The sequence below is a fragment of the Hyla sarda genome, chromosome 2, assembly GCF_029499605.1.
Source record: "Hyla sarda isolate aHylSar1 chromosome 2, aHylSar1.hap1, whole genome shotgun sequence".
Taxonomy (NCBI): Eukaryota; Metazoa; Chordata; class Amphibia; order Anura; family Hylidae; genus Hyla; species Hyla sarda.
Genome location: NC_079190.1, coordinates 878,664 through 950,752, shown reverse-complemented (window position 1 = coordinate 950,752; position 72,089 = coordinate 878,664). Strand labels below are relative to the sequence as shown.

Genomic DNA, 72,089 nt, shown 5'->3' with positions numbered 1-72,089 from the left:
CCCTCTCTCGATTGTACCTTCACATTACGGGTTTCACTTTTATTAAACATCTTGTGAAGTTGTTGTTACGGCGAGCGTTCCGGGTCCCTGCTCCTCCCCGAAGCGCTCGCAGCGTTCTCCTCTCTGCAGCGCCCCGGTCAGACCCGCTGACCGGGAGCGCTGCACTGACACTGCCGGCGGGGATGCGATTCACATAGCGGGACGCGTCCGCTCGCAGATTGCATCCCAATCTGCTCACCTGTCCTGGTCTCCGGCTGTCACGTCCTGGCGCGCGCGGCTCCGCTCACTAGGGCGCCAGCTCTCTAAGATTTAAAGGGCCAGTGCACCACTAATTGGTGCCTGGCCCAATCAGTGTAATTAGCTCACCTGCTCCACGCCTTACTAACCTCACTTCCCCTTCCCTGCATTGCCGGATCTTGTTGCCTTGTGCCAGTGAAAGCGTTTTGTGTATGTCCCAAGCCTGTGTTCCAGACCTTCTGCTGTTGCCCCTGACTACGACGCTTGCTGCCTGCCCTGACCTTCTGCTACGTCCGACCTTGCTCTTGCCTTGTCCTTCTGTACCGCGCCTGTCTCAGCAGTCAGAGAGGTTGAGCCGTTACCGGTGGATACGACCTGGTTGCTATCGCTGCAGCAAGACCATCCCGCTTTGCGGCGGGCTCTGGTGAATACCAGTAGCAACTTAGAACCGGTCCACCGGTACGGTCCACGCCAATCCCTCTCTGACACAGAGGATCCACCTCCAGCCTGCCGAATTCTAACAGTAGATCCGGCCATGGATCCTGCTGAGGTGCCGCTGCCATGTCTCGCTGACCTATCCACGGTGGTCGCCCAGCAATCCCAACAGATCGCCCAACAAGGACAGCAGCTGTCGCAGTTGACCGCCATGCTACAGCAACTTCTGCCACAGCTACAGCAACCATCTCCTCCGCCAGCTCCTGCACCTCCTCCGCAGCGAGTGCCCGCTCCTAGCCTCCGCTTGTCCCTGCCGGACAAATTTGATGGGGACTCTAAACTCTGCCGTGGTTTCCTGTCTCAATGTTCCCCACATTTGGAGATGTTGTCGGACCAATTTCCTACAGAACGGTCTAAGGTGGCTTTCGTAGTTAGTCTTCTGTCTGGAAAGGCCTTGTCTTAGGCCACACCACTCTGGGACCGCAATGATCCTGCCACAGCCACTGTCCAGTCCTTCTTCGCTGAAGTCCGTAGTGTCTTCGAGGAGCCAGCCTGGGCCTCCTCTGCTGAGACTGCTTTGCTGAACCTAGTCCAAGGAACTTCTTCGGTAGGCAAATACGCCATCCAGTTTCGTACCCTCACCTCAGAGCTAGCCTGGAACAATGAGGCCCTCTGCGCGACCTTCAAGAAAGGCTTATCCAGCAACATCAAAGATGTACTCGCCGCACGAGAAATTCCAGCTAACCTGTCTGAACTTATCCATTTGGCCACCCGCATTGACATGCGTTTTTCTGAAAGACACCAGGAGCTCTGCCAGGAAAAGGACCTTGATCTCTGGGTACCTCTCTCCCAGTATCCTTTGCAATCTACCCCTGTGCCTCCCGCCGAGGAGGCTATGCAAGTGGATCGGTCTCGCCTGACCCATGAAGAGAGGTCTCGTCACAGAGATAAAAACTTATGCCTGTACTGCGCTAGTACCGAACATTTCCTAGTGGACTGCCCTATTCGTCCTCCGCGTCTGGGAAACGCACGCACCCTGTTCACATGGGGGTGGCGTCCCTTGGTGTGAATTCTGCTTCTCCACGTCTCACTATGCCTGTGCGGATTTCTTCTTCTGCCAACTCCTCCTTCTCAGCTGTGGCCTTCTTGGACTCTGGTTCTGCAGGAAATTTTATTTTGGCCTCTTTTGTTAATAGGTTCAGCATCCCAGTAACCCGTCTCGTCAAGACGCTCTACATTTCTTCTGTCAACGGAGTAAAATTGGACTGCACTGTGCATTACCGCACAGAACCCCTGCTTATGAGCATTGGACTGCATCACGAAAAAATTTAATTTTTTGTTCTGCCCAACTGCACCTCTGAAGTCCTCCTCGGTCTGCCATGGATCCAACGTCATTCTCCCACCCTTGACTGGACCACCGGGGAGATCAAAAATTGGGGTTCCTCTTGTCACAAACGATGCCTCACATCTGCTCCCACTTGTCTAACTCCTGAGGTTCCACCCATACCGGCCCCTCCCAAGGCTTACCAGGATATTTTCGGCAAAAAGCAAGCTGAGATTTTGCCTCCTCATAGCCCCCTTCCTGGTAACACTCTGCTCCGTGGCAAGCTTCACCCTCTGCCCCCCCTCCCCATTCCCACTTCTTCTGGATTGCCTGGCGTTGATGAAGTTACCCAGGACTTCTCTTTCTTCCGGAAGGAAACTCAAGAGTCGCTCCCAATGGTCTTGTCTCATATGAAGGGACAAGCAGACAAAAAGAGGGGGAGACCTAAGGGGGGGTACTGTTACGCCAAGCGCTCTGGGTCCCTGCTCCTCCCCGGAGCGCTTGCGGCGTTCTCCTCTCTGCAGCGCCCCGGTCAGACCCGCTGACCGGGAGCGCTGCACTGACACTGCCGGCGGGGATGCAATTCGCATAGCGGGATGCGCCCACTCGCGGATCGCATCCCAATCTGCTCACCTGTCCCGGTCTCCGGCTGTCACGTCCTGGCGCGCGCGGCTCCGCTCTCTAGGGCGCGCGCGCGCCAGCTCTCTAAGATTTAAAGGGCCAGTGCACCACTAATTGGTGCCTGGCCCAATCAGTGTATTAACTCCCACCTGCTCCACGCCTTTATAACCTCACTTCCCCTTCCCTGCATTGCCGGATCTTGTTACCTTGTGCCAGGGAAAGCGTTTTGTGTATGTCCCAAGCCTGTGTTCCAGACCTTCTGCTGTTGCCCCTGACTACGACCCTTGCTGCCTGCCCTGACCTTCTGCTACGTCCGACCTTGCTCTTGCCTTATCCCTTGTACCATGCCTGTCTCAGCAGTCAGAGAGGTTGAGCCGTTACCGGTGGATACGACCTGGTTGCTACCGCTGCAGCAAGACCATCCGGCTTTGCGGTGGGCTCTTTTGAATACCAGTAGCAACTTAGAACCGGTCCACCGGTACGGTCCACGCCAATCCCTCTCTGACACAGAGGATCCACCTCCAGCCTGCCGAATCCTAACAGTTGTATTTGGTGGCTTTATACAAATCCACTTCAAATCTGGGCAAAAAATGATTGATTAAGACCAAAGTTCAGACCAAAGGAATGAAATGCACTCAGAGGACAAGGGTACGTCGGTTAGGATTATGTCGTTATTGCAGACGATTTCAGAGTTCAGTCCCTCCATGAGAATCCATTTCTTCTCATTGTCGCGCCCGTTTCTCTTTCTAGTTCTGTCCCTCCTGGTTGGAACGGTGACTGGAACGGAGCAGGACGTGGGGCGGTTCTTGGACTCATCGGATTGGTTGGTATCGGAATCCATGGTCCAGAAATCAGAGGGTATTCGTGGTTTACCTCCTTGGCGTCTATTCTGCGGACCTCTGCATGTACGTCTTGTTTGGGATTTTTTAACATTCCAGGTGAACATTTGAAAGTTATAGTAGTCCATTTTATCTCCAATAAATTTCTCTCTTTTCCCTTCTTTTATTTCTGCTTGCATGATTGCCATCTTTTTCTTAATTTTTTTGAAGAAAAGGTTAGCTGTAGTCTCACTGACCTGGGTGCGATACTCCACTTTCGTTTTACATAGTTCAGCGGTTATGTTGTTGTAAGTCTCGGAATCGGCGTCTCAGAGTTATTAATACATAAAGTAGTGGTCAGATTTGAAAAAAATTTCCTTAATGTGGTACTCTGGTGCAAAACATCTTATTCCCTATCCAAAGGACCCCCGCGATCACCTGGCTGACAGCAGCAGTGTACGGAACATGGGAGAGTGGAGCTCCATTCATGTCCATGGGAGGGGGCATGACGGCTAGTGTGTAGCCGTCATGCCTCCTCCCATAGACCTGAATGAAGGGGCACGGCGGCTGTAGTCACCAGTCATCCAACACGGAGCTGAGTTCACTCCATGCACGGATGACCGGGATGCCGCGCCAGCGGTCCCGGGGGTCCCCAGTGGTGGGATCCCCGCAATCTAACATTGTATCCCCTATTCTTTTGATAGGGGATAAGATGTTTGGCACGGGAGTACCCCTTTAAGGTCAAAATGGGCTGAGTCCTTTAGGGGACAATAGACATAAATGTACATCCTGATGACTCAACGCACCAGGACGTATATTTACGTTGTGTACATAAAGCGAGCACAGGGGCTGCACTCGCTTCGATTGCACTGATACCCACCATTAACCATTAACCCTTCAGATGCGGTGGTCAATACTGATCGCAGCATTATCAGGGATCAGGGGAGACTAATTGGACCACCCCTGCCAAAAAAAAAAAAAAATATTTGGTATGGCCGCGTGCATAAATGTCCAAAGTATTAAAATATGATGTTACTAATCCTGTACAAGATAAGCATACCCCCCCCCCCACTGCATTGCAGCCACCATTTTGGAGAAAACCTTCAGAAAAAATAGAATTTCAAAGTAAGCCGAACAAAGTATTAATCTGTGGGCTGACCTCAGGCAGCGGCCTCCTATCACCAAAATCCTGCATACAGTTGGTGCACTACATATCTCAACCAGCTGGCTACAGGTATCACTAGTCTACCACTGCTTGCTGAGACTAACAGGCGTATTGTGCTCATGAATGATGAGGACTGGATAATCACACTCTAAGACCCTCGGTATAAAGCCAAAATGGGGAAATTTTTTCCCCCTTTCAAGGCGGAGAATAAATTGGAGACCTATAAAGTGAAGCTACGTAGCCAGTTTGCCAAGACTTTCCTGCACCAAACACCTGCCCAATGGGGTCCAGTCTCTGCTCTCTACTGAGTCAACGCTCAACTACCTCTACCAGCACTACTGCTGCAAGTTGCTCTGTTGCAACTCACCAAAAGTAATAATAAAAGCCTTTGCGTCCTCCAACACCTCTGTGTGCATTATAACACCAACAACACAAAATACTTTATCCAACCTCCAGTGTAGCATCAGAGAGAGTGTTCAGTGCAGCAGGTGGCATCACCCTTAAAGGGTTACTCTGCTGTAAACATCCCCTATCCAAAGGATAGGGGATAAGATGTTAGATTGCGGGAGTCCCGCCGCTGGGGACTCCCGCGATCTCAGGGCCAGCGGAGGCGGTGTCACGCCATTCCCGTCCATTCATGTCTATGGGAGGGGGCATGACGGCTAGTACATAGCCGTCACTCCTCCAGAGATGTGAATGGAGGGGGCATGGTGTTCGGCATCACCAGTCATAGGGCACAGAGCAGAATTCGCTCCATGCACCAAATGACAGGGGTGCCGCAGCGGAGATGGCAGAGGTCACCAGCGGCTGGACCCCTGTGATCCTTTGGATAGAGGAAAAGATGTTTTCAGTGGAGTACCCCGTTAAGGGAATGAGATTGTTAGCCAGTAACGTGGAAAAACTCCTGTTCACTAAAATGAATCAGGCATGGCTCAGTAAGAAATGTAAATCTTTTGTGCCAGATCCCACTTATTAAACAGTACTACCACCACCTCTGCTGCATGCTGGCTACTACAACTCCCACAAGTCCACCACTCCTGCTGGACATTGGATACTACAACTCCTACAGTCCACCACTCCTGCTGTATGTTGACTACTACCCCCACCAAACCACCATCTCCTGCTCTCCGCTGCCTACTACAACACCACAAGTCCACCACTCCTGCTGTATGCTGACTACCATCCAAACTCCCGGTCCACCACTGCCTGCTTTTCTGTCTGCTGACTACCACGACTCCAACCAGCCCACATATACAGCCTGTGATGCCGACAGCTTTTCATACAAAATGCATCATTCGATACCTCTGTGTGAATTAAAACACTGGCAGGCATCTGCTAACAACCAGGGGGACTTCATGCAGCTTTATTTTAGTGTGAATAAAGGGGGAGCTTTGGTGGATGGGTTTTTGGTTCTTCTGCCCCAGTCTTAGCGGGGGAGGGGGGCAGGGGACCTAGACTGGATTACGACGCTAGAAACATCTCCATAAACTTGGGACCAACCTGTCTGCAGCGTCCTCTGTGTGATCGTCTCCATTATCTCATCACATCCTGTCAATGAAAAGATGGCTGAGAGAGGAGAAGCTTTAATATCAGGTTTGCAGTACCAGCCTCCTGTCCCTGGGGGCTCCACTAATTGCACTAATTACAACAGTTATCACTATTTTCCTCGTTATAAGATCTCGCTGGGGAGAGATTTGTCACAGGGGAAACAAGATGAATATTCTAATGTATTTATTAATAAAAAGGGAGAAGACGAAAACTAAATGACAAGTTATTGCACTAATTGGATGATCTAGTTTACAGCGCAGTACCTGCCACCGCCTCTAGGATGTGCATCGATAATCTGATGACATATGTGTCATTAAATAAATAACTGGTATATATATATATATATATATTGTGAGAAGGTGAAAGGCATGGTGGTGGATGGGCGATATGTGTCCACGAGGTCCTGGCCTTGGTGAAGTAAGAGCCGGTATTCATTCAGTGTCTGTGCTGCGATGCAGACTGACACTGTGGTCGTAGTATTCCTGGAAGGCCAATCCGGGACGGCTCTTACAGGGAATGACCAAGTTCAGGGTGGGGGCCATTCCCCACAATCCAGGCCGCCTTTTGTTGGCCTTAACCCCTTAAGGACCAAGACCATTTTCACCTTAAGGACCAGAGTATTTTTTGATCATCTGACCACTGTCACTTTAAGCATTAATAACTTTAGGAAGTTTTTATTTTTCATTCTGATTCCGAGATTGTTTTTTCGTGACATATTCTTCTTTATGTTAGTGGTAAATTTTCGTCGATACTTGCATAATTTCTTGGTGAAAAATTTCAAAATTTGATGAAAAAATAGAAAATTGTCAGGATTCGGCAGGCTGGAGGTGGATCCTCTGTGTCAGAAAGGGATTGGCGTGGACCGTGTCGGTGGACCGGTTCTAAGTTGCTACTGGTTTTCACCAGAGCCCGCCGCAAAGTGGGATGGTCTTGCAGCGGCGGTAGCAACCAGGTCGTATCCACCGGCAACGGCTCAACCTCTCTGATTGCTGAGATAGGCGCGGTACAAGGGAGTAGACAAGAGCAAGGTCGGACGTAGCAGAAGGTCAGGGCAGGCAGCAAGGATCGTAGTCAGGGGCAACGGCAAGAGGTCTGGAACACTGGCTTGGGATTCACAAGGAACGCTTTCACTGGCACAATGGCAACAAGATCCGGCAAGGAAGTGAAGGGGAAGTGAGGTAATATAGGGAAGTGCACAGGTGAACACACTAATTAAAACCATGCGCCAATCAGTGGCGCACTGGCCCTTTAAATCGCAAAGAGCCGGCGCGTGCGTGCCCTAGGGAGGGGGGCCGCCCACGCCGGGACAGCACAGACGGGGAACGAGTCTGGTAAGCGGGTCGGGATGCGCACCGCGAGCGGGCGCGTCCCGCATCACGAATCGCATCCCGGCTGGGGACATTATCGCAGCGCACCCGGTCAGCGGGTCTGACCGGGGCGATGCGAACAGGAGAACGCTGTGAGCGCATTTTTCTAACTTTAAAGCTCTCTGCTTGTAAGGAAAATAGACATTCCAAATAAATGATATATTGATTCACATATACAATATGTCTACTTTATGTTTGCATCATAAAGTTGAGATGTTTTTACTTTTGGACGACATCAGAGGCTTCAAAGTTCAGCATCAATTTTCAAAATTGGAATTTTGGACCAGTTCAGTTTTGAAGTGGATTTGAAGGGTCTTCATATTAGAAATACCCCACAAATGACCCCATTATAAAAACTGCACCCCTCAAAGTATTCAAAATGACATTCAGAAAGTGTGTTAACCCTTTAGGTGTTTCACAGGAATAGCAGCAAAGTGAAGGAGAAAATTCAAAATCTTCATTTTTTACACTTGCATGTTCTTGTAGACCCTGTTTTTGAATTTTTACAAGGAGTAAAAGGAGAGAAATCTTCCTAAAATTTGTAACCCAATTTCTCTCGAGTAAGGAAATACCTCATATGTGGATGTTAAGTGTTCGGCGGGTGCACTAGAGGGCTCAGAAGGGAAGGAGCGACAATGGGATTTTTGAGAGTGAGTTTTTCTGAAATGGATTTTGGGGGGTATGTCACATTTAGGAAGCCCCTATGGTGCCAGAACAGCAAAAAAAAAAAAAAAAACCTCATGGCATACTAATTTGGAAACTACACCCTTCAAGGAACGTAACAAGGAGTCCAGTGAGCCTTAACACCCCACAGGTGTTTCACGACTTTTCGTTAAATTTGGATGTGTAAATTACATTTTATTTTCACAAAAATGCTGGTTTTCCCCCAAATTTAAAAGTTTTACAAGGGGTAATAGGAGAAAATGCCCCCCAAAATGTGTAACGCCATCTTTTCTGAGTATATAAATACCCCATGTGTGGACGTCAAGTGCTCTGCAGGCGAACTACAATGCTCAGAAGAGAAGGAGTCACATCTGGCTTTTGGAAAGCAAATTTTGCTGAAATGTTTTTTGGGGGGCATGTCCCATTTAGGAAGCCCCTGTGGTGCAAGAACAGCAAAAAAAAAAAACCACATGGCATACTATTTTGAAAACTACACCCCTCAAGGAACATAACAAGGGATACAGTGAGCCTTAACAGGTGTTTCACGACTTTTTGTTAAAGTTGGATGTGTAAATGAATGTCTTTTTCACTAAAATGCTGGTTTTCCCCCAAATATTACATTTTTATCAGGGGTAATAGGAGAAAATGCCCCCCAAAATTTGTAACACCATCTTTTCTGAGTATGGAAATACCCCATGTGTAGATGTCAAGTGCACTGCTGGCGTACTACAATGCTCAGAAGAGAAGGAGTCACATTTGCAAATGTTGTTGAAATGGGGGGGGGGGGGGGCATGTGGCATTTAGGAAACCCCTATGGTGCCAGAACAGCAAAAAAAAAAACAAAAGAAAAACACATGACATACTATTTTGGAAATTACACCCTTCAAGGAATTGAACAAGGGGTACAGTGAGCCTTAACACCACTTAGGTGTTTGATAAATGTTCATTAAAGTGTGATGTGAAAAGGAATTTTTTTAAATTTTTTTACACTAAAATACTGTGGTTACCCCAAATTTTTCATTTTTACAAGTGGTAACAGGAGAAAATGTCACCGTAAATTTGAAAATACATTTCTTTGGAGTAAGGACATACCTCATATATGGGCGTATACAGCTCTGCAGATGCACACCGGTCTTGGAAGTGCAGGAGTGCATTCAGGGGCCTTGAGCGTCTGTATAGCTGCGTATGGAGCCAGAACAGTGGGACCCCCCTCAAGGGGCATTACATGGGGTAAATAATTGTGGTACAGTGGGACATAAATAAAAATTATTAAACAGGTTATGTTCCCAGAATGGTGACCCAGAGCATAGTCAAAACTAAAGAATATGCCCACCCCAAACCCTATGCTCTGAATCATCATTCTGGGAATGTGATGTGTGTGGCCGTCCCTAACCTGTTGCCTCAAATGCCGCTCAGGTGGAAAAAGAGCGCTGCGCATTTGAGGCAACATAAAAAGTCCCCGATGATAGTGACTCAGTGACCCATGACCCATTTTTGGAAAAAATACCCCCAGAGGTCTTATCAGGTTTTATTTTTTTATATTGTACAATTTAGTGGTTTTATGGGGTAAAACTTGGAATGTATTCTGGACTTGGTACATTGGGGTCAAATTATGGAAAATTTAAATGAAAAGAGAAAATTTAGTACTTCATGGAAGTGTGATACTCCCTGAAGCAATTCTTAATGCAGAGGCCTGGAGGATCGGGACAAGTGTCACATTGAGTGGTGCTGTCCTTCCGTATCCCCCTCTTGTCCTTCCGTATCCCTCTCTTGTCCTTCCATATCCCCCTCTTGTCCTTCCGTATCCCCCTCTTGTCCTTCCGTATCCCCCTCTTGTCCTTCCGTATCCCCCTCTTGTCCTTCCGTATCCCCCACTTGTCCTTCCGTATCCCCCTCTTGTCCTTCCGTATCATCCTGTTACACACTCTGCATCTTTTCTGGGGGACCTCATCTGGAAAGTGTTGGCCTGGGATGATCCTGGCACCTATAACTCCAGTTTCTTGGGAAGTCCAGCCTGCTCTTTCCCGGTCGCCAAAGATCAGGACCTTTAGGACTTCTTCTTGGAACTGCAGGAATGTCCCTGTGTTGCCAGCGTACTGGGACAGTACAAAAGAGTTGTACATGGCAACCTGTACCAAGTAGACCGCAACTTTCTTGTACCATACCCGTGTTTTGCCCATGGCCATGTATGGCTTGAGGACTTGATCAGAAAGATCAACTCCCCCATGTACTGATTGTAGTCCCGAGTACAATCGGGCTTGAGGACTGTTGTTGTGGTACCTCGCACAGGGACAGGTGAGCTGCCGTTACCATGAATTGTGGTCAGCATAAGGACATCCCTCTTATCCTTATACTTGACCAGCAACAAGTTTTCATGGGCAAGGGCACGGGACTCACCCTTGGGAATAGGTGTCTGAACAAAATTTAGAGGGAGGCCTCTCTGATTCTTCCGCACGGCCCCACAAGCCGACGTGGATCTGGCAGCAACGGATGTGAAGAGAGGGATGCTGCTATAAAAGTTGTCCACGTACACGTGGTAACCCTTATCCAGCAATGGGTGCCCAAGCTCCCAAACGATTTTCCCGCTAACACCCAGAGTGGGGGGACATTCTGGGGGTTCTATACGGGAATCCCGTCCCACATATACTCTAAACTTGTAAGTGTACCCGGAGGTATTCTCACAGAGTTTGTAAAGCTTCACGCCATACCGCGCCCGCTTCGAGGGAATATAGTGGCACTGAAAAAATAACTGAAATTGTCAATTTCAGTGAACTCAGCCGTGTCAATCCGGATTCCGGAGTCGCCAACAAACTCCGGAATCTGTGGCTGATAACCCTCTGGGGGTCTCCAGACAGGTTCACTGGTAGGGAGCTCCGGTAAAATTTCCTGGGGGGTCGGACTCCTATTACGAGCGGCACAGACGACCGTACTAGTGCCGGCCACTGGGCCACTTTCATGGGGGGTGCGTGGCCTCACCTGATGGCGTCTCCGCCACTGTACAGGGGACTCATCATCAGTACTAGATGATGAGGAAGACGAGGAAGAACACAGGAATGTAGTATCTTCATCATCCTCACTGGCAGATTCGGAGGCAAGTAAAGCGTATGCTACCACCGCCGAAAATGCCTGGCGACCCATCGCCTTTTTTCTACGGTGGTAGTGGGGGGAGCGGTGGTGGGGGGAGGGGATGTGTGTGTGGGAGGGGGGGAGTGTGTGGTGTGTGTGTTTAGTGTTAACTTTTTATATAACGGTGTGTGATTAAAAATCACACACCGTTATATGGGGGGGGGGGAAGCGCTGCGGCCCCCCAAAAAGGGGGGAAATGGCAGCACCATGAACCCCTAATAGGGCCCGGGTCACACTGAAAAATGCGGACCCTTTAGGACCTATTAGGGGGTCGGGGGGGGGGAAGTTTTTTTTTAACTTTTTTTCCCCTACCTTTCCCTTTACTAGAAATCTCACCCTGCACTATACTGGCTCTCTTCATCCCTGAGGGGGCTCCGATCACGGCTGAGGGGGTCCATGGCTCCGTCTCGCAGCTCTGCCCACTGACTGAACTCAGTGAGCTGGCTGAGCTGCGAGAAGGGGACATTAACCCCTCCCCTGCCAGCTGCTATTGGCTGCTATTGTCCGTCCAATAGCAGCACTCCTGGGGGGGGGGGGGGTGACAAAATCGCCACCTCCCCATAGATACAGTAGGTGATTGGGGGTGTATCCTACACCCCCGATCACCAAGTATCTCCGGTTCAACTGGTCGCTGATGACCCCCCTGGGCATTTGCACGGAGTGCCTGCTGATCGATATTAGCAGTCACCCTGGTCCGGTCCCCGCCCGGCGCGTGTCGGGGACCGAAATTCCCACGGGCGTACAGGTACGCCCTTGGTCCTTAAGTACCAGCGACCAAGGGCGTATCCATAAGCCTGTGGTCCTTAAGGGGTTAAAGTCAACCTGCTTCACCAGCTGAGGAGGATTTGCTAGTCGCAGCTCACACAGCCATAGAGAGCTGAGAGTGGAGTTCTTCCCTACGTTTGCTCCAAGGTTGGAAGCTGGTGAACAGTCTGCCTGGAGGCCTGGAAAAGACTTGCTTGATGCCGCATGGCATGTACTCAGGTGTGAACAAACACCTAAGGAATACAGGTGGACTATTGTTATGTTTTCTTTTGTTCTGCATTTAAAGACTGTTTGCTGTGTGCCAAGTATGAATAAAACACTGAACTTTGATTTGGAAAATACTGTTTCCTTGCCTCTATACTGCAACCGCACCTGTCTGCAAGAGCGATTCACAATATATATATATATATATATATATATATATATATCTATGGGGGATGGTGAGGGCCATGTGTACAGAGGTATATAATAACATCAGGTTATAGCGGTGATCACATGTGATTATATTACTATTATATTATATCAGTGATGTCATATAGGGGGCGGGGCTGTGATCACATGTCATTATATTACTATATCAGTGATGTCATACAGAGGGCGGGGCTGTGATCATATGTCATTATATTACTATTATATTATATCAGTGATGTCATACAGTGGGCGGAGCTGTGATCACTATTACTATTATATTATATCAGTGATGTCATACGGGGGCAGGGCTGTGATCACATGTCATTATATTACTCTTATATTATATCAGTGATGTCATACAGGGGGTGGGGCTGTGATCACATGTCATTATTTTACTATTATATTATATCAGTGATGTCATATAGGGGGTGGGGCTGTGATCACATGTCATTATATTACTATTATATTAAATCAGTGATGTCATACAGGGACAGGGTTGTGATCACATGTCATTATATTACTATTATATTATATCAGTGATGTCATACAGGGGGTGGGGCTGTGATCACACGTCAATATATTACTATTATATCAGTGATGTCATACAGGGGTGGGGCTGTGATCACATGTAATTATATTATTATTATATTATATCAGTGATGTCATACAGGGGCAGGGCTGTGATCACATGTTATTATTTTACTATTATATTATATCAGTGATGTCATACAGGGGGCGGGGCTGTGATCACATGACATTATTTTACTATAATATTATATCAGTGAGGTCATGCAGGGGGCGGGGCTGTGATCACATGTCATTATATTACTATTATATTTTATCAATCATGTCATACAGGGGGCGGGGCTGTGGTCACATGTCATTATATTACTATTATATTATATCAGTGATGTCATACAGGGGGCGGGGATGTGATCGCATGTCATTATATTACTATTATATTATATCAGTAATTTCATACAGGAGGCGGGGCTGTGATCACATGTCATCATATTACTATTATATTATATCAGTGATGTCATACAGGGGGTGGGGCTGTGATCACATGTCATTATATTATATCAGTGATGTCATACAGGGGGCGGGGCTGTGATCACATGTCATTATATTATTATAATATTATATCAGTGATGTCATACAGGGGGCGGGGCTGTGATCACATGTCATTATATTACTATTATATTATATCAGTGATGTAATACAGGGGGCGGGGCTGTGATCACATGTCATTATATTACTATTATATTATATCAGTGATGTCATACAGGGGGCGGAGCTGTGATCACATGTCATTATATTACTATTATATTATATCAGTGATGTCATACAGGAGGCGAGGCTGTGATCACATGTCATTATATTAATATTATATTATATCAGTGATGTAATACAGGGGGCGGGGTGTGATCACATGTCATTATATTACTCTCATATTATATCAGTGATGTCATACAGGAGGCGGGGCTGTGATCACATGTCATTATATTCCTGTTATATTATATCAGTGATGTCATACAGGGGGAGGGGCTATGATCACATGCCATTATATTACTATTATAATATATCAGTGATGTCATACAGAAGGTGGGGCTGTGATCATGTCATTATATTACTATAATATTTAGGGATGAGCAGATCTGCCGAATCCGAATTTCAGGAAAAATTCGATTTGTAAGGAATGCGAATATCATCGGGATTCTATTGAGAAAATCTCTTAATTAAACTCCATTTATTGTGGTCCATAAAATGGCGGATCCACATGTGAGGACACGGGGCAAGGAATCCTGGGAAGGCGGGAACAAGGGTAGGCGGGATGACCCTGAATCACATGCAGGATGCAGCCTATCAGCAGCCAGTCATCCCTTTGATGCCACAGCCCTATATAATCAGCAGCCATATTGCGGCCAGTCACTTCATTCATTACACTGCAGAGAGATAGGACGGACATCGCTGTGTGTTGCACAGAAAAGCTCATTCCAGCAGCGTTTCACCTCCTAGTCACATCAGCGTTCTGGTGGACAGAGAGAAGGACAGAGAGCAGTGTGTATTTCACAGAAAAGCGTTCTTACTGCAGCGATTTACCTCCCAGTCACTGTCCACAGTGTTCTGTTACAGAGAGCAGTGTGTATTTCACAGAAAAGCGTTCTTACGGCAGCGATTTACCTCCCAGTCACTGTCCACAGTGTTCTATTACAGAGAGGGACAGAGAGCAGTGTGTGTTGCACAGAATAACAGCAACGATTCAGCTCAAGCACAAATCCTGCCTAGAACCACTGATAGGGAAGGGATGGAGATTGAGAGAGAGAGAGAGAGTACAATTTTGGGTGTAGTACACAGAGACTGTGTGCTGCAGCACTGGTGTGTACTGCTGGTGTGAACAAATGCTTTTTTTAAGCGTATTGTAGCGCATTTTTCTGCCCTCATAAGTGCATATTACATATGTACATCGTACATACGTACAACAAGTGGTGTACTATTTTGTTCTTGTTAAAGTCTCAAGGGCCTAGATACTGTGAAAGGCCAGGCAAAAGTACACACCTACTGCCGTTCTAGACAAATACTGTTAAGCGTAGTGGAGTGCATTCTACTGCCCTCATAAGTGCATACCACATGTGTACATCTAAGTGTTGTATCATTTTGTTCCTGTTAAAGTCTTAAGGGCCGAGTGACTGTAAAAGGACAGCCAAAAGTACACACCTGCTGCTCTTCTAGACAAATACTGTTTTAAGCGTAGTGAAGCGTATTGTCCTCCCCTCTTATACGCACATGTCAGGCAGAGAAGTGCCAGCAAAAACAAAATAAAACAAAAATGTAGCCAGCACCTAAACCCAATACACGGGTGCACGCTGCTGTGGCAAGTACAAGACATGTAAAAAAAAGAAAATGACAGCAGCACACTTGGTCAACAAAATGGAGGCTCTTAGGGCACTTTTTGATCAAAACGTGACCAAGTGTGCTGCTGCCATTTTCTTTTTTTTACATGTCTTGTACTTGTCACAGCAGCATGCACCTGTGTATTGGGTTTAGGTGCTGGCTACATTTTTGTTTCATTTTGTTTTTGCTGTGCAATGTGGGGGGAGTGGCTCCTTCTGTAGCCGTGCATCCCCTCCCCTATTTCACAGGAGGTGGTTTTAGGTTGTTAGTGGATCCAGCATGTCGCCCAGTCTGAGGTGAGTGAATTTTAGGATCCCATCCTATATGAGGCCACCTCCACGTTGTGGATGGGGGGACACGTTTTGATCAAAAAGTGCGCTAAGAGCCTCCATTTTGCTGACCAAGTGTGCTGCTGCCATTCTTTTTTTACAAGAGAAGTGCCAGGATGTGCTCAGAGGAGTGGCAGAGGCCTAAATTCATCAGGAAGAGGTCGCAGCAGACTAGTGGAGAGCGGCAGCAGGAGTCGCAGCGAGAGGCCTGAGCTCCCGTTATCAGCTAGCGGTCGTGTCTCGACCAACAACCCATCTGCCGTCGTCGATTGGTTAACACGCTCATCCACTTCATTACAAGTGACATCTGACCCCCAGTCAACAGTCGGTGGGTTCCCCAGACACAACCCTCAGTTGGCATGGCCCGGGAGCAGTCCCTGTCCTCCCATTGCCTTTGTCCTATGCTGTTCCCTCTCCTAAAGAAGTATCTTATGCTGTGGGTTCAGCTCCAATATTTACTGAGGACGATCTAATAGAGGACAGTCAGCAGCTACTGGACAGCCAAGAAGGGGAGGAGACATGCGCCGCTTTCTCCGCTAGGCGGCCAAGTAGTGATGCGGAGAGGGACGTGGAGGGCGGTGTTGCAAGTGTTCAGGGTCCTGAAGCAGACACTGTTGGGGAACCTGAGGAGGAGGAGGATGATGATGAAGCCGATTGCAATTGGGAGCCGGGTGCAGAAGGGACTTCATCATCATCAGGAGAAGAGAGTTGCAGGTTGCCCTTGAGGCAGCAAGGTGGTAGCACGGTTGGCAGTCAGCGTGGTGGCAGTAGTGGAAATTCAGGAGCCAAACGTGCCCGGGGGAGACCACCTGCTTCGTGGCCCCATACCTTTCTGGGAGGTAGTGGAACAGGGGTTCCTGGAGACGGCGCCAGTAGCAGTCAATTAGTGCAGACTGCAGGTGGGAAAATCAGCTACTCGGCGGTGTGGGGGTTTTTCATCAAGCATCCGGAGGAGATTAACACAGTCACATGCAAGATATGTCAGCAGAAGGTAAAGCGTGGCCAGGGTCCTAATGTTGGCACCACGGCCCATCTATTCTCTGCAGGAAATCAGTAGTGTCACGAACATATGATGGTAGTGTGGTGACAAATTTCCTTAACCCCTTAACGACGCAGGACGTATATTTACGTCCTGCGCCGGCTCCCGCGATATGAAGCGGGATCGCGCCGCGATCCCGCATCATATCACGTGGGTCCCGGCGCTAATCAACGGCCGGGACCCGCGGCTAATACCACACATCGCCAATCGCGGCGATGTGCGGTATTAACCCTTTAGAAGCGGCGGTCAAAGCTGACCGCCGCTTCTGAAGTGAAAGTGAAAGTGACCCGGCTGCTCAATCGGGCTGTTCGGGACCGCCGCGGTGAAATCGCGGCGTCCCGAACAGCTGATCCGACACCGGGAGGGCCCTTACCTGCCTCCTCGGTGTCCGATCGACGAATGACTGCTCCGTGCCTGAGATCCAGGCAGGAGCAGTCAAGCGCCGATAATGCTGATCACAGGCGTGTTAATGCACGCCAGTGATCAGCATAGGAGATCAGTGTGTGCAGTGTTATAGGTCCCTATGGGACCTATAACACTGCAAAAAAAAAGTAAAAAAAAAGTGTTAATAAAGGTCATTTAACCCCTTCCCTAATAAAAGTTTGAATCACCCCCCTTTTCCCATAAAAAAAATAAAACAGTGTAAAAAAAACATAAAAATAAACATATGTGGTATCGCCGCGTGCGTAAATGTCCGAACTATAAAAATATATCATTAATTAAGCCGTACGGTCAATGGCGTACGCGCAAAAAATTCCAAAGTCCAAAAAAGCGTATTTTGGTTACTTTTTATAACATTAAAAAATGAATAAAAAGTGATCAAAAAGTCCGATCAAAACAAAAACCATACCGATAAAAACTTCAGATCACGGCGCAAAAAATGAGTCCGCCCCGTACGTGGAAAAATAAAAAAGTTATAAGGGTCAGAAGGTGACATTTTTAAACGTAAAAATTTTCCTGCATGTAGTTATGATTTTTTCCAGAAGTGCGACAAAATCAAACCTATATAAGTAGGGGATCATTTTAACCGTATGGACCTACAGAATAATGATAAGGTGTAATTTTTACCGAAATATGCACTGCGTAGAAACGGAAGCCCCCAAAACTTACAAAATGGCGTTTTTTTTTCGATTTTGTCGCACAATGATTTTTTTTTCCGTTTCGCCGTGCATTTTTGGGTAAAATGACTAATGTCACTGCAAAGTAGAATTGGCGACGCAAAAAATAAGCCATAATATGGATTTTTAGGTGGAAAATTGAAAGGGTTATGATTTTTAAAAGGTGAGGAGGAAAAAACGAAAGTGCAAAAGGGGTTAATAAGGGGTTAATACCTGATCCATAGACACCAACAGCCTCTGTTACCGAGCCATTTCCCGAAATAATGGCCTTTCTGTAGGCGAGTGCCCTTGTGGACCTTAGGTAAGCAGTAGAAGGTCGCAACTAACGCTTTGGCAGGAAATAAGAAATTCCTTTTCATCAATCAAATGACAACTCTTAGCTTCAGGAAGGAAATATCCCAGCTCCTCCACAAATTGTGAGGTGGGATCAGAAGAAAGTATAGTGTCATTTTCTCTGCAGGAAAGTAGATCTAGACACATACGTCCATAGTTCTGATGATTCAGAACAACCAGGTTATCGCCTTGATCAGCCGGTTTTATAATGAATTCATTGTCCTTTTCTAGTGTTATAAGGGCATGCGTTTCTTCTCTGGTCATGTGTTGGAAATGCTGTCTATCCTGGATAGATTCTATCTCCCTGGTAACCACCGGTAAAATATGTCTATGCTGGAAAGATCTGACATAGGTGGCATCAGGGGGCTCTTAGGACGTAAATCTGTGAATGGACCAGTGCCTGGGTCACGCATATTGGGCTCCTGAAGTTCCTCCAGGATGCGTATTCCTGGTAGAACATCTTCTAAGACTCCCAACTCCTGGCACTGTCTTTTATCATGAAGGTGAAAAAGCCGATGCCACTAATTTACTGCAGAATTAATGTAAATCTTTATTCCATGAAAATTTATCAAATTTGTTCACAGGTACAAATGATAAACCCCTCTTGAGTACATTAATTTGGTCACTGGTAAGTTATTATCTCCAGAGTGTCACCCTCAGTTACGTTGGTTGCTGGTGGCGAGAGATTTCCTCCTCTAAAAAAGAAGAGGAGGATGCTATTGAGGAGGAGGAAGAGGAGGTACTTGGTCCTGCTTGGGAATAGTATCTTGATGAATTCACTTCCCGTCTGCGATTGCGGGGGTTGGATCTCTGGTCATATTGCCACCACCTCCTTCCTCGGCCACCCCTTCTGTTTGAATCTCCTCGGCCACGATTGCGCCACCGGTCGGTACGGGCTGTGTCCACTTGTTCGCGTTCAGATGATGAGAGGTCAGATGTCTTATTATTTCTCCCTCCTGAGGTAGGGAAGTTATACACTTTTTTAAAATCTGAAATCCGTTACATCTTTAACAAGTTGCTTATTCTTTCGATCCCTTAGTTGAACCTGATAATTCTGAACAGTAAATTTTAAAATGGTTTCCTGACGTATATAGTCTAGGTCAGTTTTGAACTGCAGCACAGGTTGTGCTACTCATATAGAAGGTAGGACGTTTGGAAAGGACGCGCTGATATGGCGTCTGACACATGTTCCAGCTCGTCAGCGTTCTGATCATCATCTACTCTGCTCCACAATCGGCCCAAAGATCATCCCTTGATGAACAGGGGGGGGGGGGTGTAAAACGCGTTGGGAAACCTTTTTGTTTTCATCTCTTGACCAGCCAATTTGCTGATAAGTATAAGCCTTTTTATATTTGCTTGCTATCTACACACAAGGATTAGTTTAATACATATCATGCTGCTGCCACCTCCGCGCTGTGTCATTCAGCCACCATAGAGTCTCCTCATGCTGCTGCCACCTCCACGTTGTGTCATTCAGCCACTATAGGGTCTCCTCATGCTGCCACCACCTCCACACTGTATAATTCAGCCACTATATGGTTTCTTCATAGTCATAAAGAAAAAGTTGTAGCCAGCTCACTGCTTATATGGTCTTGTTAATCCAAGCACTCTGTATCTGTATTCAGATGACGCCGAGCCGTTTCCTTGGTATAAGTACAATGCAAGAGAATCCTACAGGGAAGTGTCCAGCTCCCAGATGAAATTTTATTAAAAGTCCAACATTTTTATTAGTCCATTTGAAAAATAGATAAGATGAAAAGCAAAAAACCCAATGAGTTAAAAACACAACGCTGATGCGTTTCGGACCATTAGGTCCTTAGTCATGGCTGACTAAGCCATGACTAAGGACCTAATGGTCCGAAACGCGTCGGCGTTGTGTTTTTAACTCACAGGGTGTTTTGTTTTTCATCTTATCTATTTTTCAAATGGACTAATTAAAATTCTGGACTTTTAATATAATTTCGTCTGGGAGCCAGACACTTCCCTATGGGATTCTCTTGCATGGTATCCTCATGCTGCCACCAACTCCAAGCTGTGTCATTCAGCCACTATATGGCCTCCTCATCCTTCAGCCACCTCCATGCTGTGTCATTCAGCCACTATATGGTGTCCTCATGCTTTCGCCACCTCCAGGCTTTGTCACTCAGCTACTATGGGGTCTCCTCATGCTGCCACCAACTCCAGTCTGTGTCATGTAGCCACTATATGGTCTCCTCATGCTGCCGCCAACTCCACGCTGTGTCATTTAGCCGCTATGTGGTCTTCTCATGCTGCCGCCACCTCCAGGCTGTGTCATTCAGCCGCTATATGGTCTACTCATGCTTCCGCCACCTCCAGGCTGTGTCATTCAGCCACTATATGGTCTCCTCATGCTGCCACCAACTCCAGGCTGTGTCATTCAGCCACTATGTGGTCTCCTCATGCTTCAGCCAACTCCAGGCTGTGCCATTCAGCCACTATATGGTCCCCTCATGATTCTGTCAACTCCATGTTGTGCCATTCAGCCACTATATGGTCTCCTCATGCTGCCACCAACTCCAGGCTGTGTCATTCAGCCACTACGTGGTCTTCTCATGCTGCCGCCAACTCCCGGTTGTGTCATTCAGCCACTATATGGTCTTCTCATGCTGCTGCCACCTCCACACTGTGTCATTCAGCCACTATATGGTTTCCTCATGCTGCCGCCAACTCCACGCTATGTCATTCAGCCATTATATGCTCTACTCATGCTGCCGCCACCTCCATGCTATGTCATTCAGCCACTATATGGTCTACTCATGCTTCTGCCACCTCCAGGCTGTGTCATTCAGCCCACTATGTGGTCTCCTCATGCTGCCGCCAACTCCAGGCTATGTCATTCAGCCACTTTATGGTCTCCTCTTGCTGCCGCCAACTCTAGGCTGTGCCATTCAGCCACTATATGGTCTCCTCTTGCTTCCTCCACCTCCAGGCTGTGTCATTCAGCCACAATATGGTCTACTCATACTGCCACCACCTCCACGCTGTGTCATTCAGCCACTATAGGGTCTATTCATGCTTCTGCCACCTCCAGGCTGTGTCATTCAGCCACTATGTGGTCTCCTCATGCTGCCGTCAACTCCAGGCTATGTCATTCAGCTTCTTTGTGGTCTCCTCTTGCTGCCGCCAACTCTAGGCTGTGCCATTCAGCCACTATATGGTCTCCTCTTGCTGCCGCCAACTCCAGGCACTGTCATTCAGCCACTATATGGTCCCCTCATGATGCTGTCAACTCCATGCTGTGCCATTCAGCCACTATATGGTCCCCTCATGATGCTGTCAACTCCATGCTGTGCCATTCAGCCACTACATGGTCTCCTCATGCTTCCGCCACCTCCAGGCTGTGTCATTCAGCCACTATGTGGTCTACTCATTCTGCCGCCAACTCCCGGCTGTGTCATTCAGCCACTATATGCTCTCCTCATGCTGCCGCCACCTCCACGCTGTGTCATACAGCCACAATATGGTCTCCTCATGCTTCCATCAACTCCAGGCTATGTCATTCAGCCACTATGTGATCTCCACTTGCTGCTGCCAACTCCAGACTGTGTCATTCAGCAACTATATAGTCTCCTATTGCTGCCGCCAACTCCACGCTGTGCCATTCAGCCACTATATGGTCCCCTCTTGCTGCTGCCAACTCCAGGCTGTGCCATTCAGGTACTATATGGTCTCCTCATGCTGTTTGTACATTACTTAAAAGATTTTAAGGTAGCACTATTGAAAATTCATCTTTTAATCTTAGGGATTGTGAGGCCCTATGGGCTCCTCATGCTGCCACCAACTCCAGGCTGTGTCATTCAGCCACTATATGGTCTCCTCATGCTGCTGCCAACTCTAGGCTGTGCCATTCAGCTACTATATGGTCTCCTCTTTCAGCAGCCAATTCCAGGCTGTGTCATTCTGCCAGATTATGGTCTCCTCATGCTGCCTTCACCTCTAGGCTCTGTCATTCAGTCACTACATGGTCTCCCTCATGCTTCCGCCATCTCCAGGCTGTGTTATTAAACCACTATATGGTCTCCTCGTGATGCTGCCACCTCTGGGCTCTGTCATTGTGCCACCATGTGACATGTGACTATTTGTTGGATTTGGTCTTTTGTAACCACACATTTTATTATAAAATCTAAATTTCAATTTCAAAAAATTGATAGAGCTATAAAAATGAACCATAACTGATTAAATAATACATTCGCACTTTCACTGTCAGGGGCTGGAACATCTCGTCTGGCGGAGCCACTGCAGCCACTTCTAGCTTTATGCACCCACTTATCCAATGGCACAGAAGCTGAATGTGCTCCTGTCCAAGTTACTGGTGCTGCAGTCCTTCCCTTTTCAAGTGGACACTCAGAGTATGGGGGTGCGCTGAGAGGCAGGGGCTGGAACAGGTGGTAGCTCCCCAGCACGATGGTCACCAGAATGGGTAATCAAATTTTTTTAATAAATTCAAATAAAATAAAATTAAAATTACATACAAAATCTGCCACATCCAGACGCTCTGCGGCAGTGATTCTGATAGCGTGTCTGTAATCTGCATGTCCTACTGAATAACAGTATTATTTCACTAACACAGCACACTCCCACAGCACACAGTGTTAGAACAAGGCAAAGTGTTCTACACCCCTATTGAGCCTCTATGTAGGCCAGAAATAGCCATTTTTAATAGCGATTCGCCACAAATAAATTTGTATCGAACCAAATTTTTTCTGAAAATTCGCTCATCTCTAATAATATTATATCAGTGATGTCATACAGAGGGCGGGCTGTGATCACATGTAATTCTATTACTATTATATTATATCAGTGATGTCATATAGGGGGCGGGGCTGTGATCACATATCATTATATTACTATTATATTATATCAGTGATGTCATACAGGAGGCGGGGCTGTGATCACATATCATTATATTATTATATTATATCAGTTATGTCATACAGGAGGCGGGGCTGTGATCTCATGTCATTATATGATTATTATATTATATCAGTGATGTCATACAATGGGTGGAGCTGTGATCACTATTACTATTATATTATATCAGTGATGTCATACAGGGGGTGGGGCTGTGATCACATGTAATTATATTACTATTATATCAGTGATGTCATACAGGGGGCGGGGCTGTGATCATGTCATTATATTACTATTATATCAGTGATGTCATACAGGGGGCGGGGCTGTGATCACATGTCATACTATTATATTATATCAGTGATGTCATACAGGGGGTGGGGCTGTGATCACATGGCATTATATTATTATTATATTATATCAGTGATGTCATACAGGGGGTGGGGCTGTGATCACATGTCATTATATTACTATTATATTATATCAGTGATGTCATACAGGGGCGGGGCTGTGATCACATGTCATAATATTATTATTATATTATATCAGTGATGTCATACAGGGGGCGGGGCTGTGATCACATGTCATTATATTACTATTATATTATATCAGTGATGTCATAAAGACAATGATAAAGTATGATACCGCTCACCTCCACCAATTTCTGTGCTCGGGTCCGCACTCGGCAAAGGGCAATCGTCCAGTGGCAAAGAACAAGCGATGATCCGGCACCAGTTAAAAGTTGTAGCTTTATTTTCTCCGTATCAAAAGGCACATATATCACACAGTATAACCGACTCCCTCCACGGCCATACGCGTTTCAAGCGCATGCGCGCTCTTCCTCAGTGACGTCATGGATCCGGCAGGTAAGAGCTTTTATCTCTGCTAGCCCAGGTGAGAGGTGATTAATACTTTTCACTTCACTGAGGCTGCTTGCGCCTCCCCGCGGGATCACATGACTGGGTAGAGACTTTCCTAATACAAACTCAAAATAAAAAGGAGGTTATTATAATAAAAAGTAACAACACTGTATTCATAACCATTAATATCGCAACATAATCCCTATCATATTTGAATGACTGTAATTCTTCTTACATATACACGTGGATAAATGTTAGCAATATTTGTTTCAATAATGGAATAGTAGTTCACGTCTTCTATTCATTCCACTTGGGGAACGAGTACCAAGAGTGAACTCCCAGGAGGCCTCTCTATGCTCCAATTTACTTCTAATGAACCTTGTCCAATACCCAATTTACTTCCATACCATAAATTCTGTATCCGCCAGTATTCCCACCATGCACCGTTTGAAAATGATAGGATGCAGCAGATTTATTTCTATTCAGAGCTCCCACATCATTAAGATCTTCTAGAGCTCTTGTTTTTAAATTTCGGGTAGTGTATCCTAAATATTTTAATTTGCAATGTAAGCATTCAATTCCGTAAACTACATTTCTGCTGCTGCAATTCAGGTAACTTTTAATTTCCTACTTTCTGCTGCCTTCTGCATTTTCGAATTCCTTCGTCACCTTGACATAATTACACGTGCGCCAAACTTTGTGTCCGCACCTATAAAAACCCTTTTGTGACAACCATCCACTTGCGTTTGATCGGGGTTCCTCCACAAGGCTGGGTGACAAATTATTTTTTAATGTGGGAGCTTTTTTTTTGAAACAATATTACAACCTTTGTGCAAAATTTTAGATATGATATCGTCTTGTTTTAATATGTGCAGATGGCGTGTTACCACATTTTTGATTTTGCGGGAATATGTTAATGACAAGGTGGGTTTGTTCTCAAATTCCTTTTTGTTTTTGTTTCCATGAATTAAGTCTGTTCTGTTTTTGTTGGACACTATTTTTTTTTAAGCTCTATTCAGTATCTTATTTTCGTATCCTCGCTCCTTCAGTCTACCTATTACATTTTCCAATTGTGTATTGTAAATTTCATTGCTGGAGCAATTTCATTTAAGACGGGTTCATTCCCCTACAGGTATTCCTTTTATTGTATGGGTTGGATGATTACTATTGGCCCCCAAAACTGTATTACCTGAGATTGGTTTGCCATGTGTGGCCACTGTAATAATTTGTTTTAAAAAAAAAAAAGCTCCCACATTAAAAAATCATTTGTCACCCAGTCTTGTGGAGGAACCCCGATCAAACGCAAGTGGATGGTTGTCACAAAAGGGTTTTTATGGGTGCGGACACATAGTTTGCCGCACGTGTAATTATCGTGGGTAAAGCGGGCTTCTAATCCAGGAATTGAACGGCGCTGACCGGGATAAGGACACCAGACAGGTAGTATACCTTCCAAGAGGGATTTATTTTGTTAATGCAACGCGTTTCACCACGCATGCGTGGTGAAACGCGTTGCATTAACAAAATAAATCCCTCTTGGAAGGTATACTACCTGTCTGGTGTCCTTATCCCGGTCAGCGCCGTTCAATTCCTGGATTAGAAGCCCGTTTTACCCACGACTGTTTATACCAGGAAGGCTGCAGACCTCGGCTCCTTCCACGCGATCTCCATTGTTGTGTATGGGCTACACAACTATGTCGGGTGATTTCTCCTTCTATCCCTTCTACCATTGAAGTGAATTTACTCCACAAGGAGCGCCTCCGCCTCTTTTCTTTTTCTGCACGTGTAATTATGTCAAGGTGACGAAGGAATTCGAAAATGCAGAAGGCAGCAGAAAGTAGGACATTAAAAGTTACCTGAATTGCAGCAGCAGAAATGTAGTTTACGTAATTGAATGTTTACATTGCAAATTAAAATATGTAGGATACACTGCCCGAAATTTAAAAACAAGAGCTCTAGAAGATCTTAATGATGTGGGAGCTCTGAATAGAAATAAATCTGCTGCATCCTGTCATTTTCAAACGGTGCATGGTGGGAATACTGCCGGATACAGAATTTATGGTATGGAAGTAAATTGGGTATCAGACAAGGTTGTATCAGAAGTAAATTGGAGCATAGAGAGGCCTTCTGGGAGTTCACCCTTGGTACTCGTTCCCCAAGTGGAATGAATAGAAGACGTGAACTACTATTCCATTATTGAAACAAATATTGCTAACATTTATCCACATGTATATGTAAGAAGAATTACAGCCATTCAAATATGATAGGGATTATGTTGCGATATTAATGGTTATGAATACAGTGTTGTTACTTTTTATTATAATAACCTCCTTTTTATTTTGAGTTTGTATTAGGAAAGTTTCTACCCAGTCATGTGATCCCGCGGGGAGGCGCAAGCAGCCTCAGTGAAGTGAAAAGTATTAATCACCTCTCACCTGGGCTAGCAGAGATAAAAGCTCTTACCTGCCGGATCCATGACGTCACTGAGGAAGAGCGCGCATGCGCTTGAAACGCGTATGGCCGTGGAGGGAGTCGGTTTTACTGTGTGATATATGTGCCTTTTGATACAGAGAAAATAAAGCTACAACTTTTAACTGGTGCCGGATCATCGCTTGTTCTTTATCAGTGATGTCATACAGGGGGCGGGGCTGTGATCATATGTCATGATATTACTATTATATCAGTGATGTCATACAGGAGGCGGGGCTGTGATCACATGTCATTATATTACTATTATATCAGTGATGTCATCCAGGGGGCGGGGCTGTGATCACATGTCATAATATTATTATTATATTATATCAGTGATGTCATACAGGGGGCGGGGCTATGATCACATGTCATTATATTATATCAGAGATGTCATACAGGGGCGGGGCTGTGATTACATGTCATTATATTACTATTATATTATATCAGTGATGTCATACAGGGGGCGGGGCTGTGATCAGCTCATTATATTACTATAATATTATATCAGTGATGTCATACAGGGGGCGGGGCTGTGATCACATGTCATTATATAACTATTATATTATAGCAGGGATATCATACAGGAGGCAGGGCTGTGATCACATGTCATTATATTACTATTATATCAGTGATGTCATACAGGGGGTGGGGCTTTAATCACAGTTACTTTTATATATTTATTAGAAGGACATTATATACATATTATAAACACACGTGTAAGTTCAATGAGTGGGAAATAGGGAATTACTGATACAGAGGGGAGAGGGCCCTGCCCGGAAGGGCCTACACTGCTAATAATTCCATCATTTATACATTGTTCTCTTTCTATTCTTTCTTATGTTCTTGTTAAGTGATTTTTCTTCCTCCAGGATTTAGTCAGACATTTTCTTATTTCTTTTATTTTGAAGCCGTAGATCACGGGGTTGACGGTGGCCGGCAGCATGAGGTACATGGCACTGACCAGATTGAGGATGTCGATGGATATGGACCTATGCATCCTGTATATGATAGATGATATGATTGTACACATGTAGATGAACATGGCCACCAGCAGGTGCGTCCCACATGTGTTCAGGGCCTTGTTCCGTGTTTTCCCAGTGGCGATCTTCATGGCCGTGTTGAGAATGGTGGAGTAAGACAGAACCAGAAGACTGAAGTCACCCAACGTGATGAAGCTACGGACAACCAGACCCACCAATTTCTGCCTGGAGATGTCCCCACAGGCCAAACTCAGGAGACCCATGTTCTCACAGACAAAATTCAGGATGATGTTGGATCTACAATACTGAGCAGAAAACGTCATTATAACAACTGGAGACACAAGACAAACACTTCTGGCCCAACAGGCACAGGTCAACACCACCAGGGTCCGTGTGGTCATGATGTCATTATAACGTAAAGGTCTACAGATGGCCACATACCTGTCCAGAGCCATGGCGAGCATTACCCCAGACTCAAATATAGTCATGGAATATATGGAGAACATCTGGGCTAGACAACCAGCGCGACTGATCCGGTCCAAACCAAGAGACAAACCAAGGAGAAACTTAGGAGTGATGGAAGTGGTGCAAGAAATGTTGGCAAGAAAGAGGATGGAGATGAAGAAGTACATGGGGGCCTGCAGACTCTTCTCCATGAAGATCCTGTAGACGATGGTGAAGTTCCCTGTCAGGATTAGAATGTACACAAAGACAAAGGGAAGGGTTAACAGCTTCCTGTGTGTTATAATCCCAGGAAACCCAAAGAGGACGAACTCTGTGTGAGTGAAGCGGATGAGGCTTTGGTTTGACCAGTCGGCCATCTTGGAGTCATCTACAACTCGATCCTGAAGGAAAGAGAACAATGGTGATAACATTGGACACAACGCTTGTCCGATGCCAAAACAACAAGTCCACTTTATGGTAAACCCTAAGGACAAGGGTCCAGCTATAGTGGTTTGGGCCAAAATATGGGCTCAAGACAGACTATTAGGTGAAACAAGTGAAAAAATAGGAAACTGTATAGTCGTTCATAGCAAAAGACGGAGGCCAGCTGTGCAGTTCCCTCCTACAGTAATGAGTAAAGGCCATCATTCAGACAACAATTATCTCCCAGATCCCCTACCCACGGCAGTATGGCCCAGTTTGGTGACCTCTTGGGTTGTTTATGTCAATTTTATGGTAAAATAGGAAAATTATTAAAAAGGAAGGAAACTCCCAGAATTCAGCTAGAGACAAAGGGAGAAGAGGACGTAGACAATCGAGAACCTCGGCTACAATTTTAGTGGTGGACGAATCTTCTGAAATTAGTTTCTGGTCCAATTCTATCTAATCAGCCAATCATTATAATTATGACTTGAAGGCCGATTCTGAAAAGTTGTCTGTAATGATCTGAAATCCCCATCCACTGTTGTGTGTAATTGTTTTAGATCCCAGAGGACTGTTGTATTTAAAGGGGTACTCCACTGGAAAACATTTTTTTTAAATCAACTGGTGCCAGAAAGTTAAACAGATTTGTAAATTACTTCTATTAAAAAATCTTAATTCTTCCAGTACTTATCAGCTGCTGTTATTATCCACAGGAAGTTATTTTCTTTTTGAATTTCCTTTCTGCCTGACCACAGTTCTCTCTGCTAACACCTCTTCATTTTAGGAACTGACCAGAGTAGGAGCAAATCCCTATAGAAAACCTATCATGCTCCCCACAGTTCTTAAATTGGACAGAGGTGTCAGCAGAGAGCACTCTGGTCAGGCAGAAAGGAAATTCGAAAAGAGAAGAATTTCCTGTGTATCATAACAGCAGCTGATAAGTACTGGAAGGATTAAGATTTTTTAATAGAAGTAATTAACAAGTTTTCCAGTGGAGTACTCCTTCAATGCTCTGAGATCCTCGAAGACGGTTGTGTGTAATTGTCTGAGATCCCTGACGACTGTTGTGTGTAATGCTCTTAGATCCCCTATGACTGTTGTGTGTAATGCTGTGAGATCCCCTATGACTGCTGTGTGTAATGCCCTTAGATCCCCTATGACTGTTGTGTGTAATGCTCTGAGATCCCCTACTACTGTTGTGTGTAATGCTCTGAGATCCCCTATGACTGTTGTGTGTAATGCTCTGAGATCCCCTATGACTGTTGTGTGTAATGCTCTGAGATCCCCTATGACTGTTTTGTGTAATGCTCTGAGATCCCCATCGACTGTTGTATGTAATGCTCTGATATCCCTGATTACTCTTGTGTGTAATTCCCTGAGATTCCCTACGACTGTTGTGTGTAATGCTTTGAGATCCCCGATGACTGCTGTGTGTAATGCTGTGAGATCCCTTATGACTGTTGTGTATAATGCTCTGAGATCCCCGATGACTGCTGTGTGTAATGCTCTGAGATCCCCTATGACTGTTGTGTGTAATGCTTTGAAATCCCGATGACTTTTGTGTGTAATGCTGTGAGATCCCCTACGACTGTTGTGTGTAATGCTCTGAGATCCCCATCGACTGTTGTGTGTAATTGTCTGAGATCCCTGACAACTGTTGTGTGTAATGCTCTGAGATCCCCAATGACTGCAGTGTGTAATGCTCTGAGATCCCCTATGACTGTTGTGTGTAATGCTCTTAGATCCCCTATGACTGTTGTGTGTAATGCTGTGAGATCCCCTATGACTGTTGTGTGTAATGCTGTGAGATCCCCTATGACTGCTGTGTGTAATTGTCTGAGATCCCCTATGACTGTTGTGTGTAATGCCCTTTGATCCCCTATGACTGTTGTGTGTAATGCTCTGAGATCCCCTATGACTGTTTTGTGTAATGCTCTGAGACACCCCTATGAATGTTGAGTGTAATGCTCTGAGATCCCCGATGACTCTTGTGTGTAATTCCCTGAGATCCACTTTGACTGTTGTGTGTAATGCTCTGAGATCCCCTACGACTGTTGTGTGTAATGCTTTGAGATCCCTGATGACTTTTGTGTGTAATGCTGTGAGATCACTTACGACTGTTGTGTGTAATGCTCTGAGGTCCCCGATGACTGTTGTGTGTAATGCTCTGAGATCCCCTATGACTGTTGTGGTTAATGCTTTGAGAGCCCGATGACTTTTGTGTGTAATACTCTGAGATCCCCATCGATTGTTGTATGTAATGCTCTGAGATCCCCAATGACTTTTGTGTGCAATACTCTGAGATCCCCATCAACTGTTGTGTGTAATGCTCCGAGAGCCCCTATGACTGTTGTGTGTAATGCTCTGAGATCCCGCATGATTATTGTGTGTAATGCTCTTAGATCCCCTACGATTATTGAGTGTAATGCTCTGAGATCCCCTGTGACTGCTGTGTGTAATGCTCTGATATCCCCTATGACTGTTGTGTGTAATGCTGTGAGATCCCCTATGACTGCTGTGTGTAATGCTGTGAGATCCCCTACGACTGTTGTGTGTAATGCTCTGAGATCCCCTACGACTTTTGTGTGTAATCCTGTGAGATCCCCTATGACTGTTGTGTGTAATGCTCTGAGATCCCCTACGACTTTTGTGTGTAATGCTGATAGATCCCCTATGACTGCTGTGTGTAATGCTGTGAAATCCCCTACGACTGTTGTGTGTAATGCTGTGAGATCCCCTACGACTGTTGTGTGTAATGCTCTGAGATCCCCAATGACTGCTGTGTGTAATGCTGTGAGATCCCCTACGACTGTTGTGTGTAATGCTCTGAGATCCCCAATGACTTTTGTGTGTAATACTCTGAGATCCCCTACGACTGTTGTGTATAATGCTCTGAGATCCCCTATGACTGTTGTGTGTAATGCTCTGAGATCCCCAACAACTGTTGTGTGTAATGCTGTGAGATCCCTGATGACTTTTGTGTGCAATGCTTTGAGATCCCCTACGACTGTTGTGTGTAATGCTTTGAGAGCCCGATGACTTTTGTGTGTAATACTCTGAGATCCCCATCGATTGTTGTATGTAATGCTCTGAGATCCCCAATGACTTTTGTGTGCAATACTCTGAGATCCCCATCAACTGTTGTGTGTAATGCTCCGAGAGCCCCTATGACTGTTGTGTGTAATGCTCTGAGATCCCGCATGATTATTGTGTGTAATGCTCTTAGATCCCCTACGATTATTGAGTGTAATGCTCTGAGATCCCCTGTGACTGCTGTGTGTAATGCTCTGATATCCCCTATGACTGTTGTGTGTAATGCTGTGAGATCCCCTATGACTGCTGTGTGTAATGCTGTGAGATCCCCTACGACTGTTGTGTGTAATGCTCTGAGATCCCCTACGACTTTTGTGTGTAATCCTGTGAGATCCCCTATGACTGTTGTGTGTAATGCTCTGAGATCCCCTACGACTTTTGTGTGTAATGCTGATAGATCCCCTATGACTGCTGTGTGTAATGCTGTGAAATCCCCTACGACTGTTGTGTGTAATGCTGTGAGATCCCCTACGACTGTTGTGTGTAATGCTCTGAGATCCCCAATGACTGCTGTGTGTAATGCTGTGAGATCCCCTACGACTGTTGTGTGTAATGCTCTGAGATCCCCAATGACTTTTGTGTGTAATACTCTGAGATCCCCTACGACTGTTGTGTATAATGCTCTGAGATCCCCTATGACTGTTGTGTGTAATGCTCTGAGATCCCCAACAACTGTTGTGTGTAATGCTGTGAGATCCCTGATGACTTTTGTGTGCAATGCTTTGAGATCCCCTACGACTGTTGTGTGTAATGCTTTGAGATCCCCTACCATTATTGTGTGTAATGTTGTGAGATCCCCTATGACTGCTGTGTGTAATGCTGTGAGATCCCCTATGACTGTTGTGTGTAATGCTCTGAGATGCCCTACGACTTTTGTGTGTAATGCTGTGAGATCCCCTATGACTGTTGTGTGTAATGCTCTGAGATCCCCTACAACTGTTGTGTGTAATGCTGGGAGATCCCCTATCATTATTGTGTGTAATGCTGAGAGATCCCCTATGACTGCTGTGTGTAATGCTGTGAGATCCCCTATGACTGTTGTGTGTAATGCTCTGAGATCCCCTACAACTGTTGTGTGTAATGCTCTGAGATCCCCTATGACTAGTGTGTGTAATGCTCTGAGATCCCCTACGACTGTTGTGTGTAATGCTCTGAGATCCCCTATGACTGCTGTGTGTAATGCTATGAGATCCCCTATGACTGTTGTGTGTAATGCTCTGAGATCCCCTACGACTGTTGTGTGTAATGCTCTGAGATTCCCGATGACTTTTGTGTGTAATACTCTGAGATCCCCTACGACTGTTGTGTGTAATGCTCTGAGATCTCCTACGATTATTGTGTGTAATGCTCTGAGATCCCCAACAACTGTTGTGTGTCATGCTCTGAGATCCCCTATGACTTTTGTGTGTAATGCTGTGAGATCCCCTACCATTATTGTGTGTAATGTTCTGAGATCCCCTACGACTGTTGTGTGTAATGCTGATACATCCCCTACGACTGTTGTGTGTAAAACTCTGAGATCCCAGATGCCTGTTGTGTGTAATGCTCTGAGATTCCCAAAGACTGTTGTGTGTAACGTTCTAAAATTTTTGATGACTTTTGTGTGAAATCCCTGAAGACTGTTTTACAAGAATATACAAGAATCCACAGGAAAGAAGTGATCATTCCCAACCTCGGTGTGTGGGCTAATTATAGGGGGACCTCCTGTCCATTCCTACACAAGCCTCATCATGTACCACAAAGCCTAGCAAGCCAATTTCAAGGCTCATACAAAAAAAAAACAAAAAAAAAACGACAGAACCGAACTGAACAAATCTTTGCTGCTGCAGACCTGCCTGATAGTAACACATATACCAAGGGCTATAAACACAGCATAGCGCCTTTACTCACATTTACAGGGATTAATCGCCAAACCAGTATACCTACAGGTTGTAACATAGCAACGGACTGAAAAGTATGTGCAATTAAAACACAACAGTCTTATAAAGACGCTGTATGTTTGTTTTCATGGTTCAATGAAACCCTCATTACATCTTTCTAGCTGTGAAACAGCAGTGAACAAAAAAAGTGTGTGGATGTGACACGTATCTGCCTTGTAAACACAGTTTTCATGAATATTCTTGGTTTCATCAAACACGCATTATATCTTCCTGGTTGTTGTGACACAGCAGTGCAAATAAAAACGTATACATCCAACACCCATTATCCTTCTAAAGCAACTGCATGTTTATATTCTTGGTTTTATCAAACTTGCCTTATACCTACCTGGTAACAATGCAGTTCAAAGCGTTGAAAGTTAAAGTTGACCAGTAGATGAGTAAAAAAATCACCCCAAAAAGATACCCAAAAGCATGTCTGTTAAAGAAATTGTTCATCCTAGACGGTCTATTACATCACCTTTGTCTATGCAGATAGATAGCACAAGCAACAAGGAAGAGTTGTGTCACAGTCAACCTTTGGACCGTGTACAACCAATGCCTGCTGTACTAGTTCCTAGTCCACCAACGCCTGCTGTCTGGTGGCTACAGCTAACACTACCTAGCTATTCAAGATTCCCTACATCCTGGGTGGGTGAAATAGCAGCCACTAAAATGTTTTTACTACCCAAAATTTTGTATTAGTTTAGAAACTTACCTATGTTAGTTACCAAATAGATATAGATACCAATATAGAATTCAAACATTACAACACCTTCTTATGCAGTTTGTTTGGAAAAATCAGAAAACCAGAGTGGCCTTACGATATCTGGGCCTCCTAGTGGAAAGAGGAGGCTTGGGCTGTCCCGATTGAAAACACTATTACTAAGCTTCACTGTTAGATCAGGTGAAACCTTGGTGCATAGGGGACCTCTGCAAGTCATGGGTTGAAATGGAATCTTCTTTTACAACCTCAGGCTCCCTGTTTTTAGAACAATGGGCATCTAGTTTAACAAATAGAACTCCACTTAACATTTGCCCTACTATGAAAGCATCTTTCCCATTTGATCTCTCCCTTTAGTTAAAAATGTCATACTTCCTTTAGGACTTAAAGATCTGCTGTCAGCACCAGCAGGGTTAACAGGTGCTGACAAGGTGTTGTTTGCAAGGTTGCCGGGTTACGCCCTGCTCTCTGAGTGGCTAGCTACTGATTGATAGTGTTGAGCAGCATAGGCCATATTCGAATTCGCGAATATTCGCGAATATATGAACGAATATTCGTCATATATTCGCGAATATTCGCATATTCGTTATATTCTCGTTTTATTTTCGCATATGCGAACATTTCGCGTATGCGAAAATTAACATATGTGAATATTAGCATATGCAAAATTAGCATGCGCGAAAATTCGCATATGCGAAAATTAGTATGTGCTAATTTTCGCATATGCGAATTTTCGCACGCCAGTCTCACACAGTAGTATTAGAGCCTTTTTTACACCACACAAGCTGGAAGCAGAGAGGGATGATCACTGTGATGTGTACTGTGAAAAAAAAAACAAAAAAAAAAACGAATATTCGTAATTACGAATATATAGCGCTATATTCGCGAAATTCGCGAATTCGCGAATATGCGATATTCGCGAATAATATTCGAATTGCGAATATTCGTGAGCAACACTACTGATTGACCACATGTGCATCTCCCTATATTACCAGGCATCAGTCACTGGGAAGATGCCTGTGAAAGCAGTCATTACCCGAGTAGCTAGCATTCCCTTATTTCCTTGTATACCCGGCAACTTGACTTCTGGCTTCATATCTGACTTCTCTTTGGTTATAGCGATTCGGCACCTCTTCCCACTCCTGGCTTGACTCGGTTTGACTGACATCGACTTTATGTGTGTATGTTTAGTTTGTCTTTGTTAGTTGCTTGTTTCCCTGTTGCTCCTGAGAACAGACAGGATTGTATTTTATTGTGTTGACATTCGACTCCCCTAACTTATTTAGGAAGGGATTGTCGACCATCATTTAGGATAGGCGGACAAGTAGGCAGGGACAAGGGGCGCGGGTGAGCTTAGCGAGCACTCCTTCCCAGCCCATACGTGACATCTGCCTTTGGATATTGTGCAGATGCAGATCCCAAACATTAAACTTACTATCTGGAATAATTAAAGTATTCTCTCCTATTCCGATATTTCACATGAGAAGGGAGTTTTACCATTTCAATCAATAATCCAAAAGTTTGCACTCTTTTACAAATATCTACACTTAAGACATTATATAACTGTTACGCCGAGCGCTCCGGGTTCCCGCTCCTCCCCGGAGCGCTCGCAGCGTTCTCCTGTTCGCAGCGCCCCGGTCAGACCCGCTGACTGGGAGCGCTGCGATAATGTCCCTAGCCGTGATGCGATCCGCGATGCGGGACGCGCCCGCTCGCGATTCACATCCCGGCCCGCTTATCAGACTCGTTCCCCGTTTGTGCTGTCCCGGCGTGCGCGGCCCCGCCCCCTAGGGTGCGCGCGCGCCGGCTCTCTAAGATTTAAAGGGCCAGTGTACCAATGATTGGTGCCTGGCCCAATCAGTCTGATTAGCTTCCACCTGCCCCCTGTCCATATAACCTCACTTCCCCTGCACTTCCTTGCCGGATCTTGTTGCCTTTGCCGTTACCGCACAGAACCCCTGCTCATGAGCATTGGACTGCATCTCGAAAAAATTTAACTTTTTGTTTTGCCCAACTGCACCTCTGAAGTGCTCCTCGGTCTGCCATGGCTCCAACGCCACTCTCCTACCCTTGACTGGACCACCGGGGAGATGAAGAGCTGGGGTGCTTCTTGCCACAAAAAATGCCTCACGTCTGCTCCCAGTCCCGTCACTCAAACCTCAGTGTCTCCTCCTTTACCAAGCTTCACCCTCTTCCCCCCCCCCTCCCCACTCCCACGCCTTCTGGTTTGCCCGCTGTTGATGAGGTTTCCCGGGACTTCTCCACCATCTGGAAAGAGACTCAAAAATCCCTCATACAGGTCTCATCCCGGATGAAGAAGCATGCCGACAAAAAAAGAAGAACTCCTCCTGTCTTTGTTCCTGGAGACAAAGTGTGGCTCTCCGCCAAGTATATCCGCTTACGTGTCCCCAGTTATAAACTGGGACCACGTTATCTTGGACCCTTTAAAATCAAGTGCCAAATCAATCCTGTCTCCTACAAACTCCTTCTTCCCCCTTCTCTCCGTATTCCCAATGCTTTTCATGTCTCTCTCCTTAACCGCTTCTCTCCCAAGGTTGTTGCTCCTACCCCTGTCTCCGGGTCCCCAGATGTCTTCTCGGTTAAAGAAATTCTCGCATCTAAGATGCTCAGAGGTAAAATAATTTTTCTTGTAGATTGGGAGAATTGCGGTCCTGAGGAGAGGTCATGGGTATCCGATGATAACATTATCGACAAGGACCTAATTCACAAATTTTCAGGTTCCAAAAAGAGAGGGAGACCCAAGGGGGGGGGGGGGGGTACTGTGACGCCAAGCGCTCCGGGTTCCCGCTCCTCCCCGGAGCGCTCGCAGCGTTCTCCTGTTCACAGCGCCCCGGTCAGACCCGTTGACCGGGAGTGCCGCGATAATGTCCCTAGCCGTGATGCGATCCGCGATGCGGGACGCGCCCGCTCGCGATTCGCATCCTGGCCCGCTTACCAGACTCGTTCCCCGTTTGTGCTGTCCCGGCGTGCTCGGCCCCACTCCCTAGGGCGCGCGCATGCCGGCTCTCTAAGATTTAAAGGGCCAGTGCACCAATGATTGGTGCCTGGCCCAATCAGTCTGATTAGCTTCCACCTGCCCCCTGTCCATATAACCTCACTTCCCCTGCACTTCCTTGCCGGATCTTGTTGCCTTAGTGCCTAGAGAAAGCTTCTTCTGTGTTTGCCATTTCCAGTGTTCCTGACCTCTTGCTGTTGCTATTGACTACGAACCTTGTCGCCTGCCCCGACCTTCTGCTACGTCTGACCTTGCCTCTGCCTAGTCCTTCTGTCCCACGCCTTCTTAGCAGTCAGCGAGGTTGAGCCGTTGCCGGTGGATACGACCTGGTTGCTACCGCCGCAGCAAGACCATCCCGCTTTGCGGCGGGCTCTGGTGAAAACCAGTAGCAACTTAGAACCGGTCCACCGGCACGGTCCACGCCAATCCCTCGCTGACACAGAGGATCCACATCCAGCTAGCCGAATCCTAACATATACACACGGCAATACAAATATGTTTATTTATATATAATTTTTTACAGTGCTTTATTTGAAAAATTGAAAAAGGGGATGATTAAAATTTAGATGGGGGTGTATCTTATTGATAATTTTGAAATTAGTTTTTACTTTTTTTTTTACACATAGAGCCTTATTATAAGCCATCAGTAGATGCTATTGCATTGATCTATGTTATCTGCACGTGATTGCTAAGGGCTGCAGGTGAGGACTTGTGCTTCCCCAGCAACCCATCAGCACCACATTATAAAAGGGGTTATCCAGGAAAAAATGTTGTTTTATATATCAACTGGCTCCAGAAAGTTAAGCAGATTTGTAAATTACTTCTATTAAAAAATCTTAATCCTTTCAGTACTTATGAGCTTCTGAAGTTAAGGTTGTTCTTTTCTGTCTAAATCCTCTCTGATGACACCTGTCTTGGGAAACGCCCAGTTTAGAAGCAAATCCCCATAGCAAACCTCTTCTAAACGTGTCATCAGAGAGCACAACCTCAGGAAAGAACAACCTTAACTTCAGAAGCTCATAAGTACTGAAAGGATTAAGGTTTTTTAATAGAAGTAATTTACAAATCTGTTTAACTTTCTGGAGCCAGTTGATATATATATATATATATATATATATATATATAAAAGTTTTTTTCCTGGAATACCCCCCTTTAAATCGTTGGGGTGCCGATGGGTCCCGATGTGCGTCAATCCAGTCAGCTGCTGATTACAGATGGATCTCCCCATTATGACGCGGACCCAACTTGGGGGCCTGCACCATATTCCCCTTACCTGACCCATGACATACTGGTACATTAAGGGTCGAAAAGGGGTTAAAAGGATAAAACTATAATAGGCCTGTTCATTTTTTTTCTCCATTTTAAAAACATTTCTAGATTTTTTGTTATTTTCCGAATATTATACTGGGAGGCACAGTGTGATAAAAACGTGTTTTTATGAAATTATAAAATCCTTTTTTAGGTTTTTCTGTCTTCTGATATTTTTATTTTTTGTTGCAGCAACAAGAAATATTCTCGGTCGGATGTTTATGTCACAATGCGCCAAAATTGAGTGTGCGCCAGAATAGTAAATACAGTAAAAACTAAATTCCACTAAACTGAAAGCCCACCTGTCGTAGTAAATCAGGGTCACTGGGGGCCAATCTGTTCTAGGTCATCTGGAGTTGTTCTAGATCACATACATACGGGGCATATTATGGATTTTGTAGGTTCTGCTCACAGCTGTTGGGTGGTCCAGTGACCCCTAGTCTGCCGGTCAGGTCACACGTCTAGTCACCAGTAAACCATCTTAAATCTGCTACATCCAACTAAAAACCCACAAAAAAATATATAGGAGCGCAGTCCTAGTGCGTTATATCCGGTGGAAAAGGTGATAGAGAGAGATGTAGTTTGGTTATGCTCACAAATGAGAGTTAAAGGGGTACTCTGCTGCTCGGCATTTGGAGCTCGTGATGTCATAGCCCCGCCCCTCATGATGTCATGGCCCGCCCCCTCAATGCAAGTCTATGGGAGGGGGCGTGATGGCCGTCATGCCCCCTCCCATAGACTTTCATTGAGGGGACGGGGCGTGACGTCATGAGGGGGCGGGGCTATGATGTCAGGAGCTCCCACCGCCAGCTCTAAGCATTTGGAACATTTTGTTCCAAACTCTGAGCAGTGGAGTACCCCTTTAAGAACATAACATCTGTGATAGCGTATCAGGAGCGGGTCAGCAGCCTTGGAATACCCGATTTCCAGTGGATCTCGGCAGGTAAACAGCAGCGTTTTTTCAGGACAAAATACCTCCAGACACGGTGCTTCTCCCAAGTAATGTGACATTTAATGGAATAAAACTTCATACAGGATGTAGTATGCACTGGTCGACGCATTTCGGGCTCGGACTGAGCCCTTTCTCAAGTTGTGCATCAACTTGAGAAAGGGCTCAGTCTGAGCCCGAAACGTGTCGACCAGTGCATACTACATCCTGTATGAAGTTTTATCCAATAAATGTCACATTACTCGGGAGCAGCGCCGTGTCTGGACGTATGCAACCGATCAGAAGGTCCCAGAACAACCTATAGTGGTATATAGAGGAGGTTGTGAACCTTATACTATACTATATACTATAATACAGAAGGATCTTCATGGGGTTGGATGGTGGGGGTTTAGGAGGTAGGACCCCATTGATGAAATCTTGATGGCATCCCATAAGTAGGGGACACCCATAAGTCATGGAGCGCCCCTTTAAGGCTTCTGAATCTCATCTGTATGTAGGGAATATCAGCAACATCTACAATTCAAGAGGAACTTAAGTCAGTTTTCTTCTCGGATTATCTTGCAGCCGTGTGTTCAGAGATGGTCCCATCCAGGCTCTGAGGGGTCCACACAAGAAGTCACCATTATAATGACTGATACGTGATAGGTGGGTGCCATAGATGCATGATAGGTGGGTGCGGCTTCATGTTACCCCTCTGCCCATCTGTACTGGACTCTGACCCTTTATTATCCCCACAGCTCTCATCTATACAAGGGGCCCCCTCCATCATCATATGGGTCAGAGTCTAGAACATGTCCCCAGCACAAGACCAACCTGGCCACAATGTGTCCTCTGTGTGACTTCTTGCCGTTGTCTCCGCACATTCAGGCAATAAAGTGACGGCTGAGTTATGAGCAGCTTTAATATCATCCATACAGACGTGCAGTACCAGCCTCCCATCCCCGGGGGCGCCACTAATTACAGCTGTTATACTGAAATCCCTAAATATATTCTTCAGTCTAGAGATTTCATTTCATGGGGGAAATAAGGATAATATTTTACATCATTAATAAAATAAATGGACAAAGATGTGTTGTTTGAAGTAAAAGTAAGTGAACCCTTCGGAATCCCCTGGATTTCTGTATAAATAAAATGGGGTCTGATTAGGGTGACATCAGTCAGTAAGTAAAAATGCTGCAGAAGCGTTTAGTATTATTTACCTGTCTGTCCCAGTTCTGAAGCCACTAAATCCACTTGATTTGTGTGTCTGTCTCTTCCTATGTCAGATAATCACTTTGCTTCCTGTTTGAGCACTTGCTCAGTACTACAATACCCAGAATGCATTGCTTTCTTCAGCTCTTCAACACCGTCCTCCCAGCCTGCCTACTCCCCTACCCCATAACTCCTGCCTGTTCCTCTCCCAGCAGAACATTGCTCTATACAGCAGAGTATAAAGTGATAACGTTTTTGCAATCTGCATAAATGTGTATGGGGCCCTAGACATTTATTTGTAATGGTATTTATGTGCGTTGTATCATATTCAGAGCACAAACTGGGAAGAAACAAGAGTGTAAAGAGTTAAAATCTGCATTACTGTATATCAGATGAATTCTGCCTTGGTCACATGATCCTCCCAACCAATGGTTGTGAGAAACTTCCCCAGTCCAGCCTTCCTCTCCCAGGAGAAGAGGTGGGCCCAAACCTATTAGTCAGTCGTCTGGCCCAGGCCATGACATCTCCTAGCTTTTTATTGTAGGCTTACATACTCCTAGACCATGTGTCTTCTCTAGGTACAATACTGTCTACATCACTAGCTATTCCAGTCTATGCTGTGAGGATAAAGCTCGTGAATTCTTCTTCTCCAAGAAGGAGTATTTCAACTTTATCAGAAAGAATAAAGTTGGACAAGGGCCTCTCTACAATACACTAATCTATCCACCATCTGAATTAGTGTTGGTTGTCTGTCACATCAACAAAGTTATTCCACTATAGATAACTATGGGTATTGTGTCCGAAACCAGAGCCGTGTGAGTAAAGAAAAGTCTACATATTGTATGACGGTGACCAACCTGTGAAGATCCTCATCAGTAGAGATAAAGCTAATAGGACTGTGGACATCTATATTTGTCTACATCAGTCATTACATATACACAAGCTAAGAAGCACCTCAGAGATTGCTCAATGAATCTTCAGTTAATCTTCTAAAGGGACAGTGACCAAATATCCATTCATCTGGCTCAAAAAGCTATAACTTCCAATCTGTGCCAAAGTAATCGTGTTATCCGGGATTTGGACAAGAAGCTTCAGTAAAGCTGTAAAAGTTGGAATCCAAGCGTCCAGAGGTCTCATTCCTGCACTTTGTACTATGGGAACATCTCTATTGAGTCATTGGGCTTCACAAGTAACATCAGGATTAGCTACACCGCCCGGCCATGTGACCTCTCATCAGTACTACTACACCCAGCTAGCCTGAAGGTAACGGTCATTATCTCTTGTGGCTCCATCAATATTGTGGGTGGAGAACATCTAGGACAATGGCAGGAACCAGCAGGTAGTGAGGACCGGCAGCTCATGGGCGAGGAAGGCTGGAGAACATTTACCTAGACAGGAGGAGCCAAATCTACAAGGGCCTCGGAGAATGACCAAGACAGTGAGTGTGCACTCAAACAACTGAGTCTGAGGAGAGATCTATCAATCAGTGTTGTGGATGTTGTGTAGCTGCATTGTTGCTGTCCAGTGGTCCTTAGAGGGGTACTCCGATGGAAAACATTATTTTTTTTTTTATGAACTGGTGCCAGAAAGTTTAATGAACTTTAAGCATGCAGCCACTTGCTTGAAGATTTATGTTAGGCTTCCCTGAGATCCATCTCACACTCCTGCTCCTCTCCGCACTGCAGCTCACACTCAGCTCTGCACAGTCAGGGTCACATGAGTACTCTGCATCATACCTCTCCACAGACATCCTGAACATTCCTTAAAGATACAGTGCAACACAATATAAATGAAGAGAAATAAATATTAAAGCATCACCTGAGCAGCAGGGCCTATTGTAGGCACCTGAAGCAATGTTTACCTTACAGGACGCACTCCAATACTGGGATATCACAAACTCCCCCTCTTAAAAACAGCTGCCCTCGGCGCCCAGTCCTGGAGAGTTAATATTGCACAAGGTGCAAAGTAATAAATAAATAAATTATAGTGCAAACAGTCCCTGGAGCATTATCCAGACACAGTCCTTCACAGGGGCCAAACAAAGTTCTTTGAAATAATGCAAATTTGTAAAATGTGCAAATAGTACCTGAGGCAAGAAAGTGTAGAGTTGCTTCTTGAAGAAATAACACAGTGTGGTTGGTGCTTTTGATATTGTGCCACAGATTTATATTATTTAACTGAAATTAGCATTTACTGCTACACACCTACCTAGCATTATATTCTTTTTCTGACTCTGAAAAGCATAGATAATGGACATAAAAACACTTAAAGGGGTACTCCGCTGCTCAGTGTTTGGAACAAACTGTTCTGAACGCTGGAGCCGGCGCCGGGAGCTTGTGATGTCATAGCCCTGCCCTTTCATGATGTCACACCCCGCCCCCTCAATGCAAGTCTATGGGAGGGGGCGTGACGTCTGTCACGCCCCTTCCCATAGACTTGCATTGAGGGGCCGGGGCATGACATCATGAGGGGGCATGGCTATGATGTCACGAGCTGCCGGCACCGATTCCAGCGTTCAGAACAGTTTGTTCCAAACACTGAGCAGCGGAGTACCCCTTTAAGACATACCAACATGAGACAACAATTCTTGAAGCTCTTCCTTTGGTTGCAGCATTTTCACAACTCAAGGTGACTCTGGAAGTCGGGTCGTGCCAACTAGCAGACAACAGTCCTAACCTGAGACAATTTTATAATAAAGATGATAATACACCATATACATATGTGGTAGGCCTCTGAGGTAGGGGTAGTGTAGTCAGGGTTTTGCTTTAGTATATCAGGGGTCAAGGTTAAACCTATTGTTCGTGACGCCAGGCTGTGGGCTAGTATGCTGAGGTAATTCTCCGGCCTATCGCAGCCCTTCCCAGTAACGATAGGTGCATAAAATGACTAAAGGTCTAACAAACTTTACTTAAAGGCTTGCGGTACATCCAATGAACAGTAACAGTCTCATTAATACAGTCTCTATACACTTCAGTGACTGACAGTTGTTGCGGACCTTGACTTTTGATATAAGTCTTAGAATTTAGGGTAATTTGCGAAGATCCGTCCGGATTTAGGGGATAGATATGGTCCGGTGATCTTGCAGAGTGCTTAGGGATTGATACACTCACAGTTTAGTAATAATCAGCCGTCGCCGCAAGGATCGGGCCTAAACTCACGGATGACAGCAGCGCAGATCCTTCTCCAACAACAGCCCATGAGGAAAGAGATGCTGCTTGCTTGGCTGCACAGGAACAAGGGAGTGAGCAATGGCCGCCGCTCCCTTATATGGGCAGGGCCGTTTTGGATTGGTCCAAGTCAGCTGTCACTCACCGTTACATAGCCTGATGGGTAAACACCTGACTTCCTCCAAAGGTCCTTGAACTACAAACCATAGAGTCTTTGGAACGCATCACGTGAACCGCAGGTCCTGCGACGCTACCTAAGTAAGTTCACCTTGTCACGATGCCGGCTGGCAGGTAGTGGATCCTCTGTGCCAGAGAGGGATGGCGAGGACCGCGCTAGTGGACCGGTTCTAAGCCACTACAGGTTTTCACCAGAGCCCGCCGCAAAGCGGGATGGTCTTGCTGCGGCGGTAGTGACCAGGTCGTATCCACTAGCAACGGCTTACCTCTCTGGCTGCTGAAGATGCTGAAGATAGGCGAGGTACAAGGGAGTAGGCAGAAGCAAGGTCGGACGTAGCAGAAGGTCGAGGCAGGCAGCAAGGATCGTAGTCAGGGGCAACGGCAGGAGGTCAGGAACACGGGCTAGGAACAGACAAGGGAATGCTTACACTAGGCACTAAGGCAACAAGATCCGGCAAGGGAGTGAAGGGGAAGTGAGGAGATATAGGGAAGTGCACAGGTGTAAACACTAATTGGAACCACTGCGCCAATCAGCGGCGCAGTGGCCCTTTAAATCACAGAGACCCGGCGCGCGCGCGCCCTAGGGAGCGGGGCCGCGCGCGCCGGGACAGAACAGACGGAGAGCGAGTCAGGTAGGGGAGCCGGGGTGCGCATCGCGAGCGGGCGCTACCCGCATCGCGAAACGCAACCCGTCTGGCAGCGGAATCGCAGCGCCCCGCGTCAGAGGACGTGACCGGAGCGCTGCCGCAGGGAGAGTGAAGCGAGCGCTCCGGGGAGGAGCGGGGACCCGGAGCGCTCGGCGTAACAGTACCCCCCCCCTTGGGTCTCCCCCTCTTCTTGGGGCCAAAGAACCTGAGGAAAAAAAAGTCAATTTTTCCGTGATGAGGTCCGATGCACATTAGGAGGGGTTCTGTGCGGAAACGCATGAGACAGTCCAATCTTTTATTGTTAATACAAAAGATGTAGAGGGGTCTGGCGAGACTGGTCACAGGAACGTAGAACCTGTTGATGAGAGAGGCCAAAAAAAATTTTCCTGCAGATCCGGAATCCAAGAAGAGCATAGTAGAGAAGGAGAAGGTAGAGGCAGATATCCGCACAGGCACAGTAAGGCGTGGAGAAGCAGAGTTGACATCAAGAACAGTGTCACCTTTGTGCGGAGTCAGCGTACGTCTTTCCAGGCGGGGAGGACGGATAGGACAATCCTTCAGGAAGTGTTCGGTACCGGCATAGTACAGGCAAAGATTCTCCATGCGGCGTCGTGTCCTCTCTTGAGGTGTCAAGCGAGACCGGTCAACTTGCATAGCCTCCGCGGCGGGAAGCACAGGAACAGATTGCAGAGGACCAGAGGAGAGAGGAGCCGGGGAGAAAAAACGCTTCGTGCGAACAAAGTCCATATCCAGGCGGAGCTCCAGACGCCATCCGGAAGAACGCATGTCAATGCGAGTGGCAAGGTGAATGAGTTCATGTAGGTCAGCAGGAGTCTCTCGTGCGGCCAGAACATCTTTAATGTTGCTGGATAGGCCTTTTTTAAAGGTCGCGCAGAGAACCTCACTATTCCAAGACAACTCGTAAGCAAGAGCACGGAACTGAATGGCGTACTCGCCAACGGAAGAAACACCCTGGGCCAGGTTCAGCAGGGCAATCTCGGCTGAAGAAGCTCGGGCAGGTTCCTCAAAGACACTTCGAATTTCCGAGAAGAAGGAGTGTACAGAGGCAGTGACGGGGTCATTGCGGTCCCAGAGCGGTGCGGCCCATGACAGGGCTTTTCCAGACAGAAGGCTGACTACGAAAGCCACCTTAGACCTTTCAGTAGGAAACTGGTCCGACATCATCTCCAAGTGCTGGGAACATTGCGAAAGAAAGCCACGGCAATACTTAGAGTCCCCATTAAATTTGTCCGGCAAGGACAGGCAGAGGCTAGGAGTGGCCACTCGCTGCGGAGGAGGTGCAGGAGCTGGCGGAGGAGAAGATTGCTGGAGAAGTTGCGACTGAAGTTGGTGCGAAATGGTGGACATTTCCGACAGCTGACGGGTTAGAAGGGCGATCAGTCGGGCTTGCTGGGCGGCCACCGTGGTGAGGTCAGCGATAACTGACAGAGGAACTTCAGCGGGATCCATGGCCGGATCTACTGTCACGATGCCGGCTGGCAGGTAGTGGATCCTCTGTGCCAGAGAGTGATGGAGAGGACCGCGCTAGTGGACCGGTTCTAAGCCACTACAGGTTTTCACCAGAGCCCGCCGCAAAGCGGGATGGTCTTGCTGCGGCGGTAGTGACCAGGTCGTATCCACTAGCAACGGCTTACCTCTCTGGCTGCTGAAGATGCTGAAGATAGGCGAGGTACAAGGGAGTAGGCAGAAGCAAGGTCGGACGTAGCAGAAGGTCGAGGCAGGCAGCAAGGATCGTAGTCAGGGGCAACGGCAGGAGGTCAGGAACACGGGCTAGGAACAGACAAGGGAATGCTTACACTAGGCACTAAGGCAACAAGATCCGGCAAGGGAGTGAAGGGGAAGTGAGGAGATATAGGGAAGTGCACAGGTGTAAACACTAATTGGAACCACTGCGCCAATCAGCGGCGCAGTGGCCCTTTAAATCACAGAGACCCGGCGCGCGCGCGCCCTAGGGAGCGGGGCCGCGCGCGCCGGGACAGAACAGACGGAGAGCGAGTCAGGTAGGGGAGCCGGGGTGCGCATCGCGAGCGGGCGCTACCCGCATCGCGAAACGCAACCCGGCTGGCAGCGGAATCGTAGCGCCCCGGGTCAGAGGACGTGACCGGAGCGCTGCCGCAGGGAGAGTGAAGCGAGCGCTCCGGGGAGGAGCGGGGACCCGGAGCGCTCGGCGTAACACACCTACTATATAATTATATACACATTACATTTAAATAATTTTAATTACAAAAGGGGTGACAAGGGGCTAGATAAGGATGAGGACCCCACCTAAACCTAGGGACTCTGACTTTGGGGATCTCACCACAAGGCAGCAGATGCAATCCGGTTCCGGGACACCACACATAATTCACTGGACATTATACATTTCTGACTACTGTACCCGACTGACTAGGTTACACATTTCTGACTACTGTACCCGACTGACTAGGTTACACATTTCTGACTACTGTACCCGACTGACTGGGTTACACATTTTTTTTACCACCAGGCAATCCTGGCCGAAAAACACTGTCTGTAAATATTGTTACATTATTGACTGAATAACAAGACTATCTAGGTTACATTTCTCTCATCACTACACAATCCCAACTAGGAACATTTTTGGGCACAATTTTAAGGCACTATAGTTGTTGGGCACCGAATTAAGAAGGTATATTAAGGCTTAAAGGGGTACTCCGGTAGAAAACTTTTTTTTTATTTTAAATCAACTGATGCCAGAAAGTTAAACAGATTTGTAAATGACTTCTATTAAAATGTCTTAGTCCTTCCAGTACTTATCAGCTGCTGTATACTACAGAGGAAGTATTGTAATTCTTTTCTGTCCATGACCACAATGCTCTCTGCTGACACCTCTGTCGATGTCGGGAACTGTCCAGAGCAGCATGTGTTTGCTATGGGGATTTTCTCCTGCTCTTGACAGTTCCTGACATGGACAGAGGTGTCAGCAGAGAGCACTGTGTTCGTGACAGAAAAGAAATCCAAAAAGAAAAGAAATTCCTGTAGCATACAGCCACTAATAGGTACTGGAAGGATTAAGATTTTTTATTGGATGCCATTTACAAATCTGTTTGACTTTCTGGCATCAGTTGATAAAAAAAAAAAAAAGAAAAGTTTTCCACAGGAGTACTTCTTTAACCCCTTCATGACCCAGCCCATTTTCCCCTTCATGACCTGGGCATTTTTTGAACATCTGACCACTGTCACTTTAAACATTAATAACGCTGATGCTTTTACTTATCATTCTGATTCCGAGATTGTTTTTTCGTGACATATTCTACTTTATGTTATTGGTAAAATGTCACTGATATTTTCATCCTTTCTTGGTAAAAAATCTAAAAATGTCATGAAAATTTTGAAAATTTTGCATTTTTCTAACTTTGAAAGTCTCTGCTTGAAAGGAAAATGGATATTCCCAATAAATTACATATTGATTCACATATACAATATGTCTACTTTGTGTTTGCATTAAAAAATTGACAAGTTTTTACTTTTGGAGACACCAGAGGCTTCAAAGTTCCGCAGCAATTTTCCAATTTTTCTCAAGATTTTCAAAATTGTACTTTTTCAGGGCCCAGTTCAGGTTGGAAGTGGATTTTAAGGGTCTTCATATTAGAAATACCCCATAAATGACCCCATTAAAAAAACTGCACCCCTCAAAGTATTCAAAATGACATTCAGTAAGTGTTTTAACCCTTTAGGTGTTTCACAGGAATAGCAGCAAAGTGAAGGGGAAAATTCACAATCTTCATTTTTTACACTCGCATGTTCTTGTAGACCCAATTTTGGAATTTTTACAAGGGGTAAAAGGAGAGAAATCACCCTAAAATTTGTAACCCAATTTCTCTCGAGTAAGGAAATACCTCATATGTGTATGTAAAGTGTTCGGCGGGCGCAGTAGAGGGCTCAGAAGGGAAGAAGCGACAATGGGATTTTGGAGAGTGAGTTTTTCTGAAAGGGTTTTTGGGGGGCATGTCACATTTAGGAAGCCCCTATGGTGCCAGAACAGTGGGCCCCCCCACATGTGACCCCATTTTGGAAACTACACCCTCACGGAATGTAATAAGGGGTGCAGTGAGCATTTACACCCCACTGGTATTTGACAGATATTTGAAACAGTGGACTGTGCAAATCAAAAATTTTATTTTTCATTTTCACAGACCACTGTTCCAAAAATCTGTCATACGCCAGTGGGGTGTAAATGCTCACTGTACCCCTTATTACATTCCGTGAGGGTGTAGTTTCCAAAATGGGGTCACATATGGATATTTATTGTTTTGCGTTTGTCAGAACTGCTGTAACAATCAGCCACCCCTGTGCAAATCGCCTCAAATGTACATGGTGCACTCTCCTTCTGAGCCTTGTTGTGCGCCCCCAGAGCACTTTGCGCCCACATATGGGGTATCTCCGTACTCAGGAGAAATTGCATTACAAATTTAGAGGGTCTTTTTTCCCTTTTACCTCTTGTCAAAATGAAAAGTATAGGGCAACACCAGCATGTCAGTGTAAAAAATTTATTTTTTTACACTAACATGCTGGTGTAGACCCCAACTTCACCTTTTCATAAGGGGTTAAAGAAGAAAAAGCCCCCAAAATTTGTAAGGCAATTTCTCCCGAGTACGGCGATACCCCATATGTGTCCCAAAACTGTTGCCCTGAAATACGACAGGGCTCCAAACTGAGAGAGCGCCATGCGCATTTGAGGCCTGAATTAGGGATTTGCATAGGGGAATTCTACGCCAGTGATTCCCAAACAGGGTGCCTCCAGCTGTTGCAAAACTCCCAGCATGCCTGGACAGTCAATGGCTGTCCGGCAATACTGGGAGTTGTTATTTTGCAACAGCTGGAGGCTCCGTTTTGGAAACAGTAGCGTACCAGACGTTTTTCATTTTTTGGGGGGAGGGGGGCTGTGTAGGGGTATGTGTATATGTAGTGTTTTTTACTTTTTATTTTAGGTTAGTGTCAGTGTAGTGTAGTGTTTTTAGGGTACAGTCACATGGGTAGAGGTTCACAGCAAGTTTGCCGCTGGAAGTTTGAGCTGCAGCGCAAATTTTGCGCCATCTCAAACTTGCAGCACTCACTGTAAACCTCCGCCCATGTGAGTGTACCCTGTACATTCACATTGGGGGGAGGGGGCAAACATCCAGCTGTTGCAAACTCCGAGCATGCCCTTTGGCTGTCCGTGCATGCTGGGAGTTGTAGTTTTGCAACAGCTGGAGGCACACTGGTTTGGAAACACTAAGTTCAATAATAAACTTTCAAGTGTTTTGCAACCAAACTTAGTGTTTCCAAACCAGTGTGCCTCCAGCTGTTGCAAAACTACAACTCCCAGCATGCATGGTCTGTCAGTGCATGCTGGGAGTTATAGTTTTGCAACAATTGCAACAGCTGGAGGCACTGAGGTAGGAAACGGACAATGTTTCCCAACTAGTGTGCCTCCAGTTGTTGCAAAACTACAACTCCCAGCATGCCCAGACTGCCCAGGCATGCTGGAAGTTGTAGTTCGGCAATATCTGAAGGATCAGATGTTGCCGAACTACAACTTTCAGCATGCTTGGGCAGTCTGGGCATGCTGGGAGTTGTAGTTTTGCAACATCTGGAGGTCCACAGTTTGGAGACCACTGTATAATGGTCTCCAATCTGTGCTCTTCCAGATGTTAGAGAACTACAACTCCCAGCATGCCTGGACAGACTGTGCATGCTGGGAGTTGTAGTTTTGCAACATCTGGAAGAGCACTGTGGACCTCCAGATGTTGCAAAACTACAACTCCCATCATGCCCAGAAAGCCAAAGGCTGTCTGGGCATGCTGGGAGTTGCAGTTTTGAAACTCCCAGAGGCAGCAGTGAGATCGCTTTACGGCGATCTCACTGCTGCCAATGAAGATGCCGCACTGCTGCCGGAAACTCACCGCGGGGACGCAGCGCAGCCAGGACCGCATGGAGGACGCCAGGACCGCTCGGGACACCGCATGACCGGGTAAGTGACGCCGGGGGACAGGTCAGGGACACTTAGCAGAGCGGTGTGTGTCTCGATCCCCGTGATTGGAACTCACACACCGCGCTGCTAAGTATTCTCATAGCGAATCGCTGCTATCAGCTAGTCAGATTTGATCGCTGGGGGGGGGGGGGGGGGGATGACCCCCCCGTGGTCGCATGGTAAGATGGCTGGCTATCAGCTGGCCACCATCTTACCGGGCCCTGCGGGATGCCGCGAGTAGCGGCAAAAATGTTCATGACGTACCTGTATGTCATGGGTCGGGAACACCTTGCCACCCATGATGTACAGGTATGTCATAGGTCGGGAAGGGGTTAAGGAGTTCATGATATTATACCGAGTACAAAAGAGCATAGTGGTTTCTTCTTGGCAAAATTCCAGGCACACAATCTTCAATGTTGCAGAACTTGCAACTTGTAAAGGACCAGAAAAACTCAGAAAGTTTCATGAGGCCTTTAACACATTCAATCCATCCATCTATCTTTTCTACAGAAAGTGTGAACTTCCTGGACACTACTGTCACTATAAACAGGAACACACTACAAACGTCTTTATACAGAAAACCCACAGACCGATCCAGCTATCTACATAAATCCAGTTTCCATCCATCACACACCAAGAAAAGTATCATATACAGCCAAGCTACCAGGTACCACCGCATCTGCTCCAACCCCGATGACAGAGACATCTACAAACAAAAAGGATACAAACCTAGGACAATCACTAGGAAAATACACTCCGCCCTTCAAACACCACACGAACACCTGCTACAATACAGACACATACAACCATCACCACGCGTACCACTAGTAGCCACATACAATCCGGCCCTTGAGGAAATACACAAAATTATCAAGGACCTGCAGCCGATATTGGCGGAAGATGAGCTGCTAAAAGAAATCTTCCCTGAACCTCCCATCTTGGCCTTCAGACAACCACACGATTTACAACAAAAGCCGGTCAGCCGAAAATTACCTACAGAAAGAACAGACACAGAGAATGGGACCAAACCCTGCACCAAACCTCGCTGTAAACTCTGCCAACATATCTGCACCAAGATGGAAGCCGCCCACAACAACAAGACATATAACATTAGGGGACTATACTCCTGCACATCCCCAAATGTGGTCACATGATACAATGCACCAAGTGTGACATGGGATGCTACATTGGGGAAACCGGACGGAAACTCAACGAAAGGATGAACCTACACAGACATTCCATCAACCGCCATAAAGAAAAGGACTACTGCACCCCAGTTGGACACCATTTTACCCAATCAGGGCCCTCCATACATGACCTTACAATCAGGATACTGAGAGGAAACTTCAAAAACACACAAGAGAGAAAGACATTTGAAGATAAAATGATCCTGTTTTTTTGACTCGAAAACAGGGGACTCAATGTGGATTTGAGCTTCTTATCTCATTATCAAAATTTCTTATAACCTGCACTGTGTTCTCTTTTGTATCTCACTATGTCCTGCTTAATTACCAGTCTCTCCTCTCCCTATCTCCCCAGGCCTCCTGAACTTCTCCCTATCTCCCCAGGCCTCCTGCTCCTCTCCCTATCTCCCCAGACCCTCCTGAACCTCTCCCTATCTCCCCAGACCCTCCTGAACCTCTCCCTATCTCCCCAGACCCTCCTGAACCTCTCCCTATCTCCCCAGACCCTCCTGAACCTCTCCCTATCTCCCCAGACCCTCCTGAACCTCTCCCTATCTCCCCAGACCCTCCTGCTCTTCTCCCTATCTCCCCAGACCCTCCTGCTCCTCTCCCTATCTCCCCAGACACTCCTGAACCTCTCCCTATCTCCCCAGACCCTCCTGCTCTTCTCCATATCTCCCCAGACCCTCCTGCTCCTCTCCCTATCTCCCCAGACACTCCTGAACCTCTCCCTATCTCCCCAGACCCTGCTGAACTTCTCCCTATCTCCCAAGGCCTTCTGCACTGCTCCCTATCTACCCAGGCCTCCTGCTCTTCTCCCTATCTCCCCAGACCCTCCTGCTCCTCTCCCTATCTACCCAGGCCTCCTGAACTTCTCCCTATCTTCCAAGGCCTTCTGCACTGCTCCCTATCTACCCAGGCCTCCTGCTCCTCTCCCTATCTCCCTAGACCCTCCTGCTCCTCTCCCTATCTCCCTAGACCCTCCTGCTCCTCTCCCTATCTCCCCAGACCCTCCTGAACTTCTCCCTATCTACCCAGGCCTCCTGCTCTTCTCCCTATCTCCCTAGGCTCCCTGCTCCTCTCCCTATCTCCTGGGGCTCCCTGACTTCTCTGATCTATGTCGTTCACTTTTCATTTTCTTCACTGTCCGGTCTAGAATGCCATTAAAATTTCTCCCGACTAAGACTTGTCTCTGCAGAACCTGCCAGACAAACATTTTAGGCCCTTTTCTCGAGCACAGTCCCAACTTTTTACATACTTCCCATGTGTATTGCCCCACAGATAATAGTGCCCTCTTAATGCCCCATATAGAAATTAGGCCCCCTCTGTGCCCCCATATAGTTGTAAACCCTCATACTGCCACCATACAGTAGTAGCCCCCCCTATATACCCTTATTTAGTTGTAGGCACCCATACCTCCCCCATATAGTAGCAGGCTACCCCCATATAGTAGTTAGGCACCCTCTGTGTCCCTATATAGTTGTTAATCCCCATACTGCCCTCATATAGTAGTAAGCTGCCCCCATATAGTAGTTAGGTCCCTCTGTTCCCACATATAATTGTAGGCCACCATACTGCAACATATAGTAGTATGCATCCCCCATATAATAGTTAGGCCCCCTAATTATCATTGTAAATGTACCCACCTGAGGAATACAGAGAACATCGATTTTACGGCACATTGAACAACATAATAATGAAACCCTTCCAAATGAGCAAAATTGCAATTTTCATTTATTTATTCATTATTTTTTTTATAATTTCACCTCAAAAATAATATTTTTTCTCTTTTGAAGTACATTTTATGTTAGGGGGATATGTTGACATATTGTCAAAAAGTATAATGTGGTGAACTCCCGATGGGGCTGAGTGTGGTCCACCTGTGACTCCATTTGGTCCATTTCCCAGGCACATTCTGGTTTTGTTCAGGACACAGACCTATCAAAGTCACTAGTAGAAGTTTTATCCCTCAAACTTAATCACTAATAGTTCACTTTACCCTTTTGAAGATAGGCCAATATATTCCTCCTACATTTCAACCAAACATGATGTGAATGGGGCCTAAATCTCATTGTTGTCACCTCCAGGATTTCTTCATATACTTCCTGATCTCTTTAACTCTTAAGCTGTAGATCACGGGGTTGACGGTGGCCGGAGGCATGAGGAACATGGCACTGACCAGATTGAGGATGTCGATGGATATGGACCTATGCATCCTGTATATGATAGATGATATGATTGTACACATGTAGATGAACATGGCCACCAGCAGGTGCGTCCCACATATGTTCAGGGCCTTGTTATGTGTTTTCTCAGTGGCAATCTTCATGGCTGTGTGAAGAGTGAAGGAGTAAGACAGAACCAGAAGACTAAATTCACCCAACATGATGAAGCTCTGGACAACCAGACCCACCAATTTCTGCCTGGAGATGTCCCCACAGGCCAAACTCAGGAGACCCATGTTCTCACAGACAAAATTCAGGATGATGTTGGATCTACAATACTGAGCAGAAAACGTCATTATAACAACTGGAGACACAAGACAAACACTTCTGGCCCAACAGGAACAGGTCAACACCACCAGGGTCTGTGTGGTCATGATGTCATTATAACGTAAAGGTCTACAGATGGCCACATACCTGTCCAGAGCCATGGCGAGCATTACCCCAGACTCAAATGTGGTGATGGAAAATATGGAGAACATCTGGACTAGACAACCAGCGCGACTGATCCGGTCCAAACCAAGAGACAAACCCAGGAGAGACTTAGGAGTGATGGAAGTGGTGCAAAAAATACTGGCGACAAAGAGGATGGAGATGAGGAAGTACATGGGGGCCTGCAGACTCTTCTCCATGGAGATCTCGTAGACGATTTCAAGTTTCCCATCAAGATCAGAATGTAAACAAAGAAGAAGGAAAGGGTTCACAGCTTCCTGTGCATTATAATCCCAGGAAACCCGAAGAGGACGAATTCTGTGTGAGTGAAGTGGATGAGGCTTCGGTTTGACCAGGCGGACATCTTGGAGTCATTCATTATCTGCAACTGAAGGAAAGAGAACATTGATGATAACACTGGACACAACACTTTCATGGTGGTAAAATGACAACATCACTTTATGGTGTCTATTTGGGACAGAGCTGTTACCAATACTGGTCTGTTTTGTTGTGTTGCCCCTCCATCATTCTGCCCTCAATACCCACTGCCTATTACCTGCTCGATACCATCCCTACAGTGATCATGGTGGGGGCCGCATCATGTTTGGAGAAAACCAGGCACTTCCCATCACCTGCTCAATACCCTCTCTACAGTGATCATGGTGGGGGCAGCATCATCTCTGGGGGAAACAAGGCAATACCCATCACCTGCCCAATACCATCCCTACAGTGATCATGGTGGGGGCAGCATCATGTCTGGGGGAAACCAGGTACTGTCCATCACCTGCCCAATACCATCCCTACAGTGATCATGGTGGGGGCAGCATCATGTCTGGAGGAAACCAGGCACTGCCCATCACCTGTCCAATACCACCCCTACAGTGATCATGGTGGGGGCAGCGTCATGTCTGGAGGAAACCAGACACAGCCCATCACCTGCCCAATACCAGGCCTACAGTGAAGTATGGTGGGGGCAGCTTCATGTCTGGAGGAAACCAGGTACTGCCCATCACCTGCCCAATACCATCCCTATGGTGATCATGGTGGGGGGCAGCATCATGTCTGGAGGAAACCAGGCACTGTCCATCACCTGCCCAATACCATCCTTGCAGTGATCATGGTGGGGGCAGCATCATGTCTGGAGGAAACCAGGTATTGCCAATCACCTGCCCAATACCATCCCTACAGTGATCATGGTGGGGGCAGCATCATGTCTGGGGGAAACAAGGCACTGCCCATCACCTGCCCAATACCATCCCTACAGTGATCATGGTGGGGGCAGCATCATGTCTGGGGGAAACCAGGTACTGCCCATCACCTGCCCAATACCATCCCTACAGTGATCATGGTGGGGGCAGCATCATGTCTGGAGGAAACCAGGAACTGCCCATCAGCTGCCCAATACCATCCCTACAGTGATCATGGTGGGGGCAGCATCATGTCTGGGGGAAACCAGGTACTGCCCATCACCTGCCCAATACCATCCCTACAGTGATCATGGTGGGGACAGCATCATGTCTGGAGGAAACCAGGCACTGCCCATCACCTGCCCAATACCATCCCTACAGTGATCATGGTGGGGGCAGCATCATGTCTGGGGGAAACCAGGTACTGCCCATCACCTGCCCAATACCATCCCTACGGTGATCATGGTGGGGGGCAGCATCATTTCTGGAGGAAACAAGGCACTGCCCATCACCTGCCCAATACCATCCATACGGTGACCATGATGGGGGCTGCATCATGTCTGGAGAGAACCAGGCACTGCCCATCACCTGCCCAATACCATCCCTATGGTGATCATGGTGAGGGCAACATCATGTCTGGAGGAAACCAGGTACTGCCTATCACCTGCCCAATACCATCCCTACAGTGATCATGGTGGGGGCAGCATCATGTCTGGAGGAAATCAGGCACTGCCCATCACCTGCCCAATACCATCCCTACAGTGATCATGGTGGGGGCAGCATCATGTCTGGGGGAAACCAGGTACTGCCCATCACCTGCCCAATACCATCCCTACAGTGATCATGGTGGGGGCAGCATCATGTCTGGAGGAAACCAGGCACTGCCCATCACCTGCCCAATACCATCCCTACAGTGATCATGATGGGGGCAGCATCATGTCTGGAGGAAACCAGGCACTGCCCATCACCTGTCCAATACCACCCCTACAGTGATCATGGTGGGTGCAGCATCATGTCTGGAGGAAACCAGGCACAGCCCATCACCTGCCCAATACCAGGCCTACAGTGAAGTATGGTGGGGGCAGCATCATGTCTGGAGGAAACCAGGCACTGTCCATCACCTGCCCAATACCATCCTTGCAGTGATCATGGTGGGGGGGCAGCATCATGTCTGGGGGAAGCCAGGTACTACCCATCACCTGCCCAATACCATCTCTACAGTGATCATGGTGGGGGCAGTATCATGTCTGGAGGAAACCAGGCACTACCCATCACCTGCCCAATACCATCTCTACAGTGATCATGGTGGGGGTAGTATCATGTCTGGGAGAAACCAGGCACTGCCAATCACCTGCCCAATACCATCCTTACAATGATCATGGTGGGGGCAGCATCATGTCTGGAGGAAACCAGGTATTGCCAATCACCTGCCCAATACCATCCCTACAGTGATCATGGTGGGGGCAGCATCATGTCTGGAGGAAACCAGGAACTGCCCATCAGCTGCCCAATACCATCCCTACAGTGATCATGGTGGGGGCAGCATCATGTCTGGGGGAAACCAGGTACTGCCCATCACCTGCCCAATACCATCCCTACAGTGATCATGGTGGGGGCAGCATCATGTCTGGAGGAAACCAGGCACTGCCCATCACCTGCCCAATACCATCCCTACAGTGATCATGATGGGGGCAGCATCATGTCTGGAGGAAACCAGGCACTGCCCATCACCTGTCCAATACCACCCCTACAGTGATCATGGTGGGTGCAGCATTATGTCTGGAGGAAACCAGGCACAGCCCATCATCTGCCCAATACCAGGCCTACAGTGAAGTATGGTGGGGGCAGCTTCATGTCTGGAGGAAACCAGGTACTGTCCATCACCTGCCCAAGACCATCCCTATGGTGATCATGATGGGGGGCAGCATCATGTCTGGAGGAAACCAGGCACTGTCCATCACCTGCCCAATACCATCCTTGCAGTGATCATGGTGGGGGGGCAGCATCATGTCTGGGGGAAGCCAGGTACTACCCATCACCTGCCCAATACCATCTCTACAGTGATCATGGTGGGGGCAGTATCATGTCTGGAGGAAACCAGGCACTACCCATCACCTGCCCAATACCATCTCTACAGTGATCATGGTGGGGGTAGTATCATGTCTGGGAGAAACCAGGCACTGCCAATCACCTGCCCAATACCATCCTTACAATGATCATGGTGGGGGCAGCATCATGTCTGGAGGAAACCAGGTATTGCCAATCACCTGCCCAATACCATCCCTACAGTGATCATGGTGGGGGCAGCATCATGTCTGGAGGAAACCAGGAACTGCCCATCAGCTGCCCAATACCATCCCTACAGTGATCATGGTGGGGGCAACATCATGTCTGGGGGAAACCAGGTACTGCCCATCACCTGCCCAATACCATCCCTACAGTGATCATGGTGGGGGCAGCATCATGTCTAGAGGAAACCAGGCACTGCCCATCACCTGCCCAATACCATCCCTACAGTGATCATGGTGGGGACAGCATCATGTCTGGAGGAAACCAGGCACTGCCCATCACCTGCCCAATACCATCCCTACAGTGATCATGGTGGGGGCAGCATCATTTCTGGGGGAAACCAGGTACTGCCCATCACCTGCCCAATACCATCCCTACGGTGATCATGGTGGGGGGCAGCATCATTTCTGGAGGAAACAAGGCACTGCCCATCACCTGCCCAATACCATCCCTACGGTGACCATGATGGGGGCAGCATCATGTCTGGAGGGAACCAGGCACTGCCCATCACCTGCCCAATACCATCCCTATGGTGATCATGGTGAGGGCAGCATCATGTCTGGAGGAAACCAGGTACTGCCTATCACCTGCCCAATACCATCCCTACAGTGATCATGGTGGGGGCAGCATCATGTCTGGAGGAAACCAGGCACTGTCCATCACCTGCCCAATACCATCCCTACAGTGATCATGGTGGGGGCAGCATCAAGTCTGGAGGAAACCAGGTACTGCCCATCACCTGCCCAATACAATCCCTACAGTGATCATGGTGGGGGCAGCATCATGTCTGGGGGAACCAGGCACTGCCCATCACCTGCCCAATACCATCCCTACAGTGATCATGGTGGGGGCAGCATCATGTCTGGGGGAAATCAGGCACTGCCCATCACCTGCCCAATACCATCCCTACAGTGATCATGGTGGGGGCAGCATCATGTCTGGAGGAAACCAGGCACTGCCCATCACCTGCCCAATGCCATCCCTACAGTGATCATGGTGGGGGCAGCATCATGTCTGGGGGAAACCAGGCACTGCCCATCACTTGCCCAATACCATCACTACAGTGATCATGGTTGGGGCAGCATCATGTCTGGGGGAAACCAGGCAGTGCCCATCACCTGCCCAATACTAGTGTTGAGCGGCATAGGCCATATTCGAATTCGCGAATATTCGCGAATATATGGACGAATATTCGTCATATATTCGCGAATATTCGCATATTCGTTATATTCTCATTTTATTTTCGCATATGCGAATATTCACATATGCGAAAATTAACATATGTGAATATTAACATATGTGAATATTAGCACATGCGAAAATTCGCTTATGCGAAAATTAGCACATGCGAATTTTCGCACGCCAGTCTCACACAGTAGTATTACAGCCTTCTTTACACCACACAAGCTGGAAGCCGAGAGGGGTGATCACGGTGATGTGTACTGTGAAGAAAAAAAAAAAAAGAAAAAAAATAAAAACGAATATTCGTAATTACGAATATATAGCGCTATATTCGCGAAATTCGCGAATTCGCGAATATGCGATATTCGCGAATAATATTCGAATTGCGAATATTCGCGAGCAACACTACCCAATACCATCCCTACAGTGATGATGGTGGGGGCCGTGCCATGTCTGGAGGAAACCAGGCACTGCCCATCACCTGCCCAATGCCATCCCTACAGTGATCATGGTGGGGGCAGCATCATGTCTGGAGGAAACGAGGCTCTGCCCATCACCTGCCCAATACCATCCCTACTGTGATCATGGTGGGGGCAGCATCATGTCTGGAGGAAACCAGGCACTGCCCATCACCTGCCCAATACCATCCCTACAGTGATCATGGTGGGGGAAGCACCATGTCCGGAGAAAACCCGGCACTGCCCATCACCTGCCCAATACCATCCCTACTGTGATCATGGTGGGGGCAGCATCATGTCTGGGGGAAACCAGGTACTGCCCATCACCTGCCCAATACCATCTCTACAGTGATGATGGTGGGGGCAGCGTCATGTCTGGAGGAAACCAGGCACTGCCCATCACCTGCCCAATGCCATCCCTACAGTGATCATGGTGGGGGCAGCATCATGTCTGGGGGAAACAGGGCTCTGCCCATCACTTGCCCAATACCATCCCTACAGTGAACATGGTGGGGGCAGCATCATGTCTGGGGGAAACCAGGTACTGTCCATCACCTGCCTAATACCATCCCTACAGTGATCATGGTGGGGGCAGAATCATGTCTGGGGGAAACCAGGCACTGCCCATCACCTGCCCAATACCATCTCTACAGTGATCATGGTGGGGGCTGCATCATGTCTGGGGGAAACCAGGTACTGCCCATCACCTGCCCAATACCATCCCTACAGTGATGATGGTGGGGGCAGCGCCATGTCTGGAGGAAACCAGGCACTGCCCATCACCTGCCCAATGCCATCCCTACAGTGATCATGGTGGGGGCAGCATCATGTCTAGGGGAAACAGGGCACTGCCCATCACTTGCCCAATACCATCACTACAGTGATCATGGTGGGGGAAGTATCATGTCTTGGGGAAACCAGGCACTGCCCATCACCTGCCCAATACCATCCCTACAGTGATCATGGTGGGGGCAGCATCATGTCTGGAGGAAACCAGGCACTGCCCATCACCTGCCCAATACCATGCCTACAGTGATCATGGTGGGGGCAGCATCATATCTGGGGGAAACGAGGCACTGCCCATCATCTGCCCAATACCATCCCTACAGTGATCATGTGGGGGGGGGGGGGGTAGCATCATATCTGGGGGAAACCAGGCACTGCCCATCACCTGCCCAATACCATCCCTACTGTGATCATGGTGGGGGCAGCATCATGTCTGGAGGAAACCAGGCACTGCCCATCACTTGCCCAATACCATCCCTACAGTGATCATGGTGGGGGCAGCATCATGTCTGGAGGAAACCAGGCACTGCCCATCACCTGCCCAATACCATCCCTACAGTGATCATGGTGGGGGCAGCATCATGTCTGGAGGAAACCTGGAACTGCCCATCACCTGCCCAATACCATCCCTACAGTGATCATGGTGGGGGCAGCATCATGTGTGGAGGAAACCAGGTACTGCCCATCACCTGCCCAATACCATCTCTACAGTGATCATGGTGGGGGCAGCATCATGTCTGGAGGAAACCAGGTACTGCCCATCACCTGCCCAATACCATCCCTACAGTGATCATGGTGGGGGCAGCATCATGTCTAGAGGAAACCAGGCACTGCCCATCACCTGCCCAATACCATCCCTACAGTGATCATGGTGGGGGCAGCATCATGTCTAGAGGAAACCAGGCACTGCCCATCACCTGCCCAATACCATCCCTACAGTGATCATGGTGAGGGCAGCATCATGTCTGGAGGAAACCAGGCACTGTCCATCACCTGCCCAATACCATCCCTACAGTGATCATGGTGGGGGCAGCATCATGTCTAGAGGAAACCAGGCACTGCCCATCACCTGCCCAATACCATCCCTATGGTGATCATGGTGAGGGCAGCATCATGTCTGGGGGAAACCAGGCACTGCCCATCACCTGCCCGATACCATGTAGATGATGTTATACATGTATGTAGCAGGTGTAGATGATTAGTGTTGAGCGGCATAGGCCATATTCGAATTCGCGAATATTCGCGAATATATGGACGAATATTCGTCATATATTCGCGAATATTCGCATATTCGTTATATTCTCTTTTAATTTCGCATATGCGACAATTCGCGTATGCGAAAATTAACATGTGAATATTAGTATATACAAATTTTTCGTACGCGAAAAGTCGCATATGCGAAAATTAGTGTATGCTAATTTTCGCATATGCGAATTTCCGCGCGCCAGTCTCACACAGTAGTATTACAGCCTTCTTTACACCACACAAGCTGGAAGCAGAGAGGGATGATCACTGTGATGTGTACTGTGAAGAAAAAAAAAACGAATATTCGTAATTACGAATATATAGCGCTATATTCGCGAAATTCGCGAATTCGCGAATATGCGATATTCGCGAATAATATTCGAATTGCGAATATTCGCGAGCAACACTATAGATGATACATGGCAGATTATATACAGACAATTATCACACTATATACACTATACGCATTCATACAGGTATAATATATGTATCTATAGATGGAGAAGAAAATTATGAGACACATGGAATGGAGGGAAGAAGATGGGAACATGTCCTTGGTGGGAAAAGGTCCAGATGACCTATGAATCTGGCGACCAGAGAGAGAAATTAAAAAGTGCAGAATAAAACCTCTGAGAAAAACGTCTCAGATCAACAGTAATAAACGGGGGTCCTGTCATAGAAAGGACCAATCTACAGGGTGCGCCATTTATATGGATACACCTTATATACACCCTATATACTCTATACAGTGCGCCATTTCTATGGATACACCTTAATAAAATGGGAATGGTTGGTGATAACTTCCTGTTTGTGGCACATTAGTATTTGTGAGGGGGGAAATTTTTCAAGATGGGTGGTGTCCATGGCAGCCATTTTGAAGTCGGCCATTTTGAATCCAACTTTAGTTTTTTCAATAGGAAGAGGGTCATGTGACACATCAAACTTGTTGGGAATTTCACAAGAAAAACAATGATGTGCTTGGTTTTAACATAACTTTTTTGTTTCATGAGTTATTTACAGGTTTCTGACCACTTATAAAATGTGTTCAATGTGCTGCCCATTGTGTTGGATTGTCAATGCAACCCTCTTCTCTATATACTGCTATATACTACTATATACACCGCAGGAGAAATGCTAGCACAGGCTTCCAGTATTTGTATACACTACTATATACTACTATATACACCGCAGGAGAAATGCCAGCACAGGCTTCCAGTATCTGCGGTGTATATAGTAGTATATAGCAGTGTATACGGATACTGGAAGCCTGTGCTAGCATTTCTCCTGCGGTGTATATAGTAGTATATAGCAGTGTATACGGATACTGGAAGCCTGTGCTAGCATTTCTCCTGCGGTGTATATAGTAGTATATAGCAGTGTATATGGATACTGGAAGCCTGTGCTAGCATTTCTCCTGCGGTGTATATAGTAGTATATAGCAGTGTATATGGATACTGGAAGCCTGTGCTAGCATTTCTCCTGCGGTGTATATAGTAGTATATAGCAGTGTATATGGATACCGGAAGCCTGTGCTGGCATTTCTCCTGCGGTGTATATAGTAGTATATAGCAGTGTATACGGATACTGGAAGCCTGTGCTAGCATTTCTCCTGCGGTGTATATAGTAGTATATAGCAGTGTATACGGATACTGGAGGCCTGTGCTAGCATTTCTCCTGCGGTGTATATAGTAGTATATAGCAGTGTATACGGATACTGGAGGCCTGTGCTAGCATTTCTCCTGCGGTGTATATAGTAGTATATAGCAGTGTATACGGATACTGGAAGCCTGTGCTGGCATTTCTCCTGCGGTGTATATAGTAGTATATAGCAGTATATAGAGGAGAGGGTTGCATTGACAATCCAACACAATGGGCAGCACATTGAACACATTTAACAGTGGTCAGAAACTTGTAAATAACTCATGAAAAGTCCCCCCCCCCCTCACATAATGAGCAACAAACAGGAAGTTATCACTAACCATTCCCATTTTATTACGGTGTATCCACATAAATGGCGCACCCTGTACAGAGGATTTACGTTAAATCAGCCAATCTGTCCTCAAGGGAAATGAATGAGACGTACAGAGCCCGATACCCCACCCCAGTCCTTACTGTGTATGTTCTTTCTTATGGAAATATTTTTTATGACTCCAGAAAGCTACAGCACGAGTTGTTATATATCAGTCTCACCCCAGGGGGCGCCACTAATTACCTTGTCTCAGGCTATCTGCTAGGGAAATGTGAAACCTATTTCCTCAATCTGGGGTCTTCTTCATCTGCTCCAAAACGAACAGCGAAGGATGAGGTCAATTTCAACCTTTAAAGGGGTACTCCGGTGAAAACCTTTTTTCTTTTAAATCAACTGGTTGCAGAAAGTTAAACATATTTGTAAATTACTTCTATTAAAAAATCTTAATCCTTCCAGTACTTAGTAGCTTCTGAATGCTACAGAGGAAATTCCTTTCTTTTTGGAGCACTGATGACATCACGAGCACAGTGCTCTCTGCTGACATCTCTACCCATTTTAGCAACTGTGCATAGCAGATGTATGCTAAGGGCAGCATGGTGGCGGGGTGGTTAGCACTGCTGCCTTGCAGTGCTGGGGACTTGGGTTTGAATCCCACTAAGGACAACAATAAATAAAGCGTCCTTATTATTATAATAAAGTCAGCAGAGAGAACTGTGCTCGTGATGTCATCAGAGAGCATTCCAAAAAGAAAAGAATTTCCTCTGTAGTATTCAGCAGCTAATAAGTGCTGGAAGGATTAAGATTTTTTAATAAAAGTAATTTACAAATCTGTTTAACTTTCTGCCACCAGTTGATTTAAAAGAAAAAAGGTTTTCACCAGAGTACCCCTTTAAGGGAAAGTGTTATTAGAAAAAAACTTAATGTTTGTAGCGTACCTGTTGTGTTAAAAGATTATTAACCTGATTAACCCTTCAGAGCCTTATTAACCTTGATTAACCCTTCAGACAAGGTGATCTTAGTGCTCTCTGAGAGCTTCCCCCATAGTACACATCTATTTCTCACTCTCTACATATGAGGAGGGAGAACTGGGGCTGGGCTGTTTGCCAGTAGTACACTCACAGTAACTTCCTCCCTTACTTCTCTGGCTGACATACAGCACATGACATTCTGCTCTCTGATTACATGTGCAGTGCCTGCAGTACACACACAATCTCAAAGTGGATACAGCACACTGATTTAAAACATCAAGACAGCCCCCCTCAACATGTTTTACCATGACACGTGGCTTTGTTAAGAGGTAGTGGTATGTCCCCTGCTCCCAGACAGTGGGAGTAGGAGCCAAAACATCCTGCAGAATCCCAAACAACGGTAAAATACTTCTCCTATCCCAATAACCGCCACAGCTGGCTGAGCAAAAACCCAAGGTTATGCAATTCCAAGTGAGCACATCAGAAGCTCCTGCAGAAGCTTCATTGTGCACTACAAATCTTATCCTTCATTGTCCCAGGCACATACAAATATCTATACAACAGAGTAGAGCTGTGGGCTGACCTGTATAACAGCAATACGTATTTAAATCACCATGAATGCAGCACAGCTGAAGCGCCTTTACTTACATTTACGGGGTTTAAGTGGACTCACAGTATATTTACCTGTTGTAAGCTAAAAGTGCAAAATATAACCTCAAAATCTTTTACAATACACAAAAAATATGTCTGGTAAAGGAAATTGTTGGACAGGGTAGAGGACAGAACCGCCCAGCCATGTCATCTGCCAGTAAGAATGTTGGTGACAGTACCACCGCCAGTACAGGTAGCAGCAGCCAGGTGCCTGGTGGTATTAGGAGCAGCCACATGATAAATATTATGCAATAAGGTCTTTTTCAATATAAATGATTATCAAGGTAGAAGGTTGTCATTGGAATATCATTGTGCTATATATCTTTAGAATCTGTGACATATTGCTATACAATTTCAGTACACATGTCGTATGGGGATGAACAAGGCCATATATATATCTAAGCAGAATCCACTCAGAGAAGAATAGTGCAGGAAGTATGTGAAAAAAGAGGGAACTGAGATGGCGCCCCGATTGTGTCGTTACCTTTTTACAATTGCATGTATGTTGCGAAAAATAAGAGAGAAAATGCTCACATTTTAGAGTTGTGCGATGTTCAGGCTCTTTGGGTGCCTTGCAGCGAGGTTCCGGGAGCCGCTGTTCATCGGTACCACCGGCTGCGGTTAGATATGCAGGCTGGAGGCACGTTGCGGGTGTCCCTGGCAAGGGATGAAACCCAAAATTCGACTTCTTCTGTAGTGCTTCACCAGGGTAACAAAGACAAGTTTGACAGATGTGCTGTAAGAACTTTTTATTTTCCAATGTACAAGGTATACACGGGCAATATTAGTTATACAGTTTCTTGGTGCACAGGACAACGCGTTTCCAGAGTGGATTCCTCTCTTCGTCAGGTCCGTTATATTGCTGTAAGGGTGTGTATTTATACAATGGAGGGGCTTCAAATTTTCAAAGATGGTGGGTAACTGAGGTCACTGGGGGTTGGTCTATGATCTCAGCTCCTTTGACCTCGGGGAGGGATTTGCTGGAGGTTTCAATAGGGTTTACCTGTAACATAGATTAATGTTCCCCATAGAAATCAATACATAGTAACATAGTTCATAAGGTTGAAAAAAGAACAGAGTCCATAAAGTTCAACCTATATCCCTAATGAGACCCTAGGAGTTGATCAGGAGGAAGGCAAAAAAAAAAAACTCATACTAGAGGTAAAAATTCCTTCCCGACTCCAATAAGGCATCAGAATAAAACCCTGGATAAGCCTTTTTGGGTCTATGGTGAGTGGGACTGAGCTTTACTTTAAGCTAAGCAGCTCTGGGTATGGCAGAGAGCTGGATGGGAGACAAGAGGTGTGTAGTGATTGAAATAAGCTACAAGTGTAATCTTTAAAGGGGTACTCTTCTGCTCAGCATTAGGAACAAACTGTTCTGAATGCTGGTGCCAGGAGCTTGTGATGTCATGACAGTCTCATGACATTATGACCTGCCCCCTCAATGCAAGTCTATGGGAGGGGGTGTGACAGCCATCATGCCCCCTCCCATAGACTTGGGTTGAGGGGGTGGGGGTGTGATGTCACAAGCTTCAAGCATTTGGAACAGTTTGTTCCAAATGCTGAGCAGCGGAGTACCCCCTTAACTCTAGCAGCTTAAAAAGGCCAACTGTGCACTGGACATTGGCTGCTGAGTTGAGGATACTGTTGTGGATGTGGTGGGGGTGTTTAAGGTTGTGGGTGGGGAGCTGGTGCCTCTACATGCTAATGAAATGGTGAAACGGTATATAGAGGTCACATTGGTAAGTAAGAAAGAGGAATGAGATAAGAATATGCGTCAGAGCTGTATTGTTAAGTGATTACATTCTGTGGCATCATTTAACCCATGAGGTTGGAGCATTCCCAGATGGTAGATCCAGTACATCTTTTGCTTTTTTAGTGCAGAAAATCTGTCGCTTCTGCGTGCTGGAATGTGGTCAATGGGACACATGGTGATGGGGTTGATTGTGTCGGGGTATTTTTTTGAGCAATGTTTGGAGAGGCTGTGGAGGGCGAATTTGCGTTTGATGTTGTTTCTGTGTTGACTGAGACGGAGCTGTAGTTCTTGGGTTGTTCTACCAATGTACTGTTGGATGCAGATGCATGTGATTAGGTAGATTACATAGCTGTGTCTACCAATCTCTGCTGTCTGGGGGCTACAGCTAACAATTCTTCCCCACTACCCATGAGCGACTGCATACAGTTATCTGTGTGCAGCACCGTGCATGCAGTGCAAAATTTGAAAAAACCTAATTTTTTAAACCTCCTGCTGTATGCTGGATTCTACAGGCCTCTCAAGTCTGCCATCAAACCTGCTGCTGCTACTTGCAGTTAGGCCTTGAACATTTTTAAAAGCCTAAGTTTTTAAATTCCTGCTGTATGCTACCCACTACTAGCCTTACTAGACCGCCTCCTCCTGCTGTACGCTGGCTACTATAGCATCTTTAGTCTGCCATCGCCCTTGCTGCTGTTACTTCTCGCCAAAAAATTTAAAAACCGAAATTTCTTAAAATTTGGACAACCACTTAACTCTCTAGTGTAGCATTAGAGAGAGTGTTCAGCATTGCCGGCAGCATTGTCACCCCTAAGCAAACAAGAATGTCTGGCAGCAATGTGAAAAAACTCACGTTTGTTAAAATGAATCAGATATGGATAAGTTTAACCCCTTAAGGACATTGGACATAAATGTACGTCGTGAACCACTGGGACTTTTACTCGTACATTTACGTCCTGTACATGACGTGAGCACCACATCTCCTCCTCTATGTAGTCAGGTCACCACATCTCCTTCTCTATGTAGTCAGCTCACCACATCTCCTCCTCTATGTAGTCAGGTCACCACATCTCCTCCTCTATGTAGTCAGGTCATCACATCTCCTCCTCTATGTAGTCAGGTCACCACATCTCCTCCTCTATGTAGTCAGGTCACCACATCTCCTCCTCTATGTAGTCAGGTCACCACATCTCCTCCTCTATGTAGTCAGCTCACCACATCTCCTCCTCTATGTAGTCAGCTCACCACATCTCCTCCTCTATGTAGTCAGGTCACCACATCTCCTCCTCTATGTAGTCAGGTCACCACATCTCCTCCTCTATGTAGTCAGCTCACCACATCTCCTCCTCTATGTAGTCAGGTCACCACATCTCCTCCTCTATGTAGTCAGCTCACCACATCTCCTCCTCTATGTAGTCAGGTCACCACATCTCCTCCTCTATGTAGTCAGATCACCACATCTCCTCCTCTATGTAGTCAGCTCACCACATCTCCTCCTCTATGTAGTCAGGTCACCACATCTCCTCCTCTATGTAGTCAGGTCACCACATCTCCTCCTCTATGTAGTCAGATCACCACATCTCCTCCTCTATTTAGTCAGATCACCACATCTCCCCCTCTATGGAGTCAGGTCACCACATCTCCTCCTCTATGTAGTCAGATCATCACATCTCCTCCTCTATGTAGTCAGGTCACCACATCTCCTCCTCTATGTAGTCAGATCATCACATCTCCTCCTCTATGTAGTCAGGTCACCACATCTCCTCCTCTATGTAGTCAGATCACCACATCTCCTCCTCTATGTAGTCAGGTCACCACATTTCCTCCTCTATGTAGTCAGATCACCACATCTCCTCCTCTATGTAGTCAGATCACCACATCTCCTCCTCTATGTAGTCAGGTCACCACATTTCCTCCTCTATGGAGTCAGGTCACCACATTTCCTCCTTTATGCAGTCAGGTCATCACATCTCCTCCTCTATGCAGTCAGGTCATCACATCTCCTCCTCTATGTAGTCAGGTCACCACATCTCCTCCTCTATGTAGTCAGATCACCACATCTCCTCCTCTATGTAGTCAGGTCACCACATCTCCTCCTCTATGTAGTCAGGTCACCACATCTCCTCCTCTATGTAGTCAGCTCACCGCATCTCCTCCTCTATGTAGTCAGGTCACCACATCTCCTCCTCTATTTAGTCAGGTCATCACATCTCCTCCTCTATGTAGTCAGGTCATCACATCTCCTCCTCTATGTAGTCAGGTCACCACATCCCCTCCTCTATTTAGGCAGGTCATCACATCTCCTCCTCTATGTAGTCAGGTCATCACATCCCCTCCTCTATGTAGTCAGGTCACCACATCTCCTCCTCTGTGTAGTCAGGTCATCACATCTCCTCCTCTATGTAGTCAGGTCACCACATCTCCTCCTCTATGTAGTCAGGTCATCACATGTCCTCCTCTATGGAGTCAGGTCACCACATCTCCTCCTCTATGTAGTCAGATCACCACATCTCCCCCTCTATGTAGTCAGGCAACAACATGGGCAATCTTTAGTGTCTCTGTTTTCTCTCACTAGAAACTCAATAAAACAACAAGGTTAAGAGATCTCTGATATAGAGGATGGAACAATTTAATGGAATAGAACATGAGTATGCCAGGTGTTCATTATACAGTAAATCTTCCTATAGATAATTTATTAGTAAGGATTTGTAGTAGACTGTATGTCAAATACCCCAAAAAATCATAGACCCAAGTAGTGTGTTCAGATGAATGGGTCCCACTATCTGGTCCACTAGAAGGTCCTCTTCTGGACCAACCTAACCTTGTATTGAATGTTAATTTCAAAGTTTGACTCATAAAAGATTGACGGTGGCTCAGAGACTCCGGGGACAGACGGCCAGAGGGCCACCAACAAAAAGACAATGTCAGCAACCAGTAGTAGCACAGTAAGGGTTCACACTTCATTTGACATTAATATCTGGCATTGGATTCATTGACATTCTCCCACCATTCCTGTTCCTCCATCGAACACTATTTATTATCTTCTGCAGTAAATCGAAGAACAAAAGCCTTATTAATGTGAATGTGCATGGAGGAGGAGAGCTCGCACCTTCTCTTCTTCCAGGATCTCCTGAGACAATCTCTGATCTCTTTGACTCCTAATCCATAGATGAAGGGGTTAATCATGGCGGGAATCATCAGGTAGATTGCATTAAACAGGTTCTGGACATCGTAGGAGATAAATGTATGCAATCTGTACACGACTGATGACAGCAGAGCACAGATGTATATGACAACGGCCACCAACATGTGGGTCCCACAGGTATGCAGGGCTTTGTGCCGAGCTTTACCAGATATGATCTTCATGGCTGTATAGAGGATGCTGGAATAGGAGAAGAAGAGAAGACCGGAGTCAAGAATTGTGATGAAGATCCTAACAAGTAGACCCACAATTTGCTGTCTGGAGATGTCCCCACAGGCCAGGCTCAGCAGTCCCATGTTCTCACACACAAAATTCTGAATGATGTTGGATTTACAGTATTGAACATGAGAAGCCAGTATGACCATTGGGGAAACAAAAAGAGTGGACCGTGCGAGCCCGATGATGACCAGGTAGACCAGAGTCTGATTGGTCATGATATCATTGTAACGTAGAGGCCTACAGATGGCAACATACCTGTCCAGAGCCATCGACAAGATAACACCAGACTCAAAAATAGCCATGAAGTAAATATAGAACATCTGTACAAGACAACCGGCCAGAGAGATCGCATTCATATCCAAGGACAAGCCAAGGATGAGTTTGGGTACCACCGAAGTTGTGCAGGAAATATTGACAGTAAAGAGGATGGAAATAAGAATATACATGGGAGAATGGAGACTTCTCTCTACACCGATCCGGTATATCAGGATGGAGTTACCAGTCAAGATTGTAACATATATAGAAAGAAATGGGATCACCAAAAACATCCTGTAGGTCACGATCCCCGGAAACCCAAAGAGGACAAACTCTGTGTGGGAGAATGAGGAATGACTGTGGTTGAATGTGTTCATCTTTGGGTCATGAGGAACCTACTTATAATGTCTTCTGAGAAAATCTGACGTGAGAAGGAGACGGAAGGAAATACATCACTGTAAATGCTTCATAATGAGATCCTATAATTATAGAGTCGACCATGCTAGGTAGAGGGTTGGTCAGGTCTTCTGAGGTCACATCCAGCTATCTTCTCCTCATCTGTCACCTTTTCTTTGAATGTTGGCCATCATTCACCAATTGTCCTTTTCTGCGGCCCAACTCTCATCAGACATAAGGGAGAATATCCGGAAGGCCTGGGCAAAAATTATTGGTCCTTGAATGCTCCTAAAAAGTCATGACACAAGAATTTATCGGGACTCACAGGGAGGTTGTGTTATCATTGCAGGGGTCTTATACCATCATTCATATTACAGAGAAATTAGGGATCATCTGAGACACAGAACCCCCAAAATATCAGCTCACCAGCCTAATAAGAACAGGACATATATGATGGTGATGGGACATTCTAACGACTGAATATGCTTCCTATAGACCTTTTCAGAAAAGATCTCCTGTGCGAGACCTGAAAGCTGGTTGAGGCCGCAGTTACCCAAGCCCCTCCCCCCCTCCCAGTCTCCGGGCATCCTACTCTGCTGTATTGTCTCAGGAGACAACAGTTTCTGGTCCACTACGAGGAGGCCATGTGTTCAGGGGCTGGCATTGAGCATCCATGATTTCCTTCTCCCACTAATCCTTTCCAGGCACCACCTATTTGAGAGTCCTCCCCGTTCCTTTGGTGCCTGAGCAATAGTATAGTTTATCTACTAGCTAAGGTGTTAGAACTCTGTCCTGCTGATCTGTGTCCTACCTGAGCCTGAAATTCTGAACCTTCCTCTGCCTGACCCTTCTGTACCTCGCTGACCTCATGTGCCTGACCCAGGCTTCCCACCATGCCTTTGTATTATAAACTGGCTAATCTAGCATGCTGTCACCTGGCTGCACCTGAGCCCTCTCAGCTCTGCTAAACAACTACCATCTCCTGGGCAGATTAGATGGGCCAAACTATTCTTATCTGCCAACACACTCTATGTTTCTACGTTCTTTCCTAATGCTGTGCATCAGGACACTCCGGCCTGCCCATCCAGCCATCACCTAACTGGGACCACTCCGGCCTGCCCATCCAGCCATCACCTAACTGGGACCACTCCGGCCTGCCCATCCAGCCATCACTTAACTGGGACCACTCCGGCCTGCCCATCCAGCCATCACCTAACTGGGACCACTGCGGCCTGCCCATCCAACCATCACCTAACTGGGACCACTC

At 46.6% G+C, this 72,089-nt stretch overlaps 2 protein-coding genes and 1 pseudogene across 2 annotated transcripts; all 3 read right to left on the bottom strand.

Moving 5' to 3' along the window:
- Positions 1 to 27,230: 27,230 nt before the first annotated feature.
- Positions 27,231 to 28,196, bottom strand: LOC130357549 (olfactory receptor 52K1-like). Its single transcript, XM_056560246.1, has one exon. The coding sequence runs from the start codon at positions 28,194 to 28,196 to the stop codon at positions 27,231 to 27,233; it is 966 nt and encodes a 321-aa protein (XP_056416221.1).
- Positions 28,197 to 53,683: 25,487 nt separating this feature from the next.
- Positions 53,684 to 54,696, bottom strand: LOC130358141 (olfactory receptor 52K1-like; annotated as a pseudogene).
- A 15,084-nt stretch (positions 54,697 to 69,780) lies between these two features.
- On the bottom strand, positions 69,781 to 70,803 carry LOC130358140 (olfactory receptor 52Z1P-like). The gene has a single exon (XM_056560969.1). The coding sequence runs from the start codon at positions 70,801 to 70,803 to the stop codon at positions 69,781 to 69,783; it is 1,023 nt and encodes a 340-aa protein (XP_056416944.1).
- Between the last annotated feature and the right edge of the window lie 1,286 nt (positions 70,804 to 72,089).

Coding starts and splice junctions, on each gene's coding strand:
- LOC130357549 (XM_056560246.1), bottom strand. CDS start 28,196: ATGGCCGACTGGTCAAACCAAAGCCTCATCCGCTTCACTCACACAGAG.
- LOC130358140 (XM_056560969.1), bottom strand. CDS start 70,803: ATGAACACATTCAACCACAGTCATTCCTCATTCTCCCACACAGAGTTT.